Consider the following 71,335-nt stretch of genomic DNA (forward strand, 5'->3'; position numbering starts at 1 on the left):
TTCATATTCATTTTATGCCTTTTATTTACGCACCAGTTCTTTTGCAAGTAATTTTAATTCTCCCTTTTATGAGAGTGAGGCTGTGTCTGTGTACTTCTGTATAAAATAAAGGAAATGATTGTTTTTAATGCAGAATTGAAAGAAATATAATGGATTTCAGCTACAACAATTTCTCCCCATTTAGAGGAGATGAACACCTAGTTAGATGAAGAACGTCATTCCTAGTATAATTTGAATACATCCTGTTTCCATGACGACTTGTACTTACCAGCTTGCCTGGCAAAAGAAGTGTTTGGATCCTTTCTTTGATAAAAGCTTTGACCAAACACTGGAGTTCCTTTTTTTCTTAATTCCAATAATTTCATTCCAGTTTGGGGCTGTTTTTCTTTTGACCATGGGCTGCTTTTGAGTGAAAGAAACCTAAAAGGCATTTTGGAATAACATCACCTTCAAAATAAAAGGAGGGGATTCACAGGCCAAATGCTAATAAGCATTGGAAATGAAGATATTTTTGCAAATCATAATTATTTTCTCATCTTTCAGCTAAATTAAATCAACAGAGATGATGTAACAACTTATTAAGATGCTATTTGATTTGATAGAGAATGATTCAGTTATTCATTTCCATCTGGACATTATAATCATTAGGCTTGTTTCCTCACTGCTAATGTATGTCTTGCCTTTATGGGTGATTTGTGCCCTCTTACTACTAAATTTTGATTCTTGCAAGGAGTATGGTCTTATTAATGGTTTTCCTTCAGAAGAAAGATAGGAAATTATTTGCATCATTAACTCTGCTTTTGCAAAATATGAAAAAAATGCTACTGTATTTTGTTGACAAGATTATGTTTCATGCAGTATAAAAGATGACTCTTGGACATTTTAGGAATGATAGAGAATCAACTCAAAGTTAAAATAATCCAGAGTTTAGTTCTGAGGGTTCTGGAAGTTTTTGAAAGGAGAAACATTATTCTTAATTATCTCCAAGATCATTGTCAGTGGTGGTGAACATTTATGACACAAGACATACATGTAAGGTGATCTCTGGGGTACCATGTTGATTGTGACTCCATTAGGGACCAAATTTTGTAACAGACTTTGTGTAAATAATATGTGCATATCCTTCACTTCCCAGGAAAAGACACCATCTTATCATAAAAACTAAAGAAATTTTAAAGAAGTACCACAATATACAAATTAGTATTAGGTACATAATATGTACCAAATGAAAATCAATAAGAAAGAAGTAAAAAAAATTGACAATATATTTCTGTTTTGGGAGCGAGGAATTCCTGCTCATGGTAAGAGATTAAGTACCTGCAAGATGTCATTAGCCTAAAATATTGTTCAAAAGCATCTTCATGATTCCTAATGTAGCACTTTGCACAGTAGTTATTGTTCTAAAAAATTGATGCAGTTACACATTTTTTAAAGGAAAACAAATAATGTAATTTCATTTCAGAAATTGCTTTATTTTTCTTTTCTAATCACCTATTAGTTGATAATAGCTTTTCAAATTTTAGACTTCTCAGCTCTTAAGTAGTAAATTACATAAAATATTTCATGAAAGTTTTAATCATACAGGGATTCATCATCCCACTATTTATTAAGGACCTGCAACTTTAGCCACCTTTTGTGAAGACCACAGAGGTGGACTTTCCACCCTCAAGGAACTTAGGTTAATATAGAAAGTGAGGGTATCAGTGATCATTTGTGGGGGGAGGTTGTTGTTTTTAAATATATATATATTTATTTATTTTATGTATTTGGCTGCACTAGGTCTTAGTTGGGCCACACGGGATCTTTTTAGTCCCAGCATGCCAGATCTTTGGTTGTGGCCTGTGGGATCTACTTTCCTGACCAGGGCTTGAACCTGGGCCCCCTGCAATGAGAGTGTGGAGTCTTAGCCACTGGACTACCAAGGAAGTTACCAGGTGGTCATTTTATAACATGGCTCATCATCTTCTACTAGTTTGCTGAGGAAGTTGATGTTTTCTATATCAGAATTTCTTAAGCCATGAAACAATGCAGTTATTTAAGTTTAAACATAAAGCTTTGGAAAGCACCGTGCCCTTCCTCAGAATACTGGCTTGCAAAATGTTCCACTAGTGATACCTGAGCCATAACTGAAAGCTCAAAACCAAATCTTACCCATAAAGCAGTTAGCTTCTTAGCTGTGGAGAAGTGACCAGCAGTGAACTCCCAGTCTGCCCACAATTGTCAGCTGCCCACGGGGCGTGAAAGCCTCCACGACGGACGTGGAAAGCCATGTGCCACACTACGTGCTCCATGGACGTGCTCTTGGCACAGCCAGCCTCACAGATTTGCCCAGGACTGAGGAGGGCTTTCTCAGGACTTCCAGTGTTACAGTCCTGAGAGTCTCAGGCAGACCAGGACAGTCACTTGCCCTCTACACTCTTCTCTAAATCTCTGAAGTGCCAAGGAGAATACCCATGTTCACACAGCACAGAGGATGGGGGGCTGTCCCTGCCAGGAATAAGGAAATAGCAGCCAGCACTCATGGAGCATTTTATGGCTCATGCAGGGCCTCACCTCCAGACAGCACTGTGAAGCAGGTCCTGGCGGGGAGTCATTTTTTACATGAACAAAAAGAAGAAGCAAAGAGCTTGCTTTGACCCAAATCACACAGCAGTGAAGGGTGGGCTCAGACACACACTTCTGTATCTCCCTCAGCTCACATCGCCTCTCTACTGTTCACCTTTTCCTCTCCTTTAAAAACTTCCAAAAATCAGCAGAAGCCAGCTGTAAAGGAATTCTCCTCCAATTAAAAATCAATTAAAAATACTTTTCAAAGACCAAGTGGAGGCCTGCTGAACTTCCTCTTCAGGTCCAGTTTCTGATCTGAACCATCCTCACCTCTCTGGTTGATTGACTGGCCTGGCGGAGCATTAATAACTACTCTTTGATAAGGAGCCAGTGATTTACAGAGTATATTTATTGTAGGGAGGGGAGGGCGCATAAAGAAGACAAACCTTGGTTACAATTTAAATGCCCAACAGTAGGAGTTGCTTGTTTGAATCACGGTTCTTCCAATCAGTGAATTACTGTGGGGTCCCAACAAAAGTCCTTCAGTCTGAATTCTCAGAGTGGTCCCAGAACTGGTGTTTCTAAAGTGGGTGGGGCTTTCTTCCTAACCAAGGAAAAAAACATGGTTACTTCCCAGTTTCCCTGCTGTCAGGCCAAGAGGGTTCCTGAGGAAAGGATTGGGCACCTGCTCAAATGTGCCCCTGCAACTCTGGGTCTCCTGCCCCTCTCTGGAGTGTGTGTGGTGGCTGATCCCCTACAGTGAAACTTGCTCTGGCCCTTGAAAGAGGGTTAGACAGTTTGGAAGGACAGGGAAGAGGAAAGATCTCAGGCAAAGATGCCAGGATGTGAGTGTACACAGTGTGTTCACTGGGTGGGGAGTAGACAGATCACTGATGTAGCGGCTTGAATCTCCCACGTGCCGTACTACGAGGGGTCATAGGCCTGCCCACGGGAGCGCATGTCATGGCAGAAGGGAGAACACTCCAAGGGGAGGAGCGTGTGTCCAACTATGTATATTTCCAAACACTTCATATATATTCCTCTGTTTCCACATATATGTAAATATAGGCACATATACTACATAACCATATATATTTGGAAATATAGTTGCAGATGCATTTGGAAAGGTGGGTTGGGTAGAAAGGATTTCAAATGCTTCACTGGAGAGCTCTGACCTCAGCTTGTTAGAGACAGCCATTTAGCCATTTGCTCGGGCTTCTGAGGAAAGAAGTAAAAGGAAAAAGGTGCTATTTTGGAAGAATAACGTGCCATCCGCACAAAGGATGCACTGACGACAGAGAATGTCTAGAAACTGGGAGATGAATTCATCGACTGTTTTCTTCAGTCAGTAGCTGCTGTGTACCCAGTTCATGTACTTAACAGATGTTGATGACGTATTGTCCACATGGCCGACGCTGGGCTGGGCAGTAGGGCAGAGCAATGAAGACGAGGGGCCTGGCCATCTGGGACCGGATATTATGGTGTGGGAAGCAGTAGATCAGTGTGGCTGTGACACGTGCTGGCAGGAAGTGATCCGGGAGGAGGACTTGCTCTAGCGTGGGAGGCTGGGGAAGAGCTTTGTCCGGAGACCTGAGGGGCAGAGGGGCAGAGGGGCTGAAATGGAGGTGCAGGAGGGAAACCAGCAGGTGCCGATGCCTCCAGGCTGCAGAGAAGCTCTGGGGAGTGGGAGAGCACAAGCGTGGACAGGCAGGGAGGATCCTGAAGCTGCCGAGCCCTGGTGGCCACCAGACTCTGAGCTTTCCCTTGAGAGCCAGCAATGGAGCATTTAGGCATGGTCAGATGGATGTTTCAGGACAGTCGCTCAGGGTCTTCCCGCCGCGGGTTGGAGGACCCTGGAAGCAGGGAGGCTAGTGTGCTCGGCTTGCCCAGGGCAGGTGCTACCCCTGGGAATAAAGAGAGAAGACCAATGCAAGGGTGAGAAGAACAAAACAAGGACTCTGGGGCTGATGGGTGGATAGGGAGGTGGATGGTGAGACAAGCCAGCCTCAGTGCCACAATTCCCAGGCTTAGTGACTGGGAGGACCTCTGTCTCCTCACTGCAGAGGCTTTAATAAGTGCTCTTCCCCTTGGCCCTCTCTCTTCCACTTGCAACCCTGAACCAGACCTTCAGGCATCTTTTCAATTCTAGATGAGTAACAATGCTTTTTCCATGTGCAGCTTGCAAGGTGCCTTAGATGTGTTTTCTCATGTATGCCTCAAAGCAGCAACCAGAGGGATCTCTGTTGTTACCTCTTTCTGGAATGTGGAGCTCAGCAAGGTGAATAAAACCTCCCTGGGTCACACAGCTTCCAGAGGGCAGGATCCTGGTTAACACAGGATTCATTCTCATTAAAGCAGTCTCTCTTACACCACACGACAGCCTCCCCCAAGAACTCCAGTGTCGCACCCAGAGGCATTTCTGGTGTCTCCCACCCCTCCAGCCTTGCCCTGGGATGGACCGACTGCAGCCCTTGCCTTCACTGGAAGCATCCTTCAGGGTCTGAGCCTCTACAGGTCATTTATCTGCAGAGATTGAGGTCTGCCATCTAGTGGCCACTGCCCTCCTTTTTTTCCTCTGTGCTTCTTTAAGAAGGGAAGACGGGAGTTTCCACATATAAGACAGGCCTGCATATTTATAGCATCACACCCTGTAAACAGGAAACTTCTCAGTCTTAAGAGAAGGAGCTTAGTAACATAAACATAGCACATTGCCAATAAGTTTCTGCATCCATTCAGCAAACACTTAAATAGATACATGTGTATATATAGATATAATAATATATCCATTCCATTGGAAAGTGTGCTTCCTGAGACAGGGATTTCTTTTGTCTGTATTGCTCACTAACAAATCTCAACAGCCTAGAACAGTGGTGTTTGTATGGCAGACATGCAACAGATATTTACTGATTAAACTGGAATAAATGAATACTTAACATGTGCTGCATCTTTACTCAATACCGGGGACTTGACCTGCACATTTTCTCGTTTAATCCTAATGACAGCTCGAGAGGTAGGGACCATCAGTATGCCCACTCCTCAGATGTAGAGACCGAGGTGGCAAGGGATAAGAAGCTTTCCAGGTTTGAGGAAAGCTGGCATTTGATTCAGGTGTTCTTACTTTAGAAGCCCATGCAGAGTGCCCCTTGTGTGCCAGGCCTTGTGTGCAGCATTGCCACCATCCAGACACGTGGTAGAAGTACCACCCAGGGACCACTTGCTATCCCCCTGCCGTGTTTTGTCTTTATTGAGTGAAGCTCCGCTTTCCATGGTGCTGTGACAAGAATAAATGGCATTCAGGAAAGGCTGGCTGACCAACAGTGAGTCCCTGTCCCTACCTAGTTCGGTGGCTGAGTTATCTTGCCCCAAACCTCAGTTCTCATGTTGGTAAAAGGAGGAGACTGAGTTTGGAACCCTGCCTTCCCTTCTAGCTCCAACATTCTACTGTTCCTGTGACTCCCAGGGAGCTGGATTGAGTGCAAGAGAGAGGACCACTTGTTACTAGGCAACCAGTACCCACCTCACCCATGTTGCCATGGTGATGATGAAAGTTGGGCTGATGGGATTACCAGCTCTTGTTAATTGCATATGAGAGCTCAAGGTCTCTGTCTCTTTCCTGCTTGCTCTCTCCATCTTACTTTCTTATTCTTCTGGGAACTGTGGAGAGATCTCCTTTGCTTCATCTGCAGTGTCCCTGAGGCAGCCGTTGTGCAATGGAAAGCAACTGGAAATAGAGCCTGGCTGTGCCTCTGAGAAGCTGTGTGACCTTGGGCAGGTTCCTCAGCGTCTCTGGGCCGCCACTGCCCCATTTGGGAAATGAAGGTGTTGGAATAGTAGTCCCGGTCTAAGGCTTTTCCTGGCTCTCAAATCCTTTGAAGCCTAGGGAACATGTCAAGGGAGCAGACCACGCTGTTACTAGGCAACCAGCAGGCACCCTGCCCAAGTTGCCTTGGTGACTGGATGCTGGAAGGGAGGGGAATAGCTGCTGCAGCTAATTGCTTAATTATTTATGAGTGCCTCAAGTCTTTTTGTTGTTTTCGTTGCTAGGGGCTGTGGGGTCACCTTCTCTTCCTTCCTCCTGCCACCCCAAGCCATCTGAGTGGTGTGCTACGCAGTGGGAGAGCACGTTGGCCTGGACCTCAAGCTACCCACGTTCTAGTCCTGCCTCTCATTTCCTAGAGCTGTGGCCTCGGGTAAGTTCCCTCACCTCTCTGGGCCTCAGTTTCCTCATTTGTAAAGTGATGGGTGTACGTAGATAGTCTCCAAGTTCCCTTTCTACCCTGAAACTGGAATTCCTGTGGTCCAGTTGCAAAGTGGGAAGGATCAGGGGAATTTTCCTCACTATTATCTTCTGAGGATAATTCTGAAGAGAAATGGTTAAGAAATGGCTAGCCATTCTCTGAAGAGAAATGGTTAGCAGTGGTTAAGTATCTTACATGGTTCCAACAGGAAGGGAGTGAAAGCAATGCCCATTGTCCTGTCCTTGCTTCTCCCCTTGGTCACATCACCAGACTTCTTTAGTAATCTTAAGGTGACCTGGGTTCAATCCCTGGGTCAGGAAGATCCGCTGGAGAAGGAAATGGCAACCCACTCCAGTATTCTTGCCTGGAGAATCCCATGGACAGAGGAGCTTGGGGGGCTACAGTCCACGGGGTCGCAAAGAGTCAGACACGACTGAGCGACTTCACTTACACTTTCAAGGTGATTTAAATTGTATATTTTTTGTAGATCACCTACTTCCAAAATAGATTTGAGGGGTTCACAATATAAGATGCACATGTGCAACTGGGTCATTAAAAATAGGAATACATTAATATAAAAATAATGATGCTTTTTCATTGGTTACTATTGAAGTTTTGATTGAACATCAGATGTAATTTTGAGCATCCTGGAAGCCAAAGCAAAAAGAGGAAGGTGCCTAATTGATAATAAAGACAAATTGCCAGACTGTTCCTAGTTCTAAATTGTGAAAGTAATTTATCATGTGGTGTATATTCTCTTTTAGAAACTGCAGATGAAACTTTTAAAATTTCCCTTTCTTGCTGAGAGTATTGTTACAGGACAAAAGGAAGAACCTAAACTTGACAGTTTGACTAGTTCTAATCATCAGTAAGCAAAAACTCTCTTTCAACCAATACCTTAGAATTTTATATAAAATTTGAAGATGTCACTAAGGAAATACAAAAGTTTGGAATCTTCCAGTATTTACAAATCATTTATATATAAATGTATGTAACCATTTTGCACATTAATTTAGTAATGTTTATCAAAATTTTAGATGCGGGCAAAAATTCTTCTCCGAACTTATTCTGAAATAAACTGGTGGAGATAAGGAAAGACATTCAGTATAAAAATGCTTATGGTAGCATTATATATCAAAGAAAATGACTGCAAACCAAATAAATCTTGAGTGTTAGTGAATTATATTACTTCTTTAGAATGGATTATTTTGCAGGGCTTAAAATGAAGTAGATTTACATGTTTTGATATGAAAGTCTTCAAATATGTTAAGTAAGATCAGGAGATGCCACAGTGGTATAAAATACATCTATTTCTCTATAAAAGATGTAGGTAGGTGTACAATATATATATCTAGATATATGCTTTTGTGTGCATACTTGCATTTTTCCGGAAGGAAACGATAAACAGTGGCTTCCTCTGGGTAACAGTATTGATAGCCTTGGGAGGGAGGGAGGCTTACTATTCACTCTTATTTTTATTATATGGACCTGTTAGTTTTCTAGTTAGAGACGCAGTAGATACTGGCAGTCAGGAGCTAGATTCTGGAGTCGGAATACCTATGTTCAAATCCTGGCTCTCTCACTTTTTAGCTGGGTGACCTTGGGGTTAATTTAATTTCTCAATTTCTCATCTGTTGAATGTGCTAATAATAGTACCTTGCTCATTGGATTTTGTGAGGATTAAATGAGTTAGTAACTATAAAGTGCATAGAATAGCTTAAACAATCTCATATGTGCGTTTTCTTGAAAAAAATAAAAGAAGGTAACCAACAGCAACAAAAAAGTGCCTCTAACTTAAAAGGCCCTTGTATGTTAGAGTTGGAAGGACTTTTAAATATGTCGCTGCTTCTAGCATCATACTTTGTATAAAATTTGTGTTCAAAGTGAGGTTAGCAAAGCAACATTCTTTCATTGTTGTCATTTTACCTGAACTTAAATACCTTTTAGGAAAGGCACCTACCCTAGGTTTCATACCAGGTGTTTGCAATGTCTGTGAAGCCCCTGAACCCATCTGGTTTTGCAGCTCCTGTTCTGGTGCATCCAGAGACACTCAAACTAAGAGCAGGATGTAGGCTAGGCCAGGTAGAATATCTTTGAGGAGATGGAGCTGTACATCCACAGCTGGTCAAGGCCAGAGAGGGACTGTCCAGAAATTCAAACTCCAGGAGGGCGTCCATGGCCCTGCCAGTTAGGACGCGTGTTCACATGGCCGGGTGCCTTGCCTTTTCTTTTGAGAGAGACTGATAGACACCTGGTAAGGGGCTATGCGTGCAGGACCCCCTCTTTGGGTTCAGGAATCTTCTCTGTATTCAGCGGTGCAGAAAGCCGAGGGCTGTGTTCAAAACGGCCCGTTTCTTCCTCCATTTCTCGTGGGTGCTTTGGGGCAAGTGTGGAGAACCTGGACGGACTCTGGGCACCCTCGTTTACCGTTGGTCACACTTGGGCACACGGGTGCAGAAAGCCGAGGGCTGTGTTCAAAACGGCCCGTTTCTTCCTCCATTTCTCATGGGTGCTTTGGGGCAAGTGTGGAGAACCTGGACGGACTCTGGGCACCCTCGTTTACCGTTGGTCACACTTGGGCACACGGTGACCCCTTCAAATCCACTGAGTTAGGAAATGGGCGACACTGACCTGTGACCACTTTACAGCCGGATTAGTGGTCCAGGTTCTGACTGTCTTCCTTTCTCAGCTCCTGCGCACTCCAGCCTCTGTTCCTTCGGCCAGCGGTTCCCCAGGCATCTGTCTGTCACACCCAGCTGTGCCTCCATCTGCCCTTCCATCCCGTCACCCCTCCTCCAAGCATCTGCGAGCGTTCCCACCATCCTTCAGACTGCTGGTTTGCCTGCCCTCACCTACTCCCCTCTCGCCATATGGGTCTGACTCCGTCCACTGGACCACCCATCCATCCATTCCTTCATCTTTCTGTAGCCCACACATTCGTCTCGCCCGTCACCCGTCAGGCTGCAGAAGCCGCCGGCTGACCCGCTGTTCCCCCCCGCCCCGTAGCCTGGAATCGGGGCCCGCCGCCGCTCCCGCGCGCCCTCCGGCCCGCGCGTCCGTCGGTCCCCGCACGCGGAGTCGGCGCCTGCACGAATCCGCCTCCCCCTCGCGTGGGCCGTGCTTTTGTTCGGCGGCCCCGCGCGGTCCTGCGGTGCGGCTCCCGGGCCGGGCGGGCGAAGGGCCGGCCCGGGGCGGGGCGCGCGCGGGGCGGGGCGGAGCGGCCGCGGCGGGGCGGGCGGGGGCCGGGGTGACTCAGCCGCAGCTCGGCCCGCGGTCCGCGCGTCCGCCGGCCTCACAGGCGGGGCGGAGAAAATGGCGATGCCCCCGGCCGCCGCGCCCCCCGCCGGCGCCCGGGAGCCGCCGGGGCCCCGCGCCGCCGCCCCTGCCGCCGCGCCGCCGGTCGGCCTGCAGCAGCTGTCGGCGCTGCGGCCCGAGCCGGGCGGGGTCCCGCTGCACTCGCCCTGGACCTTCTGGCTCGACAGGTGAGGGGGCGCGGGGCCCGCCGCCGGCGCCGCCGCTTTGTCTCGGCGCTCGCCCGGGCCGGGTGCGCCGGGGCCGCCGACCCCGCGCCCTCCCCGGCGCCCGGCCCCCGGCCGCGCCGCGCGAGCTTGCTTAGACCCAGCTCTGAAGCCCAGGTTTGGGCCGGCGCGAGCGGCCGTCGGGCGTCCTAGGCCAGGAGAAAAAACACGCAGTCCCGAAAGTTTCGGTAGCACTTTGCCCCTTTATTTCCTTCCGAAGGAGCAGCGCCGGCGGGCGGGCATCCCAGCTGGGCGGTGGGAGATGCCGGGCCTGGCGGGGGTGGTCTGTAAAGTGGGGAGAGTGGTGCTCTCTTGGCTACGCCCACGGGGCTCTTGGGGAACTCCGGACAAGACTCTCACTGTGACAGCGCTCGGGAGCGTTGACCAGCCCCGTGGGAAGAGTGCGGCGGTGGTGTTACTATGGCACAGCGGGCGCCTGCACCCCTGCCTGCCGATGCTGCCTTGCACACTTCTTTGAATTCTTTCTCATTCTCTGGGCAGCTATTTCTTGAGCACTTACTGGGGACCGATCCACACACCTCCTAGGTGCTGGGGATTCAGTGCTGAGCCGTGCCTCACCTTGTTAGTAGAGTGCAGACGATTGCAGCTTCCTCAGGGCAACAGCTCAAGTATCTTCTCAGAAATGCCTACCTGACTGTCACATCGAAATTAACACTCCTCATTTCTATCACTCCTGCCCTCCCTGGTCTTCTTCGTAATGTTTATAACGCTACCGAGTTGTGTTGTGTAGGAGACTGTGTATTTTCAAACTGTCTCAACCTCTCAACACTTCCTCCTCTGTTCGGGGCCAGTGAGCAGGAACTCTGTACTTCGCACCTAGTAGGAGCACAAGAAATTTTTGACAAATGAATAAATGGAAGAATTGCAAAGACCCTTGTTAGTATCTGTCACGCATCCGGTGCCCAAGGCTGACACTTAAAGATTATCCCATGAGCTTACGGAAGTTTTGATGACACTGTGTCTACTCTGGTTAAGTATTAGGAAGGCCCGGATGTGACCGTTTTCCGTGCGAGTTACTCAGTAGACACAAATCTGGTTTTTAAAAGCCTTGTGTAAAATACGCGCAAGACTTTTTAAAAATGCTGCTCATTTTTCTTAGGAAGACAGGCTCATTCCTTTCTTCCTGTTGGAATTAGCACCCCCTCTGTAAGAGTTAACAGTTTGAAGTCATTGTCTCTTTCTGGAACACAAAAAAGTTAGGAGGTGGGGAAGATACAGTGAGTCTTGTCTTGTTTTGTTTTTTTAATGTTTTTACTTTCATTATGAGATGCTGAAAGAGCGTCTTACTGTCATAACAAGAATGGTTTTGGCAAACCGCAGCAGGATGAAATCATATGCGTCTTTGTTTCCAGAAGTGTGTTATGTTGCTGTACCTGGTATCTGTTTCCAAGGTGTTAAACCTGGATTCTGGTCTCCCATGGAGACTGTGGGCTGCTGGAAACAGTATCAAGAGAGTTTGTTTATAAACATGCACAACATTTTTAAGACCATTAATACTACATAGCAGCACAACTTTTAAAGAATATCTGTTACCCTTTTTTTTATGAAGTATAGTCAATGTACAATACTACTACAGTGTACAATATAGTGATCATAATTTTTAAAAGTTACACTCTATAGTTATTATAAGACTGGTTTTATAGCCTATGTTGTACAATATAGCTTTATAGCTTAATACAACTTTTAAAGAATATCTGGTATCTTTGAAGATGAGAATATGGTGATTTCTGTGAAGACAGACTATAGCTTTTCTGCTGTGTATTTGCACATTTTTGTTCTCTGAAAGCCAGTAATCAAGTGAAATATGTTGTTGCCCCCATATCCAAATCTGTAACGGAAGTGGCTGTATTCATCTAGACATTATATTTAGTCTATATATCCCATAGGTTTTATTGAACTTTCTCTAGTTCTGTGGAGAAGTAGAGTGCCTCTCTTCTCCTTGAGGTTGTGAACACATTATGTTCTAGAGGTTCCCATGAATCTTTTTCCCCCAGAGAGACAAGATTGTAGAGAGGGTGGTAAGGCTCTCCGGAGAGCCCTCCACTGTACCCTTGTCTCCAGATAGCTGGTGTATGCGCTGATGAGATCAGTCTGAAGCCACACCACCCAAAGGTCTCCTGCTACTTACCAGTCTACTTATTTGGCACCTACCTCCTGGCCTGGCCTGCCTTTCAGCCTGCTGTGTAATGATGAATGAATGACCTAGACTCCCTAGTGCCTCACCTGCATTGTTTGTGAAATGAGGATAAATAATCATAGGATACATTAGATAGGGCTGCTTGGTGGGTTACATGAGTGCTATGAGTGTAAAACACCAGCATTATTATCCAGTGCTCCCTAATAACCCCCATCAGTGATCCTCAGGGCAGCTTGTCTGATTTCAGGGTTAGAAAGCCAGCATCCTAATGTATTCCCCTCATGGATGGATTTGAGAGTTCCCCACTCCCACCCCTACGCCCATGGAGTTATTTGCAGTTCCAATAGTAAACTCCAGTAGGTTCTTATTTAATTAGACTGTATGGCTAAAGATTCAGACATGTGGGGGATAATTTTGGCTAGGGATGTAAGATGAAGAATTTTCCTCTCTTTTTCTGGGAATCTGAAACTCTGTCTTGTCTTGACTCTTAGTGGCCACTCCTGGTTGTGTGCCTCTGACTGCTTTGTGTTTGTCTCGTGTTGACCCCTCCCCCACCTCCTCTGAGTTGTATCTGCGGTACTCAGTGCTCAGGCGTCTTCTTGTTCCCGTGTACACCAGTGATCTCATCCAGTCACAAGGCTTTGGGCTCCATCTGGATCGCTGGTGATTCCCAATACCCTACAGTGATCCATTCAACTCCTCCTCTCCGTCCCCATGTGGACGCCTGATACACATCCCAGCTTGACACGTGCCAAACTGCTTCAGCTGCCCTCCCCATCTTGCCTCCTTCAACTGAGCCATCTCAAACCAGACCATTTAACAGCAACCCATCCTTCCAGTTGTTCACCCCCCCTTTACAATCTTAGAGTCACCCATGACTCTCTTTTCTCTTCTTCCTTATCTCCCCACTTTCTCTGGCCCCTTCCACATCCTCCTCCTTCCCACTGCAGCCGTTATCAACAAGCGCTATTGATTCTACCCTCAAAATAAATCCAGAATCCAGTGTATTCTCACCACCTGCCTCCCAGACCCTGCATCACACCACGTCTGTCTCTTGGATGAAGGAAAGAGGATCCTCACTGCTCTTCCTGCTTCTGCTCTTGCCCCACACAGTGTGTTCCCAGCTTAGCAGCCAAAGCAGTTCCTTTAAATACCATAGTGAAAGCCAGTCACCTCTCTGCTCCCCAGTTGTCTCAAGCAAAAGCCAGAGTGGTCATCACAGCCCTTGAGACTGCAGCATTTCCTGCCCCGCTTAGGGCACCTTTCTCCTGTCTCTCTCTCACTCTCTCCCTGCATGTGCCCTTCTAGTCCGCTGGCTCCCTGGCTCTTTCTCCATCATCGCAAGCCTGGGACTTTGCCACTGAGGGGCCTTCCTGATGGGCTGCTCTACCCTCAGTCACATCTGCTAGGTCTGCACTTTGCTTCCCTCTAGTCTCTGCTTCAGTGTCATCTCAGCAAGGCCTGCCTTGACCACTGATAGAAGCTGATGCACACCTCCTGACGCCCTCCCAGGCCCCTGCCTCCCTTTATAGTCTCTGTAGGGTTAGCATTGCTTGTCTCTCTTCTCTCACCAAGTGTATGCTTCCCAGGATTCCTCTCCCCACTGCTCTATCCTTGACTCCTAGTTCAGAGCCTAGGACAGCCTAGGTTAGCCCACACTAAACATTTAGGTGTGGCACTCAATATGCCTGCAAATTTGTAAAACTCAGCAGTGGCCATGGGACTGGAAAAGGTCAGTTTTCATTCCAATCCCAAAGAAAGGCAATGCCAAAGAATGTTCATACTACCACACAATTGCACTCATCTCGCACGCTAACAAAGTAATATTCAAAATTCTCCAAGCCAGGCTTCAACAGTATGTGAACCTTGAACTTCCAGATGTTCAAGCTGGGTTTAGAAAAGGCAGAGGAATCACAGATCAAATTGCCAGCATTCTTTGGAAAGAATGATGCTAAAGCTGAAACTCCAGTACTTTGGCCACCTCATGCGAAGAGTTGACTCATTGAAAAAGACTCTGATGCTGGGAGGGATTGGGGGCAGGAGGAGAAGGGGATGACAGAGGATGAGATGGCTGGATGGCATCACTGACTCGATGGACGTGAGTCTGAGTGAACTCCGGTGTTGGTGATGGACAGGGAGGCCTGGCTTGCTGTGATTCATGGGGTCACAAAGAGTCGGATACGACTGAGTGACTGAACTGAGCTGAACTGGATCATGGAAAAAGCAAGAGAATTCCAGAAAAACACCTGCTTCATTGACTATGCTAAAGCCTTTGACTGTGTGGATCAGAACAAACTGTGGAAAATTCTTCAAGAGATGAGAATACCAGACCACCTCATCTGCCTCCTTAGATAGCTGTATGCAGGTCAAGAACAACAGTTAGAACCAAACATGGGACAATGGACTGGTTCCAGATTGAGAAGGGAGTACGTCAGCGTTGTATATTGTCACCCTGCTTATTTAACTTATATGCAGAGTACATCATGAGAAATGCTGGACTGGATGAAGCACAAGAGGGAATCAGGATTGCCAGAAGAAATATTAACAACCTCAGATACGCAGATGACACCACTGTTATGGCAGAAAGCGAAGAGAAACTAAAGAACCTCTTGATGAAACTGAAAGAGGAGAGTGAAAAAGCTGGCTTAAAATTCACCATTCAGAAAACGAAGATCATGACATCTGGTCCCATCACTTCATGGCAAATAGATGGGGAAACAATAGAAACAGTGATAGACTTTCATTTTCTTGGGCTCCAAAATCACTGCAGATGGTGACTGCAGCCATGAAATTAAAAGATGCTTGCTCCTTGAAAGAAAAGCTATAACAAACCTAGACAGCGTATTAAAAAGTAGAGACATTACTTTGCCAAGAAAGGTCCATCTAGTCAAAGCTATGATTTTTCCAGAAGTCATGTGTGGATGTGAGAGTTGGACTATAAAGAAGGCTGAGTGCTGAAGAATTGATGCTTTTGAACTGTGGTGTTGGAGAAGACTCTTGAGAGTCCCTTGGACTGCAAGGAGATCCAACCAGTCCATCCTAAAAGAAATCAGTCCTGAATATTCATTGGAAGGACTGATGCTGAAGCTGAAGCTCTAATATTTTGGCCACGTGATGTGAAGAACTGACTCATTTGAAAAGACCCTGATTCTGGGAAAGATTGAAGGCAGGAGAAGAAGGGGATGACAGAGGATGAAATGGTTGGATGGCATCACCAACCAACTCTGTGGACATGAGTTTGAGCAAGCTCCAGGAGTTGGTGATAGACAGGGAACCCTGACGTGCTGCAATCCATGGGGTTGCAAAGAGCCGGGCATGACTGAGTGACTGAACTGAACTGGACTGAACTGAAACATTTAGGAGGCTATTGAAATCTACCCTCAGTGACTTTCCCTTCAGGAGAAGGGGATGATTTTACTCTAATTATCATTTGCAAATTTGCATCCTAACCCTGACCCCGCTCCTGAGTTCTTATACCCAGAACCAACCCTGTGATGGTCAGCACCACCACGTCCTACCTGGCGTCGCCTTCTTCCTCAGATGCCCTTCCCCCTCCAGTTCTTAGTTCAGATTGTCCATTTACTCTGGGAAGACTTGCTCCAAGCCTAAGCCGTCCCCTCCTCTCCACATTCCTCCCTCTGCACTCCGTGCTCCTCTCCAGCCTCAGTCACGCTGTAGCTTCTTGCTCCCAAGCCTGTCCTTTCTCCAGGCATCTCCCACACCTTCAGAGTTAGCCTTCTAAGGGACACCTGACCTCATCCTTTCTGCCCCTCTGTTCTGCCACAGTAGTCAGTTTTGACTCTGTCTCTCATCACCTAAGGGTGCCTCCGTCATGGAACTGTGTGCTCCAGACAGGTAGATGTGTGGATCTCCTCCCCTGCTTCTACCAGGGCAGGTCTGATTGGTTTTGGTGGTGGTGGGTTTTAGATGTGAGCCACATTCATTTGAAAAAAGCATTCCTCAGCTTTGAAAAAAATTAAAACCATAGGTTTGCAGATTATGGTACAAAGTTCTTTATGGTACAAACTTCATTTAATGTGAAACTCGCCTCATCACCTGTGTCTCCCCAATTCCATTATGTCACTCAGTCTGTCTGTTCTTTCTGGTAACAGCAGATGCCTGCCCCTTCTCCTGGATAAACCATGGACTTGCCAGCCTCTGAGATATATCTCATGATATTACTTCTGCTTGGGGTGCCCTTCTCCCCCTCTTCTACCGGAAAACCTGCCACGCCTGCTTTGAGGCCTTTCTGAGATGCCTGCTCTGTAATTGTCCTTAATTACACAACAGCCCTTGGCCCCGGCGGGGTTAAGTGCACCTCCTTTGTGTCCCTGCAGCATTTTTATAGCCTGTATTTGTGTTGAGGATTGTTGATGCCTCTTCTGTCCCTCCCTTCTGATCATGAGACACGTAACTGCCTCGTGTCTTGACTCCCAGAAGGAAGTGCACCTTACGGTGTGCATTGTAGGTACTTAGTGAGTATTTGTGTTCTTGTGTTTTTGACCACAATTGTGGGGCCTCTCTACGTCGCCCACTAGCTCCACCCTGTCAGTTGAAATACAGGCCCTCACCCTGCCCTAGACCTACTCCATCAGACCGCTGGCATGGCATGAGCATTTGGAACACATGGACCCTCATGTGCGTATGTAACGGATGCATTAGGTGCCTCACGTGACAGTTACTGTTGTACTTACTGATCAAATTACTTAAGCATATCAGTTGCCAGAGACTGTTGTAGCTGCTGAGAATGCAAAGATGACAGCATGGGCCTGGGCCTCCTAGGAGCTCCAGGGGGAACTCTGTCTGCCTCGGTAGCATCGATGAAGAGTTTGGTGAGGGACCCGCCTTCCAGGGTGAAATGTGTCCAAGGGCATTCTGGTGGTGGCTCCATAATAACGGGCATGATGGGGGCAGGGTGGGACCAGGCTTGACACAAGAGGACCCCCAGAATGTCCTTCCTCATCCCAGAGTGGCCTGCTGGGTCTAAGTGCGGGCAGGTGACGGGGAGAGAGGAACTGGCTTCTCAACTTCTCCTCTTCTTTTTCTCCATTCTTGCCTTTTTGAACCCACAAACTCTCTTACTTGCCAGGATTTTATTTTCTGTAAGAGGCAAGTGTTTCTGGGTACTTCAGGCAGGGAAAGGCCCAGACCTTGGGGGCTCACAGCCTGTCACCTGTGGGTCAGTAGTTGCTTCCTGCAAACAGGCCTGAGGACCTTAGACATCCTCACTAAAAAAACTTACCAGTCCTTACCTGGTATATGGTAGCTTCTTGAAAATATATTTTCCTGCTTTCAGAGTAACAGATGCCATTTCCTTATTTCCCAACCTAAGGCAGCTGTTGAGACCTCAGTGACCTGTCATGATGACAGTTCAGAGTCTGGCCTGTTCACTTCCGCTGTCAGCTCTAACACTGTTACAACTTCTTTTTCCCCCATCCTCTGTGGACTAAAGGATTCATCACATATCTAGATCCAAGAGGCATAGTTGTGACCATGAGTGAGCTCAAAGGCCAAGAGTGACAGTAGATAGAAGCAGGGAAAAATCAAACTCAAATAAACATGCAAAGATGAAACATTTAGATTATGTGGCTAGTTTCAGTAGGTGCACTCTTAAATCTTATTAATAGGCTCTTGCCCATTTTTGCAGGTGACTCTTTCTCAAACAGGAAGCTGATGTAGCCACAAGCCACAGATCTATCTAAAAGTGATTAAAATGCAGTCATCTCTAATGGGGTGAATGACAGGCAAGGGACATCCTTCCTTGTGTATCTGGGCTTGTGCAGGTTTTCTCTGTGACAGCCGAGCCTGACGTTAGTAAACTCAGCAAGAAGACTGGCTTTTAGGAGTCATACCCCTGGCTTTAAAATTTTCCCCATTTAAGTTATTTTCCTGGCTGAAATGAAATGATCGCTCGTAAAAATAAGGTGAAGTCATCATTCATCTTTGCACCAAATGTTTATTGTGTACATGTGTGCACTGTACATGTGTTTCCATAACTTGGCTGTCCTGTACCATATGTAAAGCTTTAAACACCTTGTTTTTCATTTTAACCAATGAATATTCACTGCTGTTTGTTCAGTGCAATGGGCAGATGACTGGAGCTATATGTGGTTATTCACGGAATCCTCACAATACTGGAGTGGGCCATATAGCAACATTTTGCATAGGAGATGCTTTAGGCCCAGAGAAGTAACTTACCTGAGGTCACAAAGCTAACGCAGAACAGAAACAGGATTTGGAGTAAGGACTGTGTGACCCCAAGCACCAGCATCCCTCACTGCACTGAACACTGCTTCCCTGTGACTACGATCAGTGAATGGCAAACAGTTCCCCCTTGGTCCATAGCTTTAGATATGGGAGCTGGGCTGGACTTCTCAAATAAGCAAACTGGGGGCCAGTGTTACAGGAAACACATAAGCCAAGGACTCCCTGTTTCAAAATCGGCAGAGAAAAAGAAGAGAGTCCCACCTAAAACTCATATTTAAGTGCTTTTATAGAATTGTCCTTTACATTTTAATGGTAAACATGTCTTAATCATCTCTTCGGATGATTGAAAAAATATCATTATTTTCATAGGTGCTTTTGTTTCCCAATGATTTTTTTTTTCATTTTTCTGATGAGGCTGTCTATAGCTGATTTAGTTTAAAAGAATTTTTTTGGATATAGTTGCTTTACAATGTTACTGTACAGCAAAGTGAATGAACCACGCATATACAGAGTTCATTAGATTTTATTTCCCATTTCTTGAAGTGATTTGCTTTAGGTGATGTAAGTCAGGAAACCTCAAACTTGAATGTACAGACAAATCCCCTGGGATTCAGTAGGTGTCAAGTGGGGCCTGGAGACTCTGAAGCTCTAACAAGCTCCTGGGTGATGCTGCTCGTTGAGAGACTACAGTTTAAGTAGCACGGATGTGGGCAGGGTTTGGGGAAACCTTTCTAGCTTCTTTCCTTTATTGGAAGCATCTCCAGGAATCCAGGTCCCTGGGAAGGGGTGCCTGTGCTCCACTGAGAGTTAGCTAGGCAATGGTTCACATCATTTCCTTAAGTACGAAGGGAGTAATTTCCTCTGTCTGCATGAGTTTTGTTTCTGAGCTGAGCCTGCAGCAGCCAGGTGGGGTTTAGGAGAAAGCACATTTGGATTGTTGGCAGGTTGGGGTGCAGGGTTGCAACATGCAGGAAAATTGAGAATGTATTTGGTCCGGAGTTGTGTTCACAGCACCAAGCAGAGTAGGGGTAGTGCCAGAAGTGATCACTTTAGGTTAGTGACGGAGAGCCAGATTGCCAGGGCCCCTAGGTTCTGGTATCAACTCTGCCACTAGTCAGCCATGAGTCTCTGGGCAAGTCACTGTTCTCAGATTTAGTTTGCTTATCTGCAAAGTGGGATTGTAACCATTATTTAATTAAGAATTTAATTAATTAATAATTAAATACTGCTTAATTAATGATGCATACACATGGCACGTGATGTGTGGTCTTTTTACCTACTGGGAGTGCAATAAGTATCTCTGGAATAAGAGAGGATAAAAATGCTTTGAAGTGTCTCAGACTTCAGTTGAGCTAAATGAGTTCTGTCTTGTGGAGATTCTCAGGGACCTGCTTCAATGAGTACATAAACATGACTTGTAAATAGCACATTACATTTTTGCATATAAATGATAGTTATGTGCCTGGAAACCACTTAAGTAGAATAGTTGGTCCAACCTACCAAACTTCCTTCCTTCTCCTAACTCCCCAAATGGGAACAGATTTTAACTGATTTCACATAGAGAAACTTAAGATGCATATGTTGTTATTCTGTCATTAAGTTGAAGAGACCCAGAAGTAATATAAAGCTGGATTTGGGCATTTTGTAAGTTTAAGGGTTCCCCTGACATCTTTTATTAATCATCTCTTTGGCAGACCTGGAAGCATTCTTTCCCACTTCTGCCTTGACCATCAGCTTCGGATTCACCAAGTCCAAGTGGAAGCAGCTCATGGAAGCTGTGGCCTTAAGCCCAGAGAGACTGGCCCCCTATGGGCTTTCTTTTCTAAGGATGAATCCAGGAGGTTCTAGGCTCTGTGTAACTCTCGCAGAGTTCTTGGGATTTTTGCTCTCTGTCCCACAGATGAGAAAATGCACTTGCTGTCTCTTAGCTCTGATTGCTTCCTCCTCTGTTCCTCTTCTGCTGCTGGTGGTGATGACAGCAACCATTGCTTCTTAGATACTAGGCGCTGTGGAACTACTTCATGTGCATTCACTCGTGTAGTCTAAGTAGAAAAGCAATGGGGGGTAGAGCCCATGTTCCTCAGAAAGGGGAAGCGAGGATCAGAAGAGTCAGGCTCGTCACACAGCTGGTGGGTGGCAGAGCTGGGAACTCAGATCTGTCGACTTCAAACCCCTCTGCTCTCCTGCCTTCCTGCTGCAGGCCAGTGTGACTCTTGTTTGGTAAATTATCTTAAAATTATGACCTGCAGATGTGTTCCTCCTGAATTAGGTTCCTTGTATCCCATTTGGGGACATCATTGTTGCCTGGTGACATCGATCCCTGTCATGTGTCTCTGATTCTTCCCCCTCCCAGTAGTGTGGCTTGATGGGTGGTGATGGAGGAGAGAATCATGGGCTATAGCAGTGGGTGGGCCCAAGGAGGGAGCAGGTCATCTAAGAAGGGCTGAGAGGGGATTGCCCTAAGATGTGTTATCTGTGACTACCAGTGTTGACAGTGACTGCTTGTTTTTTACTGAGAAGCAGACTCATCCAAGAGGAAGATTCTGGGCATCAGAGCCAGAGAGACCAGGAGAGGAACCCAGATCTTCTACTTAACAAAACATGTACAGAGTTCAAAACATGCTTAGTTTTGAACTCTGTACGTGGAGACAGTGGTACGAGTACGAGTACCCTGGCAGGATTGCTATAAGGAATAGAGATCTATATATGCAAAGCCCTGTCGTATAGTTCAGGCTCAATAATAGGAAGCCTTATTACATTACTGTCATTAAATCACAAGGGAAACTTCTGGTGAGACAGTTCAGACTCCTTGACCTGATCCATCCAGGAGACATTTATTGTTCCATTGCTGCATTCTCAGCTCTGTCTGTGTACTGTGGGGAGCAGATGTAGTGTTTAAAGAATGTGAAAATAGGTCCTGACTCCTTGGTTCTGTGATTTTCCACAGCTTTGGCTGTATGGCCTTCTAGACATGGACATAGTCAATGTGTATATTTCTTTCTCAACTTTTTATCCCACTTCTTGCTTCCCAGGCACCCCCCCACCAACCAAAAAAAGTATCTAAATGTTATTTCTTAGCCTTCAGATATTTGGGGAATTCAGAGGGGCAGGAGTGCCTAGTTCTAGAACACACACTCGGTGAGGACAAGGACTTTGTCTAGATTGATCACTGTTGTACCCCCGTCAGCTAAAAGAGGTGTGCAGTGAGTCTTAGTTGATTGAACAAATTATGTCTTCTCAGGCCTTCTTATATGTCTGCAGCTGGGTTTCTCAGCGTGGACTCTCAACAGTTTGGACCTGATCATGCTTCGTTGTGGGGGCGGTCCTGTCCACCATGGGAGGGTCCAGAGCACCCCTGTCTCTTACCCACTCAGTGCCAGTAGCACCCTCCCCATTGTAATAGCCAGAAATGTCTCTGGATGTTGCCAAAAAACCTTCTCTCCAGAGGCCACATCACCCTTAGATGGGCACCCTTGGTCTACAGAGAGGGGTTTGGGTTAGGGTTCTGTTGAGAGGTTTGGGTTTTTTCTAACATGAAGAAAGTAAAAAGATTTAAGATATGAGAATGTACTATATGGGTGATAGCAGTAAAAAAAAAAGAAAGAAAAAAAGTTTCATTGAAATCCACTACAAACACTTCCCTTCCAGTTGCTGCAACTGTCTGTCAGAGGAAGTGGAAAGAGAAGGTGCGGGCTGGGCTGAGGCTGTGCCAGGAACCGCCGGCAACTGCTGCTTAAAGAAACAGTAACTCTCGATGGTACAGCTTCCAGTTCAGTTTGGAATCAGCAAGTCCAGTACAGATTAACCTGTTTACAAGGCAGTTCACTTACACATCTTGGCCAGTTGGCCTTTTTAAGATCGATTCGGTGATATTTGGCCCAGTATTGCTTGTTAAAGATAGCTGAGGTTCAGGCATGAGGTGTAGGCTTTCTCGTGACTGTCCGAATCAAATTTGGCTTAAAGAAGAATGAGTTTTTTAATACTGGCTAAGCCAATTCACTACTATCAGAAGCATTGTTTTCTTACTTTGACACCTGGGTATTCATAAAACTGTCCAGCAGCTGGAAAGAACGTTGAAAATCAGAGAATCTGACCTCCTTCATTAAGAAGTTAGAAAACTCATCTTCCATAGAAGCTGACTCTTTTCCTTTCAAGCACCAATGCATCAAGAACTTGAGATACTAATCAGAATAGAGCTTTTGTTGTGCATGATCCTATTACTTTCAGCGAGGACCTTCTCTACCTTGCTCTATTGCAGAGACTATTCTAAGAAGGTAATATGGACACAGTCTTGTATTAAAAGTATAACATTCAGCAAAAACAGCCTTGATGGGAACACACCAAGAGTCATTTGTGAAACTCCATTAAAAATGTAAGTGTGTAGATGGTATAACTGGACAGTTTAGCAGTGAGGTTGTAAACAGCAGGAAATCTCAGGTTACCTGTATTCAGGTGAGGTTTCTGTGGCTTGGGGCACATTACCAAACCTCTGCAGGCACTGGGCAGCTCACCTGTAAGATGGTGACAAGTAAGAATGACATCTAAGTACGGTCACTGGTGGGAATTCGGCACTGTAGTGAAGGTGACTTGCTTATTAGCATATAAGCAGCAGTTCAGTCCACACACCCCAGCCCCTGACATCGTCGTCATGCCCTGAGAAGCGTTGCCTCATCGTCTTATGCTGTAGCCCTTCTCAGACTCTAGAAATCAGATTTCTTCGAAAAACTTGAGCAGTGGAACTTTGTGTAATTGTCTCTTGTACTGGAATGTGAGTAAAAGACCAGAACGTGGAGACAGAGACAGATAAAGCAAAGGCTTTATCAGTGATTTATTTCCTAAGTTAAATAGTGATATCCTCATGTTGTATTTGCTGAAATTGACATCATGCTGTATGAGGTGAACACTCAAATTATAACTTGTTCTAAACCATCATAAATTGAATGATAACTTTAGAAGTTAGCAAAAATTTAAAGTGCACAGTTTTAAAAATGAAGAAAAAGCTAGGTACATTTTCCCACCTTCGGACCTTCCCTTTTCCTCTATACCCCATTAAGGACAGAACCTGTACATGATTTGCTCTGTGCCTTGGGCAGTCAGGGATATATTTGCTGGGAATAGTTGGTGGAGACATCAGCTAAACTCTTCAAAGGAAGAAAAGTCTTTTTTAGAATAAATGCCAGTAAATTTTCCTATAAAAGCAGTAGATTGTTCGTGGGAAAATCTGTTCAAAAAAGGTTAAAGTTTGGGTTTTGTTTTTAAGTGTTTCACCCAGTTCCTTTGTAATTTAAGCCTCAAACAGCATGTGTGTGTGCTAAATCACTTCAGTGGTGTCTGACTTTTTATGACCCCATGGACTGTAACCCACCAGGCTCTTCTGTCCATGGGATTTTCCGAGCAAGAATACTGGAGTGGGTTGCCATTTCCTTCTCCAGGGGATTTTCCTGACACAGGAAATTGAACCTGCATCTCCTGCATTGCTAAGCACATTGAGGAAGCCTAAAACTTGTATTAAATAGCAATTCAGTGTTTATCTGAGTCAGTCCTTCAGTTCCTTGAGCAGCGCAGATACACAGAGGCACTGTGGGCCAGGGACCGTTGTTGCAGGTGCTCTTCGCTGCACTCTGTAGTAGCGTAGTGTAGTAACAACACGGTTATTTTAGGCTTCCAGTCTGGCAGCAAAATGCGAACATGGTGGTTATTGTAGCTTTGCTTTTGTCAAACACAGTGTCCAACGCACTCGTGATAACTAGAAAAGAGTCGCACACCTGGTGCTTTGGGGAAGATTTATTTAATGGGCTCTACCTGATCACCAGGGTCCCTGTTCACCCCCACACTAGTCCGTAACTGTACTTCCTTCTGACCTCCAGGCTAGGGAGCTGTGTTCAGAAGTGCGTTTTTTATATCAGGTTTGACACCCAGGTCCGTATGATTGGCCCATAGTTCTTGAACTGTCGTCTGCAGAGCTTGGCCCCCTGGTGCCTGATGCTCACCCCATAGCTGGGCGGGACCCTCTGCTCTGCCATCCCCTGCACCTCTGAACTGGGTCAGTTTGGGGCACATTTCTAGCTGGGAAGTTCAGCATCTTGAAGTTCCCTTTTGGAGGGTCAGCACTGGTAAAAAGCATTCTTTTTATAGGTTCCAGACTCTTATGGGTCGGCTGGGAACCAGTGTGTGCTCCTCACCACAAACCTTAGTTCTTACCAACAATCAGACATGGGGCTGTGGTGCATTACTTGAATTTTTAAATCTTAGGCATGATGTAGCTGGATCCGAACTTTGCTGAGCAAGACCTGCTAATTCAGTGTGGGGAGAAAGGAAAGATGGCCGGGTTGCAGAGGCTTCACTTCTGCAAATAGATGAGCACGTGTGCCATTACCCCTGACCCAGGACACAGTGTGGGTAAAATGGCAGTGGATGGCTCTTCTGGTGAGTAAGCCTGTAGTGTGTTGCCATCTAGTGGAACCTATGGCAAACTAAAGATTAATGTATTCTGACTGCAGAGTTCACCAGAGCTAATTACATCAGTCGGAGAAAATAACTGAAAAGTGTTTTGGAAACATGCAAATTCAGGTGAAACAAAAAAGTCGGAGTGACTTTTAGTAATCATGTTTTCTTAACGTTGGCAAAAGATCAGCCTGTTTCTCAAGAGTTCATGAATATTTACCACCAGGGACCTAACAAGTTTTTCAAACACACAACCAGATCAGGACCACGCACTGTCATTGTCGTCTATATAACAGGCCCAGTTTCCCATTCAAAGTCCTCGACAAACAAGGCTTGGTTACCACCCGGTTATTTTAGTATTTTTTAGACGGTGATTTTAAGGTTTCAAATACCTTTTTCGCTTACATTTCCACTTTTCCTATTAAATTTCTACAGGGTAAATATGTTTGTTTTTAGAAGAAGCAAGCACCTGACTTGACAAAGTAGGAGTTCCACACTTTAAATTCTAACTAGCATCCCAGACGTGTCTGCTTCTGCGGTTTCAGACCCGGTTGGTGTGCAGACCTGCAGACTTGACACCGTGGAATGTTTCATGAACACTGACTCCTTGTTCTCCTTGTTTCTTTGCTCTTTGGCTTCTGTTTGCCTAGATCCCTCCCTGGTGCCACAGCAGCTGAGTGCGCATCAAATCTGAAGAAAATCTACACAGTACAAACCGTACAGGTAAGACCAAGAAACCTGCTGTTTGGGGAAGCTTACCCGTCCAACCTGAGACCTGCCGCTGAGCTAGCAGCGCCCACCCCGACTCTGCCCTGGCCTCAGCCCTCGGGTTCATTCCGGCAGAGCTTCCCTCAGCCATGTCTGCCCCAGAGGCAGCTGATCACACTACGCTTCTCTTGGTGACCTATAGGATGTTATCTCGACTTCAGTGTTTCCCTGACCCTCACGAACAGCAGTCTGTGGCATTGCTTTGACGATATCAGGCTGTGTCCCATTCAAACACCAGCTCAGCCATTCCCTTCCTGGGCTCTGTTGGCCATCAGTGAGAGACCCTGGCACCCACTTGCAGGCTTATCATAAGAAGGGTCACGGGTCACGTTGGGAGGACAGGACAGTGTTGAGCAAGAAGGCGGAAAGTGTCAGACCTGTTTCCTACTTCCACATTCGAGTTCCATCGTCCTGAGTATCAGCCCTTTAATTGCTGTGAAACTGGAGTTGTGGTAGCACCTGCCTCCATAGGTGCTTGTGAGGACTGAGCAAGATGATGTCTTTACCAGGTTTCACGGGAAGCCTGGCGCACTGTGGGCTCTCAGCAAATGTGGGCTCTTAGACCTCTTAGTTCCTTCTCTATCCAACTCTTAGGATGAACATTAGAAAAAAAAACAAAACTGGTTTATTTAGTCGATCACATTACTGTTCTGTTCCAGGGAAAATTCTATCAAGTTTCTCTCCCTTTTCTCGTTTAATACATTGTTGAACACAAAATAAGGCTTTTAGGCCCGCTTCATACTTGCATTGACTATATGTCCTGAATTTTCTAGAAGGCCCAGTCTAAATCATTTGTGTGTTTGGCCCCTAAATCTTTTAATATCTTAGAAATTTCAATACATTGGTGTTTAGACTGTGTCTCTCTGGCAACCTCTCACAGTAGCACAGAGATCCAATATTCAGATGCTTCTCCGCCTGTCTGGTTCAGAAAATTTAGGGCTCAGGAATCTGATTGTAAGTGCCTCGCCAGCCACAGAAGACCCTAAGCGGGGTGTGAAAACACAGTCGCAACCATAGGCCGTTTCTGATCTGGTTGAGAAAATGACATAAGCATGTGGAAAGCAGAATAACAGAGCTGCTGTAAATAACCAGTGCCAAGTACAAGCAGTGTCACAAGGCAGCACACGGGCCACTGTCCAGAGGGACAGATGCTCTCAGAGTCTGGGAAAGGCTTCCCCTCCCTTCTCCCTGTGGTGACATTATGGGCCTTGTTACTTCTCCGCAGTGTAAACCTCCGAGCACTTGATTCTAAACCTGTCCTCATGTAGAAGTTCTTAGATCACGCTGGTTTTATCTATCTATTTTTTTTTTTTGAGGTCCTCTTTAGACTTTTTCCACACTATTATGACATTGGATCATCAGAACTCTGCCTGGGATTCCAGGAAGACATTGGTACAGTCACACTGAGGGATCAGTTTGTTTCCTTGACCCTGCGTGAAGACAACAGAGCGTTGGTTGAACCTTGGTATCTGGCAGCAAGTGACTTAGGACCTTCAGGGACCAATTTAAATTTCCCAGGCCAGCACATACTAGGAAATACTGTCAAATAAACTTTATTGGGATATAATTTAGCAGGTTTCTGAAGTGTATAGTTTGATAAATTTTGGCAAAGATGCACAAGCATGAACTATCACTAGGATCAAGATAAAAAATTTTCATCCTGCCTTAAAATTCCTTCATGCCCGTGCCTTCTGATCCTTCTTTTCCAGAAGCAATCACTACTCACATTTCTGTCACCATGCCTTGGTTTTGTCTTTTATTGAACCTCATATAAATGGAATCACACAGTATTGTGTGTTATGTCTGATTCCTTTCGCTTCATAAATACTGAAGGATCAAATGAGTGAATGAGGAATTAATAAATGAAGCACTTACGTGAGTTACAGCAGACTGCTCACATAAGGATCCATTAAGCTGTTTGTCACACATTCTCAATGAGGGCAAAAACTGATTCTTTGTAGGGAAAAATGACTGTACTGTTTTCATATATAAGCACAGATACACATACAGTACGTATACAGATACATAGTCTCTTGGTGGTATTAAAGTTTTGCAGTAAAGTGATTAGGAAAAGAGCTCCTTCAGCATCAGTTCAGTTCAGTTCACTTCAGTCGCTCAGTTGTGTCCGACTCTTTGTGACCCCATGAATCGCAGCATGCCAGGCCTCCCTGTCCGTCACCAACTCCCGGAGTTCACTCAGACTCACGTCCATCGAGTCCGTGATGCCATCCAGCCATCTCATCCTCTTTCGTCCCCTTCTCCTCCTGCCCCTAATCCCACCCAGCATCAGAGTCTTTTCCAAAGAGTCCACTCTTTGCATGAGATGGCCAAAGTACTGGAGTTTCAGCTTTAGCATCATTCCTTCCAAAGAAATCCCAGGGCTGATCTCCTTCAGAATGGACGGGTTGGATCTCCTTGCAGTCCAAGGGACTCTCAAGAGTCTTTTCCAACACCACAGTTCAAAAGCATCAATTCTTCGGCGCTCAGCCTTCTTCACAGTCCAACTCTCACATCCATACACGACCACAGGAAAAACCATAGCCTTGACTAGATGGACCTTAGTTGACAAAGTAATGTCTCTGCTTTTGAATATGCTGTCTAGGTTGGTCATAACTTTCCTTCCAAGGAGTAAGCGTCTTTTAATTTCATGGCTGCAATCACCACCTGCAGTGATTTTGGAGCCCAAAAAAACAAAGTCTGACAGTTTCCACTGTTTCCCCATCTATTTCCCATGAAGTGATGGGACCGGATGCCATGATCTTCGTTTTCTGAATGTTGAGCTTTAAGCCAACTTTTTCACTCTCCACTTTCACTTTCATCAAGAGGCTTTTTAGTTCCTCTTCACTTTCTGCCATAAGGGTGGTGTCATCTGCATATCTGAGGTTATTGATATTTTTTCCAGCAATCTTGATTCCAGCTTGTGTTTCTTCCAGTCCAGCATTTCTCATGATGTACTCTGCATGTAAGTTAAATAAGCAGGGTGACAATATACAGCCTTGATGTACTCCTTTTCCTATTTGGAACCAGTCTGTTGTTCCATGTCCATGCTGCTGCTGCTGCTAAGTTCCTTCAGTCGTGTCTGACTCTGTGCGACCCCATAGACGGCAGCCCACCAGGCTCCGCCGTCCCTGGGATTCTCCAGGCAAGAACACGAGTGGGTTGCCATTTCCTTCTCCAACGCATGAAAGTGAAAAGTGAAAGTGAAGTTGCTCAGTCGTGTTTGCATCTTCAGGATCCCATGGACTGCAGCCCACCAGGCTCCTCCGTCCATGGGATTTTCCAGGCAAGAGTACTGGAGTGAGGTGCCATTGCCTTCTCTGTCCATGTCCATAGTGGGGTGATAATGAAACACTGCCCTAAGGGGTCAGGAAATTCTGTCCTATGCCTGATGTGTCTGTCCCCCTCCATTTCCTCATCTGTAAAACTGACATAGATAATAGCAGTTCTGCTCCCTGAGGTAGAATAAGGGATTAAGTGAGATTGCATAGCTCTTAGTAGTGCTTGGCACTTCATAAGCCCTCACCTGTCAACAGCTTTTACAAAAGCCAACACTTTTGTAATGAAAGTAGACCCTGACAGTTCTACCCTTTAACTTCATCAGCTAACCAGGGAGGATGTGGGCTGGGGTGTAGTAGGGTGGTCACATTGCCTGGGTTAGTGTCTCACATCTTCCACTTAGTAGCTGGGGCAAGTTGTTTTGCTTCTCTGTATCTGTTTACTTAGCTCTAAGATGGGAATAATCTGATACAAGTTGTATCATGAGTTTGTGAGAATAAAATGGCATAGGACTTAAAAACACATAGTAAGTGCGTGATAATAATAATAAATTCGTCTGCCATTATTTCTCAACTTCTCTTGGAACATCTTCTTGTACTTCCCACAATCATTTTTTTTAACTGTATTGCTGTATAGTTGCTTTACAATGTTGTGTTGGTTTCTGCTGTACAGCACAGTGAATGAGCTATATGTATACATATATCCTCTTTTGGGGGTTTCCTTCCCATTTAGGTCACCACAGAGCGTTGAGTAGAGTTCCCCTGTGCTGTACAGTACGTTATCATTAGTTATCCATTTTATGCATAGTAGTGTATAGGTGTCAGTCCCAGCCTCCCAGTTCATCCCACCCTGCCCCTTTCCCCACTTGGTGTCCATACATTTGTTCTTTACATCTGTGTCTCTATTTCTGCTTTGCAGATAGATTCATCTGTATCATTTTTTTCTAGATTCCACCTAAATACGTTAATATACAACATTTGTTCTCTTTCTGACTTACTTCACTCTCTGACAGTCCAATTCATGTCTCTGCAGATGGCACAATCTTATTTTTTTCTTTCGATTTTTTATGGCTGAGTAATATTCCATGGTATATGTGTACAGCATCTCCGTCGTCCATTCCGCCATCGATGGACATTTAGCTTGTTTCCATGTCCTGGCTATGGTGCATATAGTGCCACAGTGAACATTGGGGTGCCTGTGTCTTTCTGACTCTCAGTCATGTTTTAAATTCTGTGCACCACGGCTTCTAGATGATTTCAGGCTATTATTCCCCAGATTATACCACTGCGAATACCTCTACTTAATGAAGACATGTTAACTTATCCACAGGTTTGGGGATTTCAGCCTGTATCCTTAATATCGGTGAATAGTTTTTAGTGTTTGAGAACTAGCCTGGGTGCTGATTTTAAAATCATTTGAGAATATGCTTTTTCTCTACTCTCTTTTTGTTCTGTGATGGTAGGTTTATTCTTTTTTTTTTTTTTTTTTTTGAAAGGTAGTACCAGTACCATTTTATTTAGTGTTGTAGGAAGTTTTTAGGTTACTTCTCAAAAACAAAAGCAAAGAAATTCAAAATTCCCAAAGTAACAAGGCAGGAAATAAGAATTCTATAATCCAGAAATGCTGGGTGAGCTTTCAATCAGAGGGAGGAAGAGGTCACGTCAGTAGCTCACACGATAAATACTGAGAAAACCACAGGTTTGAGATTGCTGTAGAAACTGGAGGGGTAAGCGCTCCGCCCCGCTGAGGGCAACAGATCCTTCAGCCTTGAGGGACCATTCATCGGTGAATGGGTCTAAAAGAGAAGGGGCATGGGGAGTGAAGATCGCGCCTAATTTTACAACAAGTTGCCTCTGGCCTTCAGTCTGGCAGGTGGCTAAGGGTCGTGGACTCTCCCCACTCTGTGCCCTTCTGAGCCCCCGCTGTCAGCAGAGCTGGAAACCACACACGTGTGCCACTCACTGCCCACACACCCTCCACTCAGGGTCAATGGCTGTTCATGTGGCGAAGGGCAGACTTTCTTGCTCTTCCATCCCACTACCTGGGAAGGCTAACCCACAGGAAATAAAAGGGGTGGGCAGGACATCTGTCAAAGTCCAGCGACAGAGATGATATGAAACAACTGGGCAAAGGATTGACTTTTTTTTCTAGATGCTGACCTCCAGTGGAAGTTCATCACAAGGTGTTTGGTATTTCACTGGATGCTTCCCTGAAGTACTGACTGGTCTTCTGGGGGTGGGAGGTGGGCAGCCAAGCAGGGCCTCCCAGGACTCATCAGTTCAGTGAGCATGAACTCAGCGGCCAGAGGCTAAACCAGACTCTCCTGGTGCAGACACGTGGGTGTAAGCCCTCAGACCCACACTGGCTGCAGCAGCTCCAGCCCTCCAGTCCACCTGCCCCTGTGAACAGCTCAGAGCTTTTGCTCCAGCTTTCCTAACCGAGTTCTCCCTCACAGCAGAGTCCTCAAGGACAGGTGTTAACCGGCATCCTTGAGAGGTGCAGGAATGCTACCTGTGGAATTTTTTTCCAGCAGTTGGTAGAAACCAGGCACTCTTGAAGTTGATTGTCCTTCATTCTCCAGAGTTCTCGAGTGGCATCTCAGAGCGGAGGAATTTGCTCTTAAACACGGACCGGGTCCCATCCCTGAGGTCCTAGCAGCAGATCTCCCACAACAAAAAGCTTTCGGGAAGAACTCGGGTCTCCATGTGAGCTCTTCCTGGGAGAAACCACTCAGGGCCCCTGCCACCCAGTGCACAAGGGTTATCACAGTCCAAGTACACTGACATCAAGTACAAAACACTGCATAACAAATATATACACGTATATCTCCAGAGTTCAAGCAAACATCCAGTTCTCTTTATAGGGATGTAAATAAATCTCGTAGCGCTACAAAAATACAAGTCATCTGAGAGGTTTACAGTGGTCCCCAGTATGTAGGAAGGTATTAAATGAAACAGCTATCGATAATTAAAAGTGAATTAATTCAATCAAGTTACAGTATCATCCTTCAGATTAAAGTGCTGATATTAACTAATGTGGCAGCAGATGTGATCCTGAGAAGGAATCCCACTGCCAATCATCTTGCCTCTTAACTTCAATACAAGAATGAACACAGAGAGAGTTCTGTTTAATAACTGCTCTCTCCTCAAGCCCTACCCACGCCCTTGGCCTATGACATTCTCTCCTGAGGAGAGATGTCAGGATTTGATGAGATTCTGTCTCAACTGGAACAACAACAAAAAATGAGTAATATAGAACACATTCTAATATCGGGTTACTAACAATGAAATTACCTGAAGAGTCTCCAGGGGATCTTCCCAACCCAGGGATAGAACCCCCATGTCCTGCATTGGCAGGAGGATTCTCTACCGCTGAATCACCAGGGAAGCCCTGAAGAATCTGAACTGGTGCTATTAGTTAAGGGGTCCTAGTTTAAAAAAAAAAAAAAAGTGTGTCAATCTAGTTTTAAAAACACAGCCATCTAAAAATAGATATCATCTTGCTCTTCACAATGTTATACTAAGGAGGGAAGATGCCACGAAGAGCTGCCAAGGAAACCAGGGAGCCAAGCTAAGACATGGGGGTAGAGGGCCAACGGACCCCCTGCCATCGCTCCACACCTGGTAGAACCATTTTAGCAAGCGCCTGGGGCACTCGATGGCTAATCAAGGCACTGCCTCGGCCACCCCCGTCACAGGGGCTCTGTGATCACCAGAGGAGGGGTTTTGACCAATTCCCTTGAGTGCAAAGTGACTCTAAGTCCCCTGGTCTGCTTCCCTCCATAGACAGCCCCTCTCCATTGATAAAGAGCAAATTTTAAAGGCTACTGTGGTGTAGAGGCTGATGTCTGGAAAAAGCAGCTTGTTATAAATCTCAAAGGCACACTCTGCACTCCTCTGCTCCAGTCAAAACAAAAGACCAAGTCCGAGGAGTCAAGTAGGTTTACACGGTATCAAAAATTTAGCATCTGCAGCCAAAATGCCATGCCTGAGCTACTCAAATGCCAAGAAGGTATGTGCAACACAGCCCCAGTCGCCTGGTCCTTGTCATCTCACCTGAAGCTTTAAAGACTGGGGGGAGATGTACTTTAAAAATCTCAAATTCAAAGAAAGAAAATCCCAATGTTTAAAATACATTAATTAATACCCCCCAGCGCCATCTGAACCTCTGGGCCAGGATCAGATCTTATGACCATGTCTCCGGTCTGACCATAAAATATTTACAACGTGGTTAAAGGCACAGTGGCATTTAAAAATGAAACCCTGGGAATGGACAGTGAAAAGATCCGTTGTAGTCATTGACCTGGCTTCCGTGGGTGGGAGGGACTCCTGCCAGATAACCTAGGAGGAAGATGGCAATCTGTGCCCGGCTGTCGGGCACAGCGAGTCCTCAGCCTCGGGAGCTGGTGGAGACAGACTCACGGCAGAGTCTCAATGCTGGAGGCCGGCGGATCACATCTTTCCTGCTTTTTTGCCGACCTGAGAGGGAACCCGGAGGATGTTCGGGGTCTCCTCCATGACCCTGACCAGCAGGTTGTCGATGTAGTCTTCCAGTTGGCGCACCTGACATTCCTTCTTGCTGATCGTTTCCTTCTGTTTGAGGACCAGCTGAATGAGCTCGTCGTGGGTCAGCTGCACGTAGGCAAATGCGGGGTCCGAGGGCTTGTATTTCTTCATCCCGGCTTCGTTGATCAAGTTCTCACTCACGATCGCGGCAGTTCCCAAGGTGGAGTTAGAGACCCTGGGGGCTGTGGTGTTCATTGGCTTCACGGGATGAAGTCGGGGTTTCACAGCTCTGGTCTGGGGAGCCCTGGGTGAGAAAACAGGTGGGACAGGCGCAGCCTTGGGCTCTGGGTCGGCTTCTGGTTCTGGGAGCTGCTTGTCTTCAAAGGGGTTTGGCGCTTGGCCTAGTCCGGAGGCAACAGGCGCAGCCTCTTTGTCCGATCTCTTCACAAGGTCATCGGCAGGCCCCGGCTGGTGCTCCCCGGCCCTGAGCGCAGCGGGCACTCCCTCCCTCTCCTTCCCAGAGGCGGCAGTAGGAGGGCTTTCGCCCTCGCTACCCTTGGCCATGTCCTTCCTTCCCGGCACCAGGAAGAGCAGAGCCGGCTTCTTGTTCTCCTGTTTCTTGCTCTCTTTGGTTTCCTTTGCAGCCTCCAAGGTTGCTGGGGCTGCATTCTCCCCAAGGTCCCTGCTGACCTGTGGCTGGTAGGACGGCAGGGACATAGACTTGAGGGTGTCCTTTGTGGAAGACTCGGAAGGCACCGCGCCTACTTCCCCAGGCTCCCTCCAAGGCCGAGAGGCCAGGTTTTCCGTAGATGAGAACCACCGCTTCTTCCTGAGGTCTTGGGGGGATGGGGAGGGGGACGGGGAGCTGTCCTTGGTCTCGGTCTTGGCCTCGGGCGGCTCCACGTAGACGAGGTTCCCATTGATACAGACGTTCGAGCGGGAGAGGACATCATTCTTAGACCGGAGGCCACCCAGGAAGGAGAGGCCTTCCTTCTTGGGGAGACTGAAGCTGACCTGGTTCAGCTGCTTAGGATCCACGCTTGCTGTCCTCTTGTGAGACAAGACATCCGAGGCAGAGGAGGACTTGTCCTCGTCATCGTCCTCCCACCGGGACTCGAAGTCTCCAGGACGAAGCATTACTTTGTCTGACTTTGAGGTCGGCAGGACGGACATGGACTGGGAAAGCGGCGTTCTCTGCAGGTTGGACTTGGAAAACAAGGTCTTGATCTTTGACTTCTTCTTTTTGTCTTTGGAAGGAGACTCGTCATCACTGTCAGCCGAGGGCGTCACGTGGGGGACGATGGCTGACACCGTATCAGACGCGCTCTCCTTATTCTTGCCCTTGATCTTGTCCTTCAGTTTCCCAAACGGGTTCCGAGACTTGTCTTTCATGGAAAGGTCAAACATGCTCGCAGTCATGTTGTTTCTCATAAACTGGATGTCAACCTCAATTTCTCCTCGCTCTTTATCCTTCTTTCCCGGTTTGGATTTCAAGGTGTACCACTGGGTCCTCCGGCGGCCCTGGTCCTGGTGCAGCCCCCGCAGGTCCACCTCGGCGCGGCCCAGGAACTTGTCGAGGCCGAGCAGCGCGCGGTGCAGCACGGTGAGCTGCAGGGTGGCGGCGGCGGCGGGCGCGGCCTCAGCCGACAGCAGCGGCGGCAGCTCGAAGGTGGCCTCTTCGCGCCACACGGGCGCGCCCAGGCTGCGCTCCGACACCGAGGTGGCGTACTTCTCCTTGCCCACCTGGATCACCGCGTACGCGTCGCTCGTGCCCCCGGCACCCTTGGCCCTCAACCCCCGCGCCTGCAGTACCGTCACCTGCACGTGCGTCGGGGACCACACGGCCCCGGGGCCCCGGCCCGCCGAGGCTGCCAGGGACATGGTGACGGTTCTGCGACCCAACCGAAAAGTAAGGAGGTGATCGCCGCGACTGGCGGCCTCTACCCGGTAGGTTTATTCTTGACTGTTCACTCTGCCGGTACTAAAAGATTTACATCCCCTAATTATGTCTCTTTTTCCTTCATGCATGTTTAGATGCAGTGTAAGGATCATGTGTTATTATTGATTGCTTTCTGTAAGGACGTAGCATGTCTTGTACTTTGAGGCCCTCAGCAAATCAAGGATGCAGATGGAGGTAGAAGAGGAATTATTGTCCCTATTGATCAGCTGGAGGGACTGAGTCTGGGAGGTTAGTCGCCCAAAACATGTGGTGGAAACAGCCCGTCACGCTGTGTCTCTGGGACCGGAAGTCCCTCCTCCTCTAGGTCCATCCTTTTGCTTTTGCTTCTCCCTGACCGAGGAGTAGATGGATGAGGCCTGGGCCTCCAGCCGGCCCGGTGACCCTTGCTAAGGACACACTCATCAGTGATAATGCCCTCTACTTAGAGTTACATTTATTTCCTACTTTATGGCCTTTCTTGGAAAATTCCGTGTTTCATCTCGATGTGTTTTCCAGACAGCCTATTGATTCCTTTTACTCTTGTGTAAACATTTCCAAATTTTCCACATTTCTCCTGTGTTTTTATGTCCTGAACGGATGCAGCACAGAATAGAAGACAGCTTCTGAACAAGCTTGATGGGAGAGAGCCACCAGCCAGAAGCAGTTTGCAGGGGAGGGCTCTGTTGCTACCAAAATTTCCGCCCTGAAAACTCATTCCTGTACAGCATTCTAACCCACTTTGTTGCTGTTAGCTGCTCAGTCATGTCTGACTCTTTACAACCCCATGGACTGCAGCATGCCAGGCTTCCTTGTCCTTCCCCATCTCCCAGAGTTTGCTTAAATTCATGTCCAGTGAGCCAGTGATGCTACCTAACCATCTGATCCTCTGCTGCCCCCTTCTCCTTTTGTCTTCAGTCTTTCCCAGCATCAGGGTCTTTTCCAGCGAGTCAGCTCTTTGCATCAGGTGGCCAAAGTGTTGGGACTTCAGCGTCAGCATCAGTCCTTCCAATGAATATTCATGATTGGTTTTCTTTAGGATTGACTGGTTTGATCCCCTTGCAGTCCAAGGGTGTGGCAACACCTTAAAGGTGATACCTGAGGTGTCTCATTGTTCGATGTCCTACCCAGTGGTCCTGTAAATTAATGGACATTTTGCTTAAATTTAAAGAAAAGAGAAACTTCACATTTCTTCTGTAAATGAATGTCCAACACTGTTTGTTGTAAACTGAAGGTCTTCATAAGAATACATGTGCGTGCTAAGTCGCTTCAGTCATGTCTGACTTAGCTCGACTTTTCTCTGTTTCTCTCAATGTGTGAACCTCATTAGCTGCCTCATTCAGACGTTGTTTTTCATTCACTGGCTTCCTGCATGGTGGGAAATTGCCCTGATCCTAGCCTTCATCTTCCTTACTCCCCAACAGTCCTCCAAACTTTGGTTCTTACTTTAAGTCAAGCCCTTTGGAATTCAAAGCAAAACCCATTTCTCTCTCAAGTACCTAGCTTTCCCAAGTCAGAAGCACTTTGCTTTCAGCCTGTTGTGTCCGCTATGATTGAAAAACATCCATTAAGCTCTCTGTAGTTGCCTTCTTTCTTCTGGGCTCTGTCTGCCCTTTCCATAAACACCATTGATTCAGTTGGTGGGATGCAAGCCCCAGCCAATTAGAATTACCTAAGGAATGAAAATGTTTGTTTAAAGATACTTTCAAAGATTTATATGCTGTGACCCTCAGAAGAAATTGTGGATTTCGATTTCTTTTTTCCTTTGGAGGTGTATTTGCTCGATTTTAATTTTTTTTTTTTTTTTTGGTATACTACGTTGTCTGCCTCCATGTGGCGTTTTTTCATCTCATGTATTTTCAAATTTATTCTCTCTCTTTTTTTTTTTTCTTCAGAACATTCAGTAAAAAACTGAGGAGGAAATTTGCCAATTTTCCTGGCAATGATTAATGATCTATTTGGCAAAAAACTGTCGGGAGGAGCATAATTGCTTCATCAGAACTAGTAGGTTGGGGATTTATCAAGTGGACACCATTGTCTAGTGACTGTAACTACTCCTGAGACTCATCACAGCACCCTGCCCCTCACTGAGGTCCACACATGTTGACTGAATAAATGATGTTGGACTTTTCCCTACCTCTCCTCCAGTTATCATTAAGTCTTTTGAAAAGAAAAACACTTCATCATTTTAAATAAATATTGTGCTTAGTTCTATTGTAATGTACTGTTTGCAGGCCAGTTAGAATTAATTCTAAGTTTACAGGCTTTTGAAATCTATTTGCAAGGTTCTATCAATGATAAAACATAGATGTTTCAACAAAAATAAAAGTGTGTTATGGAGAGCATGACCAGGAATTCTCCAGCTTCCAGGGAAACGGCGCTTTTACTTGCGCAGGAAAGGAGGCGGCACAAGGGACTGTGTGATGCTGGCTTCCTCCCTCCAGCTCTTTCTCCATCCCACGTGCCTGACGAGTAGGCTACACACTGGGTGAGGTTTGCAGTAAGGAAACAGACTGACTTTGTGCTGTGGAGTTTAATGGGGCTGTTTTTAATGAAGTTACCACACATTTCACTCTCATGTTCTGTTCCTGCACAAGCATGCAAATATGGGCTTGAATAAGTACATTAGGTCAGAGTAAAGTCTTTTACTGTATCTTCTTGGACTGTAATCTCCTCCTCTCAGATTTGCCAAGACTAACAAAATCAGTTGTCCATTTGTGTTTTCAAGGAAACTTCTAAAGGCACACACCGTAGCACAATCCTTAGTGTGTTCTTAAGTTTGGAATGGGAGAAGTGTTTTGTTGTGTTTTCCATGGTGCCTCAAACACTGGGTGAAAAGTTAAGATTTGAGAACTTTGGCAGGTGTTCTAGCCTGGGATCCCTTTTAGGAAACTTGAAGTTTCCCAGATCTGAAGTCGTCTTGGTGAAAGCAGGCATTTATATTCTAGCATAAATGTGTTCATAAATTCTGCACAGGTCCTTGCCATATCATTGTGGAAGTCCCAGGCTAGAGCTGAGGCAGCAACATAGCCAGTAATTAAGGGAACCTGCTGGTGGGAAATGGTCTTCAATGGTGCCCCTCACTCTGTGACCTCATGACCTGTTCCATGGCTTCTAGGATTGGAGAAAGATGTGCCTAAAATGGGTCGTAGTGTCTGCAGAGGAGGAAATTGCTGAGTGGTTAAGATCACAGGTTTTAGAGTCCATGTGCCTGGCCTCAAATTCCAGCTCTGCCTATTCACACCCATACCACAGACCAGAAATGAAATATTGGAATAATCTTACTATTTGCACCGATTGCAACCATTTATATGGTAGGTGTTTCCACAAAGATAGACATCTGTTTGATGACTTACAGAATTATTTTCAGCTACTCCCTACTTTAGCACCGTTTAGTATAAGGAACACTGATGCTGCTGCTGCTGCTGCTAAGTTGCGTCAGTCGTGTCCGACTCTGCAACCCCATAGACGGCAGCCCACCAGGCTCCCCCGTCCCTGGGATTCTCCAGGCAACAACACTGGAGTGGGTTGCCATTTCCTTCTCCAATGCATGAAAGTGAAAAGTGAAAGTGAAGTCGCTCAGTCGTGTCCGACCCTCAGTGACCTCATGGACTGCAGCCCACCAGGCTCCTCCATCCATGGGATTTTCCAGGCAAGAGTACTGGAGTGGGGTGCCATTGCCTTCTCCGAAGGAACACTAGGTATTCTTATTAAATCTGTTGTCAAGTAGGGTGTGTTTCTTTTGCCTTCACTTTTATTTTACCATTCATTATAGCTGGCCTTGCAATGAATCCAGCTTTAATTTTCACACAACATGGGCTGAAACAACCTGATAAGATTGTTTTATCTGTGTTCGATGAGAGGATTATCGTTCAGCATAGATAAAATGTCATTCCACCTATGCTACCCTTGGATTCATTTTTCTAATTGTTCTCTTGCTTGTTCTGTTCTCCTCAGATCCACTAGGAGTCCCAGTTTTCCTTGACTTAACCTCAGCACACAGAATATTGTTTCTCATTTGTATAGTGATTCTGTGCATAAATATGTTCATAGTGCAGTGATTCTCAGGCCTGTTCTGAACAAACTGGGACAAGTTCTCTCCTGTGTATACCTAGTCTTTGTCCTAAGCCTGGCAATCATTCCAAACAGTCATGCTGGGGGATTAGTCTGTGTGCCTCAGTTTCTTTATCCACAGAACAAGGCTAATAATTACATCTTCTATTGAGATTTTCATTAGGATAAATTTCATAAACATGTAGACGTTCAGAGACCAAATTCTGGCCCTGTTAATGTTCCTGCTATTATTCTCATTGTTACTATTACTCTGCTATTTTTACGTACCCTGTTTCTGACTACCAGCTACCATGTGTATTAGTGCCAGCTGCTCTAACAGAATGCTGTTCAGTTCAGTTCAGTTCATTTCAGTCACTCGGTTGTGTCTGACTCTTTGCGACCCCATGAATCGCAGCACGCCAGGCCTCCTTGTCCATCACCAACTCTCGGAGTTCACTCAGACTCACGTCCATCGAGTCCGTGACACCATCCAGCTATCTCATCCTCTGTCGTCCCCTTCTCCTCCTGCCCCCAATCCCTCCCAGCATCAGAGTCTTTTCCAATGAGTCAACTCTTTGCATTGTCTGTGCGTGGTAGAGAACTCTCTTCCTTTCCTTATCAGGACACCAATAACATCATGGTGCATGGGGTGTTCCATCCTTATGGCCTGATTTTGTCCCAAAGACCCCACCTCCTAATACCATCCCAGTGGGGTCTTGGGTTTCACTCTGTGAATTTGGGGAGCACACAGACATGGAATTCATAACACCTTGTATCTTGGGGAACTTGTTGCTTTGGCAGCTGAGCTGTTCGTTTTTTCCTGCTGGGAGAGGAAAGGAAGTGGGGAGTTTCCTGTTTGCCTCCTGTATACCCCCTCCCCCAATCCAAAGTGTAACAGACTCTTTCTAGGCTTAGAAGACAGAGTCTGTGTTACAAGGAAATACGGTTCAGTACATATATTCAGCACTACTGACTTTTTTATATGCCATCTACGTGTCAGAAAAATCATTAGCAAGATCCTTACCCAGTTTTATGTGGAGACACATTGCATAAGAATGGTTGCTTAATAACCATAGTTTCCTGAAGCATACAACTTGGCCCGACTTCAGAAAAGAACATTCTTTAATGTTATGTTACATTTCCTAGCAGAAAATTATAAAGAATACTGAGAAAAATCTAGTTTGAATGGACAGGACTTAATGAGAACCTGATTTTTTTTTCTTTAATACATTAGTTTTACAATCTAGCAGTATAGTAAGTCAGTACTGGCTATATTAAACAAAGTGTTTTTCTTTTAAAGATATTCTGGAGTGTGTACAATAATATTCCTCCTGTGACTAGCCTGCCCTTGAGATGCAGTTATCATTTAATGAGAGGAGAGAGGCGACCACTCTGGTAAGTGTCTTCTGTATAATTCACAGTTATGGTGGGCGGGAAATGATTGTAAACTTAATAAAATGTTTAAGTTCATGCCAATTTGGAATGCCACAGTAATTTTCTCCTAGTGATGCTGCCATGATTTAATTTTGAAATAGGCCCTGTCCGCCATCCCTTTCTCCTTGTGCCCCAGGATGGTGAGTAGGTATCTCAGCATCTGCCCATGGCGGACCCTGCCGCGGCCTCTCCATAAGTAGGTCCTTAGTAGCTCACTGAAGGGCCCATGCAGGTCTTTGTTTCGGGGTGCAGCATCATTTGGGTTTCTTGTTCAGCAATGACCCGGACAGTGCAATGAGAAAGCTTATAGGCTTAGGGAAGGTGAGGGAACAGATGTGGTGCCCAGGAACCGTGCATGAACAAAGATCACATCCCCTCAGACATACCTCACATGGACCACCTAGAAAGTGTATGATACTGATCACGGCCCACAGTCAAGGGGAAGCTGTCTTTCTTCTTTAATGGCTGGGGTGGTGCTGAGGGTAGGGAAGAGTAAGCCACTTTGCCTCAGCTGGAATCCCAGTTAATAGTGAATCTTTGTATCATGTTCCTTGAGTCTTCCAAGTCATTTACTCATTAATAGAAGGGAAATGTACCTTAACTTTTTGAGAGTAACTGACAGAAACCTAAACTGAGCCCAAAATGGAATCTTTGGGCCTCTGTAGCTAGATAGTCTTCTGATGGGGCTAATTTCAGGCAGATCTGGGTGCTTGGTTGTTACTGGGACTCTGACCCTCGGTGGCAGATTCACCTTGCTTTCCTCTGCCTTGGTTTCATTTTCAGGCAGGTTCTCCCATTTAGGTGACAAAATGGCTTTCCTAGGCTCATCTTTCACCCTGCAAGTTCGTCAGCGTCAGCATTCACCAGCCCCAACAAAATGCCAGGGCAGGCTCTCTCTGGCCCCATGTGGGTCATCTTTCCATCCCTGGCCAACCCCAAAGACTAGGAGGAGACAACATTCTCACGGGCAGACCTGGGTCATGAGCCTATCTTTAAAGCTAGGGTGTGAAATCAGCCATATCAGAAAGTGTCTGACATAAGAGTAGAGGACAGGAAGCTATTTAAAGGGAGATTGGGGTGCTCTTGCCAGAAGGGGGAGCAGCAGATACCTTATACAGGAGTTGAGCCTCCCATTAGACTTGTGACACAGGGCTGAAAGGCCAGTCAGAGGAGGCGATGTCAAGAACGTGACGTGGAGACGTAAAAGCCCCCACCCCTGTTAGGCTCTTGCAGTCCCTCCCAGATACTCTGGGGAGCCTCTCTGCACCCTTCCTTGAGGATGATCATCTCCCCTGCCCTTCTGGCCACTGAATCCCACTCCCCTCTCCATCTCCATTGCCTTCCTTTTTCTTTCATCCGCTTCTGTTTCCAGTACAACAGACAGGGATGGGGAAGTTCATTGCAGGATGCTGCCTTGTCTTTTGTTTTTAATGTCATGCGTTGTTAAACTAGATGTGTGCAGGACCACGTCATCCAGGAGTATAACTTTGAACATTGGTTTTTGATCCAGGGAAGAGGAGAGTAATGCTAAGGGTGGCGTGTGGAAGATGAAAGTCCCCAAGGACAGCACGGTAGGTTTGTTCTGATCCTTTTCCATGAGCTGAAGTTGCTGATTGCATGTGATGAACCTATTGTGTGTTTTAGACAGTCCACCTAGTAGACTCAGAACAGGACTGGGAGTGAGAAATTCAATTCTGAACTTGGTGGTTTTCTTTTTTTTTTTTTTTAGACTTTATTTTCCACTGGGGTATAGCTGATTAACAGGCTTCCCAGGGGTGCTAAATGATAAAGAACCCGCCTGCCAGTGCAGGAGACATAAGAGACTCGGGTTCGATCCCTGGGTCAGGAAGATCCCCTGGAGGAGGGCATGGCAACCCACTCCAGTACTCTTGCCTGGAGGATGCCATGGACAGAGGAGCCTGGCAGGCTACAGTCCACAGGGTTGCAAAGAGTCAGGCATGACTTGAAGTGGTTTAGCAGCAGCAGCAGCATAGCTGATTAACAATGTGTGATAGTTTCAGGTGAACAGTGAAGGGACTCAGCCATATGTATACACGTATCCATTCTTCCCCAGACTCCCCTCCCTTCCACACTGCCTTGTAACATTGAGCAGAGTTCCACAGTAGGTCCTTGTTGGTTATCCATGAAATATAGCAGTGTGTACATGTCCATCCCAAACTCCAGTCTTGGTGGTTTTCTATCTTAGACACTGTCACCTTGAAAATACACTGTGAGTCTCTGTAGAAATGGAGTAATAGTATGACTGTATCATAGAGTCTGAACAACGCCATACCTGTAAACTTTACCAAAAAGCTAATTATGGTTGTGTTGTCCTCCCCAGCCATAGCCAACATGTGGAAGTAGGTTTACATAGTGAAAAGCATGACCCTTCCCAGCAAAGGCCCATCCCTTCCCCACTGTAACGACCAACACTCCTGAGAGTGATCCCGGCTTGGAGGGTCTGGACGCATGGGAGGGGTTGCATCTCAGTGTACTTTGGGGTTTGAAGCAGGGCTGTGCTGAGTCTCTTTCTGGGGCTGATGCAAACCTGGGTGGTGGCATGTCCTGCTGGGGCACTGATCGGCGGTGGTCATGCCTCAGAAGCCTGGGAAACCAGAAGTTTCTTTGAAAATGGATGTGAGGACTGACAGTCTCACCTTTTCATGGTTTCTTTCGTATGGATAAGTGCAAAGAATTGAAACATCTCTTAGGGACCTATAGGCTTGACCAGGCATTGCTGAGGCTGAAACTTCAGTACTTTGGCCACCGGATGGGAAGAACTGACTCATTGGAAAAGACCCTGATGCTGGGAAAGATTGAAGGCGGGAGGACTGAAGGGGACTACAGAGGATGAGATGGTTGGACGGCATCACCGACTGAGTTTGAGCCAGCTCCAGGAGTTGGTGATGGACAGGGAACCCTGGCGTGCTGCAGTCCACCCCTCTTTGTGGGGTCACAAAGAGTGGGACACAACTAAGTGACTGAACTGATCGGAAAGATATGACCCAGTTTGTTTCTTAAAAATGCAAACTATCATTAAGGTGCCTAGCTACAAGATTTGCCTATCATTTGATATATAGGATTTAAAAAATGTCAGGGGAGGGACTTCCCTGGTGGTCCAGTGGCTAAGACTCTTTGCTCCCAATGCAGGGGGGCTTGGGTTCGATTCTCGATCAGGGAACTAAATCCTGCATGCTGTCAGTTTGGATTTCCGTGAAAACAGGTTTCCCTTGTCACGTTCGTTTTTTACTCACGGTAGATGTTGAACTCCAGTGGAAACGATCATGATGGGTGAAAAGCAGCTGAAAGATGTTTGCCCTCCCTCCTGGTCAGCTCACTCGAGCGCATTCAGTCAGAAATAATAACGCCTTCACGACTGTAGAAGTGTCCTCACCCCAAGCCATTCAGCCCTCTCTTCTTTGCTGACCAGCGGGAGGCTGGTGGGCTGGCCTTGTCTGCAGTCACTGTGGGACAGGGAACGTTTCCTTCCCATAACTTCCTCTCGACACACTCACGTTCGCCCCTGATAGCGTAAGAGACTGCAGACGGGACAGAGAGGAAACGGAAAGGGAGGGCTTCTGGGTGGGTGGGAGGTAGACCAGGGTCTAGGAAAGAGACAAGAAAACCCTCTTTGAGAGGAAAAAGTCATTACTGTTCACTGCTGTGGTCCTGGTTAAAAATTCAGCGAGGCTGCTTTCAGCTCATTAGAACATGATGATAACACACACTTATTATAGTTAATCTATACTGGGCAGCTGGTCCAGAGCGCACGCGCAGCTATTTATGGAACAGATCTTAAATCTCCAGCCCTGTTGTTGCAGTCACAGTACTGAGCCCGTCAAATGCATATGTTGACTAATTTCATGGTCACAGCAACCCTGGGAGGTCGGTCCTTTTATTACTCCCTGTTCACCAAAGGGAAACTGATGCTCAGAGAGGCTGATAGCCGGCCTGGGGCATAGGTACTCAGCCGGCTGTCATGTTTCAAACCCAGTTCTGACAGGGTTCAGAGCACATGCACCATGACAAGGAAGAGATCCGGGATGAAGAGCTTTTCGAGGAGAAACCAGAAGAACTTGGAGGCCTCCAGTTACCTGTGTGTAGACACCGGCTGTTGATGGATGGTGTTAGTAGGAGTAGGAGAGGCTCAGGTTTTCTCATTGGGAAGGAGTGGACCAGAAAGTGAAACTGAAAAGTGAAAGTGTTAGTTGCTCAGTTGTGTCCGACTCTTTGCAGCCCCGCAGACTGTAGCCCGTCAAGGCTCCTCTCTCTATCCATGAAATTCTCCAGGCAAGAATACTAGAGTGAGTTGCCATTCCCTTCTCCAGGGGATCTTCCTGGCCCAGAAATCAAACCTGGGTCTTCCACATTGCAGGCAGACTCTTTACCACCTGCACTGATTCTTTGAGGGGAATGCACGTCTGCACACACACACACACACACAATACACACAGTTAAGTTATTTAGCAGAAACAGAATGCCTTCAAGTGAACAGAAATCTCCCAAGTCTCCAGCCCTCAATAAACCAGAAATTTCCTCAAGTGTTCTTCACTTGTGTAACCTTGGAAATGCCTTATAAACTTCAAGAAAAACAGCAAAGGGTTTTTGAGGAGGATTTTACTAATAGCATTCACTTACAACCAGCTGATACATTTTGAATCAGAGAGAAAGAGATTAGAAAATCCTAGGTCATTTGAATGCATTTTTCCCACATTCTTCTCAAATTCATCCCAGGTGGCACTCAAGATTAGCTTTGCCACGTTAAACATACAGTTTCGTGGACACAGAGTTGTGACTTGGGATCCCTTGTATCTTTCTGTGCAAAGTGATGTGTAAAACAGTATGATCTGTGCCACCACGTGAGTGTTCACACCCATGGTTCAGCCACATCTGTGGGCCTGTAGTACAGGTGTGGATAGGGCGTGAGAGCTGAAAGAAAAAGTGACCTGTGTAGCTCCTGAAGATAATTGTTTAAAAACGTGTATGTGTTTCTCTTCTTCGGTTTTGGCGTGTTTTTTATTCTCTTCCCACACAAGTCCACAGTTTGGAAAGAGTTGCTGTTAGCGACTATCGGGGAACAGTTCACAGACTGTGCCGCCGCAGGTAACGATGCTCTCAGCTCTGGTCATCCCCACTTGCGTGCGCTTGGCTTGTGCTTTCCCCCTGCTGACGTTTGTTTCCATATGTTTGGCTTTTGCATATCTCAGGGTCGTTTATTTTGTCACTGTGACGTTTACTTAGCTTTTTTCCACGTGATCATGGCGTTTCAATGTTATATGTGTAGGTACATATGTATATTTACATATTTGTATATTATGTGCATATACGTATGTGTGTCTGTTTATATATGTATGTATTTTTTGCACATATAGCTCGTCTTCATAGTATCCATGACCATCTGTCTAAGATAAATAGGTAGGAAAAAAGGAAAAAAAATTATTTCTTAAGTTGAAGTATAATTGGCATACAGCACTGTATTTGTCCCAGGAGAAAATGAAATTTGACATTGATTCCTAACACAGTTGGTGGTAGGTTTCCTTTGTCCATTCCAACCCTTCCAGAAGAGGCAGGTATGTTTGTTGTCTGCTGAAGTTTGTAGTTAAGTTGGCACGATCCTTTCTGTCTCTCTCAGTCCCTCGCCCTTGCTGTCTGTCTTTCTCTTCATCCCTCTACTCAGAACGAGCCACAAAGGGGAGGTGGGGCTGAATCACCATTAGTGCCTATGATCCCACAGCTAAGGCTAAAATGTAAAGACTTCAGGACTTTACAGACCATTTTCAAATACTGAATGAGCTCTGAGAGCCCTGTGAATACATTTCTATTTTGCATTTTTCAATCGAAGTATAGTTGATGTACAAAATGTGTAAGTTAACATGTGCCCAACCTAGTCATAGTCACAGTTTCCCAAGGTCATATACTCCCTCTGTAGTCGTTACAAAATACTGACTCTCTTCCTCAAGCTGCACAACAGCCCTGCAGCCTATTTTTTTTACCTAATAGTTTGTACCTCTCAAGTCCTTTCCCCGTTTTTATTTTGCTTTGTTTTTTTGTCATGAAACCACTCAAAGAGGAAAATTGAATTGCTAGTTTACAAATTTGTTTTCTTCTTGGGTAGTTCTTTTTGAATGCTTCTGAGAGGTAACATTTAGAATAACATTTTACCTGTTCAGCTTTCAGTTACAATTTCTTTTTAAGCTAATTGATATTGATTGATTTGCCCTCAGACTTCTTAAATGGTGCTGCCTTTGGGAACCCTCCTAGGCTTAGCCAGTTCCACTCAGGTTCCAGGTTTACCTCACTGACTGTTTCTTCATTTTACTTTCGTTGTCCTTAATTGTTATACTTCTTTTTATTCACTGAAGACAGAACCTCGGTTAAGAGGAAACTGTCTTAAAAGTACAGGTCCCTTCTGTTTTAATAGGGGGTGGTTGGCAACTTTACAATATGTAGCCAAAAAACTGTGTCTTCATTGTTATTATAAACACATACATCCCTGGGAGTTTTCTGTATGAATTATTCCCATTTCTAGAACCAGGGAAAATAGTCTAAGTAATAATAAATAGCAGGATTGAGCAAAGGAGGTGTATTGTTCTGTGGTTGACATCGGAATGAGCACTGTTAGCTATTAACCGCTGGCTCCTCATTAACCCAACTTCACCACTGCAGCAGGGCAGCTCGTGTCTCTGGGCCTCACTTCCCTCATCTGCATACAGTGACTCCTCCTAGCTCTGATGTCTTGTGCTGCCAGTATCCTAGAATCGTCAGGGCCTTGCTGCTTGATGCTACATGTGAATATTCCATACTGGCCGATGGATCTTCTTTTGCATACAGGCTGCAGCCTTCTTGTCATGCCCTTCTGAAAGTGCTGTGCCAGGAGGCTACACCAAGGTACCAAAAACCAGGCCACACTGAAACACTGACGGTTCAGCCTTTCCAGCACCGATCCATTCCAGCACCCTTTGGTGCACCAATGGTGTAGAAATGGGTGAAATCAAAAGACAAGAAAATGCTAATCTTCTCCTGGCTGAGCTTCATGACGATTCTTGACAGTGATCAGTATGGAAGCTTTCCTCTTTGCTTACTGATTTTAAGTTCACATAAAATTTAACATTGAGCGCTAGCAAATATACTTTGAAGATAAAAGGAAAAATAAGAAACCTGTACATAAGACACATTTCTTGATGGGCTAATAAGTTTCCATGAATGGCCACGATCAGGTACTGTTTACTTTGGGGGGGGGAATTTTTGTTGAATTGTGACATGTATACAGAGACGGACACAGACTATACTGTGTGTAGTTTGATAAACATTCCCAAAGTAAACAAATTCCCATAACTGGCATCCACGTCAAGGAACAGAACATCCATGGCCCTTCAGAATCTCCCCACACCCTGCCTCCCCGAAAGGTGGCCACCAGCCTGACTTCTGACACCTCCCACTGATTTTGCCTGCTTTCACACATTTCTATACAGGGAATTATTTAGTATCACATCACACATATTTAGCCCAGAGTGAAATTTATTTTAAAAGGAAAGGGAAAGAGGGAATGAAGGCAAGAAGTGAAGGACGAAGAAAAGAAAGTAATCATTTTGCTGAAAATGAACCCCTCTAGTAATTGGACAGGCCCTCATTTGCAGTGTATCTAAGTGCTGAAACCTTTTAATCCTCAGAAGACACACAGAAAAACTGACAATGTAAATATTGAGATGTACAGATTTACCATAAAGACAATTAGGCAAAACGTATTAACTGCAGCACAGTTTCCTAACTTTGATAATGCTCATCATTCACATCTAACTCGTTGATGCTGAGTGTGCAGGGTCAAAGGGTGACCCTATTTCAGTAATGTGCAGCCAGCACGTAAATCTGGAGTCAACAGGCTTTACTCCTGTCATTTTGCTGCTAATTACTATATAGAGAGTGCCTCCTTAGGACAGTACATAACCATACTTTTCCAGCCACCAATTCTCAAATACCTACAAAACAGCCCCAAATCTGGAATTCAGTCTTAAAAAAAAAAAGACCTACATTAATCAAAGTAGAGAAATACTTTCCTGCCCATTCACTGAAGTGCTGTAATAACGGAGCCACACTTAGGCGATATTTGCTCTTACTTTATACACAGTGCTAACAGATGGTCATTGATTCTCTAGCCCACAGTTAAAATGCCCAGACCAGAAGGGGTATGGCTAGGGAGAAGCAGGAGAGAGCTAGGAGGATTAACAGGACAGGAGCAGACAAGCAAACCACAGAAAGCAGAGTGAGCAACTCAGAACACGCAGTCTGGGTCCAGTTAGTGTTGGGGCCCAGAGTGCTAGCCACCCCAAGATCTCTGAATGGTTGGCAGGAAGTCAGGAGAAATACTTGCTGTTCTTAACAACGACAGCCAAGCATCGAGGAACAGTTCATGTGAGTTCACTTGGCTTTCAGAGAGCCGAACATTATGCAACTTGTTTTAGAAAAAGTCTCATCAAAACAGAGTTCCACATAGTCCAAGGCTTCGGTAACATGTTAAAAAGGGCACATTACTTATCTGGAAAATTTGTTTGGCTGGGACACTCTGTTTATCTAAGTCCCTGGATGAATGTGATGGGACCGCTACAGCTTTAGCTCACTAACTTGCTTTTGTCCAGTGATTTTCCCTTAGTATTTATCACGAGTCCTCTCATGCCACTTTCTTTTGATCATCTTCATAACCTACCAATAAAATGATAAGGGTTAAAAAGCCAACTCTGGAAGACTTGAAATGATCACTCATTTCTGTTTTTCCCCTGCCTTCCCTTCAGATGATGAAGTAATAGGAGTTAGTGTCAGCGTCCGGGACCGAGAAGATGTCGTCCAAGTCTGGAATGTAAATGCCGCGTTAGTCGGTGAAGCCACCGTTTTAGAAAAGATCTATGAACTCCTGCCCCACATATCTTTTAAAGCAGTATTTTATAAACGTAAGTGCTTCATTTCCAGTTACTACTTTCTAGCTTATTCTTTCATACTTTTAAGGACAGAAACTGTGTTGCCGAAGAGGTGCACGGAGAGTCACTTGAAATTCTATGATCCACTAAATAATTCAATAAAATACATTTATGGGTCTAAAAAAGCAGTTTAGCTTTAGAAATTAAAATGAGATTTTGTCATCTAAACACATGTATCATAAAAAAAGAGATACATTATTGTTTTTGTTATTTCAAAAATTTAAACCTAATCTCAGACTTGTCATTCTTAGAAGAAATTGCCTTCTATTTGAAGCAACAATAACAAAAAAGTTATTATATGAGCTGGCAGGTAGATTTTCAATCATCCCTTCATAAACAGGGATTTATAATGTGTAACATCTGTATTTGTGGAGGAACTCATTCTGAGCACAGGCATGATTGAACGTTCTACTGAAATGCTAATACGTCCTCATTACAGATGACTGTGACCCAGGAGAGAATGCACGCACAGTGGTGAAATGTTAACAGTATGAATAGGTGTGTGGACCCATTGTTTCCATCATGATTCATGTTCATTGCTTTTGTGTGCTCTTTTGAAAAAGTCATCTTTTTCATAATGAAAACAGCTTAGTGCTATTAAACCAATGTTTAGTAGATCAAACTGCAGGTTACAGTTTTAACAGTGAGTTAGAGGAAAGGATTGACAGCCCTGCACACATAAGATGAATTTCCTGTTTTCCCAAACTATTTCAAGAGTCAGTAACCCAATTTTTTTCAACCATGGTGTTTCATTGAATCTAAGATGCCTTTGATGATAAGTACTCTTTCAGTATGATTAAGAAAGAAAAATAAAAGTCTCCTGATTTAACTGTGACATGGTCTTAATTCCAGGGGTCTTCAAATGTGCAATGGGGAGGTGGGGGGGAAGTGCATCTTAGAATGAATGAAATACACTCCATGGCCGTTTTACTTTTCCCAACCCCTTATCAAAAAGAAGAAGAAAAAAATCAGACTTTGTTTTGTCAGTGTCTTACTATGGGGATGAATCTAAGGCCTCTCTCTTAGAAATCATATAATGGCAAGCCCAGTGATTTAGGTTGTAAGCTATGGGACAGATCTGCTGCTGCAGATATCCAGAAGGTGTTTAGCTTCTGAGTTTTAAATGGAAGTTTATATGGAAGAGATAGAAGATGGCACTACACAAGTCGCTTAACTGATTGTGCAGCATGGAAATCACATGTTTGTAGATGCAATTTGGATTTCTTCAGTTCAGTTTAGTCGCTCAGTCATGTCTGACTCTTTGTGACCCCATGGTCTACAGCACACCAGGATTCCTTGGGGGATGTTGGATTCCTCAGGGGACATTGATTGTATTTTCAACCCAGACATTAATTGAAAGGTCACCAAGGGTCTTTTTTTTTTTTCTCTATTCCCTGAGACTAACTCCAGCAGAAACTCTCCAAAAGGAAGTGTTTCACTGCCGTTTATGAATGGAGCAAATGCGAGCCTTAGACCCAGCTCCCCTTATCCCTTCAAAGAGGAGGAAAGTGATTTGGAATTGTGAAGTCAGGCACTCTGGATTTTCATCCCATTTCAACACCGTGACCTCAAGCAAGTCACATTCTCTCATCCTTTCACTTTCCCTTCTTAATATTGAGGAGGTTGGTCTTAAATGATCTCCAAGGTCCCTTCTGCTTCAAAATTCTATGATTAAATTTCTAGCTAACCTGCTGTCAGGTAGCAGCAGACTCAATGTGATAGAAGTGTTTAGGCCACAGAGGTAATTAGGCCATCAGTGGTTAGGCAAGTTATTAGGGCAGTGGCAATAGCCAGGTAAGACAGTGCCAGGGTAGTCATCGCTTCGATGTTGCAATGACTGGGGAGCAGGGGGAGAAAAAGGCTAAACAGAGAGGGGAACATGCAGCTCCCCGAACTGACTCTCTAAGTGTAGGCACCATTGTGAAAATTGCGACTTAGGCTGTGGGTCCTAGTAGAAATGCATATTTTGATAGTATAAATTATCATTCAAAAATTCAAAAATTATTCAAATTGGGATTGGAAAAAACAAGCAGTTCTCTATTTATATGAAGCAGGCAGTCCTTTACTCAGTAGAGTTATACACCATCCACTGCAGAATTGATTTGGAAAAAGGAAGTTTGGGCAGAAACGTTCTTCATAGCTGGGTGAAGAACAATGATCCGGTGAGCCAGATTACAAACAGCCAACTCCATGCCTTTCCTCTGTCTTGTTAAAGTAGGATCCTGGTGTTAGTATTCAGGAGCCACTTGAAGTGTAGATTTTCTATGAACAAAGAAACCTAATGAATTTGGGCCAGGCCTCCAGCCGGGTGGCTGAGAGTCAGGCTGTTGATAAAAGTTCTCTGTGCATTTGGCTACAGATCGGTCATTTGACCAAGAAACTGAAATGAAGAGAGACCTCCTCCCCCGCCACCCCCCAAATTCTGTTACGTTCTTCAGAGCAGCTGAATGACAAATGTCTTCTGATGTGAGAATTGTTCAGAGCCAAGGTTGGCAAACTGCACTGTCAAACCAAATCTGCCACCTTCCCACCTGTTTTTGTATGGGCTGCAGCTGAGAATGGCTTTCACATTTTTCACTGGTTGGAAAAAAAAATCAAAAGAAGAACTACATTTTGTAACATATGAACGTTCTATGAAATCCACATTTCATATACATATGTATATATAAAGCGTATTGGCGCCTAGCAATGCCCATTTGCGTACATATCATCTGCGGCTGTTTTCATGTTACAAGGGCAGAGTTAATAGTTGAGACAGAGACCCTGAGACCCACAGAGCCTAAGATGTGTATTCTCTGCCCTCTTCCAGAAGGAAGTTTGCTGATTCCTGGCTTTGAGCTTTTCTATATTCCCTTTCAGCCAGAGCTCACCTAAAGCCTGCAGAATTTTCTGTTTCTCAGAATGGCCCCCCCACCCGATTCTGAATGTTCTGTTCTGTCTCCATAACCCATCGGAATTGAACTGTCTCAACGGTGACTGCCCCAAGCTGTCCCTCACCCTTAGGAGTAATAAAAATCTGCAGACAGTCCCTTTCTCCTGACTGAGTCATTTGGTGCCCAGTGTCAAGAGACCTGTGGCTTCCCACCTTGATCCAGCAATAACGATATATTTTATTGCAGAGCAGGCCATGTTTTCTTTAATGTCTATCCTTAAAGTCTTTCTTTAAAAGAATTTAAAAAAAAACATAAAAATTGAAATATTTCTAAATTTCTGCATAAGAGAAATGTTCAGTTACATCGGTTTAGATTCCTGGATGCTCATAGGAATTGGGCCGACCTGAGGTAGCCCTCAGAGCTATAAAGGGTGCCTCTCCCAGTGTTTCATCCAAGTGAAGACCAGGTTTAAGTGAACAACCAGGATAATCCTGAAGGGAAAATGATCCTATTCCCTGCCAAACCCTGACCCCACACTAGTCTGAAGAATCTAGTTTATCTGAAAAATACAGACTTCGGAGACGTAAAATGGGCCAGCCCATGTCTGCCTTCCCAGGACTCCCTTCCTAGCAGGGAAGAGTTGGGGGGGCAAAGCATGGGGAATCCTGAGTGGCCCTTGGCTGTGTTCGACCTGTCACAGTAACTTTTCCTCTTGAGAGAAGAGGATCCACCCTCGCTTCGTGATAATGGTTGAACCAGGTCTGGAAAATAGAATTTCAAACTTGGCCTTTTGCCTTGGAGGACATATTCTATATTTCATAGGCCGCCTAGTTCCCACTTCCAGTTTATAAAAATGTAAGTCTTTGCAAAATATTTTTGGTCACATCATTTTTTATTCTAGAGTTCCTATTTGTAATTAGTCATTTTGCAAGCCAGACCCGTAGGGCTGGAAAAAAAAAAAAAAAGGAAAAAACCAAAAAACAAAAACCATGACTGGGAAAAATAAAAGACCCATCCGTTTAATCAAACTTCATTCCCCCACAGAGAGTGTTTAGAGGTAGGGGAGGACCTACAAGAATTGCTACCCCCTTGTGTTGTTCTCTGTTTTGTTTTACTTTTCGTTTGGTTTGGTTTTTCAAGATAGGTTTGTGAATGGCCCTGTCTGGGTTCTGTGAGGCAGCCCACACCCCCAGCCCAGCATCCTGCGGGGGCCCCGTTTTCCCCGCAGCATTTGCTCACAGCCCGGCATATCCTCCTCATCAGCTTGTCAGGATTACTCATCCTCCCCAGCCCAGCAAGAAGAAACAGGCAGCATGCCCATTGCTTGTTTATTCCCTGTTTTAATTCTCATTATTACGTTTCTCAGGAAATGCACGCCTTAGCTAACAGTTACTGGCACACAAAGGTGTTTGAGTTCTTGCCAACATTTGGGGAAACTGAATGAGATGCCTTAGAGGAGGGTTGCCCCATCCTTTGCTTAAAGTTTTCTTTCCTTTTTTTCTTTTTTGTTTTTTTTCTGTCCTTTAGCCCATGAAGAGCATCATGCTTTTGAAGGTGGACGTGGAAAACACTAATTGCACTCTGTAAAGAATTCTTTGTCCTTTGCTGATTGGTTTTGGAAACGGTCTTAACAGGAGGGAGAGTGAAGAGGAGACCTGCCGGAGCCCGATGCTGGTTCATTTAGAGTGGGTTTCTGCCCCTGCAGATTGAGCAATTAGGACTCAAAGTGGCAGGTGGGGAGGGGGGGGAGATTGTGTGGGTTTTTACTGTCACATTACTTGCTTTTCTTTCTTTTTATTTTTGGCTTTATGAATTCTCTGTTCTTTTCTCTCCAGTTTTTTTTTTTTTCTCTCTTTTAAATTCCTCATTCAGTCTAATTATTGTTTTCTATACTCCCCTTTCATTGAGGTACAAGAAATCGGTTTCCCTTTAAGTAGTTGTGCTGTACCTAGTTAATGAGAATATGCATAATCGTGACAATACTGCTTTTGAAAACCACACTGTCCTCCGAGGAACACTAGCTTGGTGAAACCTGTCTTTTGATTATTTGTTGTGACACATTCCGACATACTCTGCACTGGGCATTGTTTTTTTTTTTCTATCCCAGGGAAAAGAAAAACCTTACTTAATCTGATTTTGCACTGACAGCACCCACATCTTTTATTTTTCCTTTTTAATAATTTTTTTGTTAGAAATGAAAGGAAAATAATAGTTGGGTTGCCAAACATGAAAACTATAATCACAGTTGAGTATCAGGATATATATCAAACTGTAAATCTTTGGACCTTCTGTGGAAGTATTTTCCAACCAGAATTTCAATTTGGCCTTTTCAAAAGGAGGCCTAGAGTGGTAGCAAAGGATTCATCTCAGTAGGAAACCTTGTAATTTCTGATTTAAAGAGAAGGTGATATTTTAATTGTTTGAACTAACCTTCTGAATTTTGGGTGTGTGTACCCATTTAGGGCTCTCCAAATCAATTCAGACACATTTTGTTAAATGATCCCATTTCCCTGTTCATGTTGTGTGTCGTTTCCAATAATCAATCATCCTCTAGCCTGGGCAACTTTCCCCTGCCTTTTTCATTTAGGAGCAGAAGTTAAATCTCATTTCCAAGATGAATGTGAACATTCACAAAGTTGAACTCTGAATGCATTTTGTTCACATTAATTTTTGGAATTGTTGAGATACATCGTATTATGTTACCAAATAAATACATTTTAATAGAAGGAAATGACCACCCTCTGGAACACTCAGAATGTTCCCATTTCCCTCCCTGCACTCTGCCAGGCCTCCTACTACATCTACCTGAAAAAGGCAGGGCCATTTAGAAAGGCTGCCTCCTGCCAGCTTTTTTTCTGGAGTCACGGGAGCTAGGGCATGCTTATACATCTCACAGAAGGGCAGTGAACTCCAGATTTCCTTTCACCCAGGATTTTTAATTCCTCTTGCATTATTGACCAGCAGAGAGAGGCGGGGCTTCTTCCAACCCCCAACCTGAGTTTGTAAATAAAATTCTCCATTTAAACACTTTAAAGGACTTCAAACAACATCTCTTTACAATCACTGTACCCTTCACTTGCATTACTAACCACATCAACCATAATAAAAAAAATGATCATGGCTTTTTTTTAATGCTTTGTTTCTAAACTTGAGTTTCTCCAGTGATTTCAAAATGAGGTATAAGGATATCAGACCCATTTTCAAAAGCCTGGAACTTGTTCTTTTTAAACATTGTACCAACATCCAACTTGTTTTTAAATTATTGATCAAGAATTGAAAAAAATTTTCTGGGCATGAGTTTAAATTCTCTTTTATACTATAAGTATTTTTTCTGATAGATTAGAAGAAAGGATATAATTGACTTATCTTCTTTATAATTGTCACATATATTTCCTTAAGTAAATGGATGATGAAGTATTTTTATTTTTGAACTTTATTTAAGGCATTGTGATGACATGTTCAAGTTTTGCATGTATGTAGCTTTTGAAGAAAAAAAAATAAAAGGAACAGGAATGTTAGGCTCCCATTAATGTTTTCTAGTTTCTATTGTTTATGATCGCGGAACATGGCTTAACACACAAAGTAGATTTTTCTGTCCCAGAGAACTTGTGCAACTCTTTCTGACTCTGGGAAATACCAACCGTGAGAAGGATTTAATTTGCCTAAGTTAAGAACCTATCATCTAAATTACTCTGAGAGAGGATTTTGTCAGATTTTGCTTTGGAAATTGTTTTAATTGAATATTTAGTTCATAAGGGACAGTGTATGAACTAAGCTGATTTAATCAGTTTAAAAACCTCTCATTACCTTTTTGGATTAAAGAAGCTAATACTCTTTTGAGGGACAAGGGACTGTCTTGTGGGGCATGTGACTTTTGTGTTAGGGTAGTGTCCCCTCCTTGGCCACGGCCAGGGAAAATGGGCAGTCCCAGCAGAAGCCTGGTGTCTTTCCGCCAAGTCTTTGCAGGTGTAGCCTGGACTCTGTGTAGAGTCATCTGCAGTCCCTCCTGTTCAACTGGGGATGGATCATACCTGTTGAAAGTAACTTGTCTGTATTTTGGTTTTCTTTTTTAAGTGCTTTCTGAATGCTGACTTACTCCATTTTGATATTTCCTCCTCTCTCCTCCACCTTTTCCGCATTTCTAAAGTGAGGGTATAGTCTACAGAGAACATGTCCATTTAATATCGTGTACCTATTAAATTCAGGATATAGTTGATGGAGAAAAATATGGAAAGGAAAACACAGTTCCGGTAAACTTTGAGTTTGACTTGACTCTGATCTTCTCCACTCTCTTGAATTTAGCTGATATCCACATCCTACATACGGTCACAAGACTTCATAGTTGAAAGAAACTTTTGAGTATTGTTGGGTCCACTTGACATAATGTATAATCTACCAACAGAGATTGCCTTTTATGAAAGGACAGGGGACTAGCCAGTGTGATGCAGCTGAGCACTGAAGTCTGAGGGCTAAATCCCAGTCCAAGTTTCCTTAAACAGGGAACACCCTCTAACCCCAAAGCAAGTCGCCCCAATCGTGCACTAAATATCTGATCCAGTCTGGCCATTGATAGACACGTAGATAATCAGATGCCCTGAAGCAGTGTCATGGTGTGGCGTTCTAAAATAACTTTATTATTCCAGGAGGTGGGGCTTTGCTATAAGATGCCCGACTCCAAGAGGATCCCAACTTTTGTACTTACATGAAACTGACAACGTTTAGATCGATCACACGGTGGCGCTGCCTTCCAGCCGACGGTCCTGGCTCAGCAGCATAATGTATCCAGCTCTGCTTGTGTGATTACATTAAGATTCTACTGCGTGTTGCTCTTGTGGTTTTATAAAACTTGGATGAGATGCTACCAGTAGAGGTTTAGTTCCCCTCCACCTAATAAAACTCTATCAACGATAGGACACTCCGGATGTGGTTTAAAAAATCTCAAATTTTAGGCTCTTATTGAGCCTTTGAGCAGTTAGGAAGAGAAGGAATGAAATAAACCAACATATAAGAAATGCCAGAAATATTTCATCATAGTAGACAAATATTGTGTCCAAGGGGAGAAGTGAAATTAGAGTTGGATTCTTTTGTTTGTGTTCGCTTTCTAAATTTGCACCTCCCCTTTAAAAGCGTAAGTCTGGTGTTCACCTTTCCTGTGTTGACGTTTCTATCACATTCCACTCACTACAAATGAAAGTAGAGGACTGCCTGTAGATGGTTTATTTCCTAACGGAGGATATTCAGACCGATCACAAGAGAGTTCGGTGACTCAGGATTGTAAATGCCTGGAGAACTGCCTCAACCTCAGAGAGGAGTCTGAAGGTGAGGAGGAAAAGGTTAGGTATGGGAGTGCAGTGAAAAACCCCTTGGAACTCATCTCCTGTGTAGCAGTTAGGGTGGGCCATCCCTCTGCATTTCCCATGAGGAGAAAAGCCCAAATCGATGACACACATTTCACACGTCTGATGATGGTCTTTTTGTTTTCTGCTTTTACGTATGCATCAAAATCTAACAGTACTTCTTGTTTAGGTTAGCCCTTTGAGGCTCAAAGTCACTGTCTTGTAGATCTTGCTGATGCAACTTGACTCTTCAAAGAAAACTCGCAGACTCTTAGAATTTTAGGGTGGAAGGGACCTTTGAGATCACCTACCAGGGCGTCTTGTCCCTTTGCTTGTAGAAGAATTACTGGGGTGCTTCCTTTCTTGACCCCAAGCCTAAGAGTTTCTGATTCAGATACCTGCCTTTTTAGCAAGCGCCCCAGTAGTTCTAGTATGGGTCGTCCTTAGACCCCCAGTTCGTGCATCCCTGATTATATCCAATCCCTAGATATGACAAACGAAGAGAGCATCCCACCCCTACCCCCCCAAGCTCTCTCAGGTGACCTGATTCAATTGTATAATACCAACAACTTTCTGAAGCCTGGAGAAAGCCATTATTACTTAGACTTGAAAAGATGATGCTCGTAAATAAGAACTTTATGGCTAGCACCACAAGTAGTAATAAGTAGCCCATCTCCGGAAGTCCATAATATAAAACCTTTAGTACAGAGTGGCAGGCTTTTCTCTTTTCTAAATACCATTTCAGCCTGTTAAGAGAAAAGAAATTAATGTTCAGAAAAAGTAGTTACCCCATATGTGCAGTAACTACTTTTCTATAATGTCTTATGGCATCTGGGGTTCAGCATCATTGAACAAGATTAAATGAACGTTATAGAGCTATAAAATTGCATGTAAAATAACGCAAAACTGTTCGAATGACTATCAAAGAAGCCCGTGAATGAATCTCCACTGAAATTAATTGTCATTCCTAGACATGGCTTAGCAAAGCTGTTACTAAACTGGAAGGATTCTTAGATACATAAGAGTATCAAATAAAAAATCAAGTAAGTGTTCCTTAAACCATGTTAATGATAAGTGAAAGTCATCAAGAAGTCAGTATTATTTGTTCATCATTGCTACTACAGTTGAGAGTCCCATTGTATATGTGTGTGTGTTTTGAATGTGCCTTACTAGAATATCCAATAAAATAGCCTTTTGGATATTCTATGGTGTCCTTCAGAAATCATGAGGTTGAAGAAATCTGTCTTACATGTTTTTGTTTTGGTTGGTTCCTGAAAAAGGTGATTGACTCATTTAACAAACTGCATGATTTCTTCATGACAGTTTCAACTTCTCATGTTGAAGTCAGAGAATTTTTCTGAAACTTTTATTTTGGAAGTGTTTGAGATTTACTAACCTGGAAACTTTACATGAGAGAAACAAGAATGAGGTAAATATGATCATTTCTGAGTGTTGTGTAGAGCTTTTTTTTTACATACAAAAAATTGACTTTAGCAGGTGAAAATTTTATTTTGAGCAATTTATATTAGTGAAAAGTGGGGAATATTAAAGGACATTGAGCATTTTAATTAAGTTATAGGTTTTTTAAAAATTTTCAAGTAAAGCTATAGTAGTTTTGGTGCATATACATTAAAATTCCCCCCCACCCCTGAATTTCTTAGCACTTAGTCAGATAATATGGCAGGCAGCCATTGTATGGTTTTACCAAAAGATTTTAACTGTCTTCTCAGTAATTAGTTATTAACACATCACCGTTCCTTTGCATGTCTTCCTCATTTGAGATTTCAGCTTCATTGAAATTGTTACATAAAAGGACTTCAGAGCTTAGACTTGGGCACACTTTAGCTTGGGACCTCCAGCACCATTTGTCCCAAATCTAAAATCTTATCAGTCTGCATTCAAAATTATTCATTCTTTTTGAACTGTGTTACCTGTATAAGTTGAACCAGGTTTATTTGCTTGATTTCTTGGATCTGCTTGTGCCCCCTCCTCCCCATGGTATACCATCTGTGCCCTGTGCTTTTGGGGCCCCTTCACATATGGCTACAAGCTGGTGTAATGCCCTTCCTTTTGATCTGGCTTCATCTAGTGATTTGCTCAGTATTTTTAAGGTCAGACTGAAGAGTTTTCTGTTCTAGTTATGTTTGATTTCATATTGTGTGTTGTGTTTGATGTTTTGGATACATGTGAAAGTTGCATCTCTAAGTCAGTAATTTTTATTCCAGCCTTTGGCAGCCATCAGGTAAGACTAGACTGTAACTTTCTTATTTGAAAACATGTAGTGATTTATGTGTTTAGTGCACATGTGTGGCCTTTTCATGAGAAAGTTCTTACTGTTTTCTAATTTGGGACTATACTGCTGCGAATTAGCACTCCTGTCTTTTAGGTTAGAACTTCATGAGGTTTGTTTACGTGTCCGTTAATTTGTAGAACTTCACGTTGAGATTTTTGTTAATCTGTTGCTGTGAATTCGTATGCCGTAATTGGGTTCTGTAGTATAGAAATGTAGTCCCTCGGGTTTAGAATTTCATGCGGTGTTATTTAACCACATTGCTTCATCTTAAGAAGGTCCCAGGTATTTATGTGTTGACTGTCAAACCCTGTTTATTCCAGCACCTACTGCAGCTTTCTGTCCACCTGTTTGAATGCGTGTGAGCATGGTATCTGACCCTAGTGCGTTGCCGTGCTCCTCTGACAGGAGGCAGTATCTCTGTTTCTTCTACTCCCTTCTTAAATATATTTGGTGGTAGGGCTTATCTTGGTGTTTTAGAAAACACATTTCATTTATTTGCATTCTTTTTTTTTTTTCTTAACCCTCTGCCAAGAATGGTTTCATTTTAGAATAAGCCAATCATGCTTGTTTCTTTTTTGTCCCCTAATTTGCCCATAAGATTCAGCTGTTCCTTATTTAGGCAAGTAGATTTACTCCTGCTTTAGAGCTACCCTGTCCCTTTATAAACAAACAGAAGAAAGCAGCAAACTCTTTCTTTTTAACTTTTTATTTCATGTTGGCGTTCAGTTGGTTAACAATGTCGTGTTAGTTTTGGGTATGCAACAAAGTAATATACATGTATCTATTCTTTTTCATATTCCTTTCTCAGTTAGGCTGTTAGAGAATATGGAGGAGTCAGGATTATGTATATGATGCCCAGTTGATTTTAACCCAGTGAATTTCATGCAAGTTTTGAGGGGCAGGGCACAACACTCTGAAGGCTTTGAGATTTCCTAATATCTCCTCTTCCATTTGAGTCTGAAAGCTGCAGTCATGTATTCAGTGTGCATTTTATCACCTAGCAGTTATCGATGCACTTGTGGAATGTGTTCTTGGTAGTTTTATAAGCACAGGCTCTGCCTTCCCACCTAAAATACAGTGTTTTTAAGACCAACACCAGTAGACTCTTTTAGTGTAGTAACTGCTATTAAGGAATTTTTAACTGCTTTCACTAATGAATGTAGTTTTTAAAAATCTCTGGAATCCTACAGGAAGGTAGGTCTTCTGTTATGAAAAGAAAACAGTAGCATGTACAAGGCTCAGCAAGTTAAAATGTGTATCATTGAAATATGTATCTATTTCCCATCATCTGGCTTGGTGGTGGTGCTGACTAGCATATTTCTTGCCAGAGAAAATAAGTTTAAATCATAAGCATATTTAACTAGCAAGCATAAATCATAAACCCTTCCAGTCGTGAGCATACTGAACTCTGGTACCATTTGTACAGATGGTATGGTGAAATGTGTGTGCTCCTCCCAGCCTCAAAGATGTGGACAAGCTTTTACTCCCCGATTCCTCTCATTCAGGAAACTTAAATCATTTTTTTTTTTTTTTGCACACATAGAATTCTAAAAAACACAGACCTAGAGAAAGGTTTCAGGCCCTAGAAAAGTTTGGTGTTTTGTGACTTACTGGAGAATAATGGAAGTGAAGGTTCAGCCCTAAAGCAGTGTGCCCCCTTTTAAGGCAAACATGGTTGGTGTTTTGTGAAGATAGTCAAGCTCTGAAGGACAAGACTTTGATTTTCAGAGTGTATCTTTAAAAAAAAATCACAGAGCCATAAATAAAATTTTAACAGAAGTCCCTTCTCTTTCAAAGAATGTTCCCCAGGTGGCTGGTCCTACAGAAATACTTTTAGATACTGCAAACAAAGCTCCTATTGTAAAATTTATTTTTAAAAGTCTAGTAAAACAATAACACATCCCTACTGACGTGCATTGTGTGGCAAAACCTGAACATTTTGGAAACCAGTAAGCGTATTTATGTACTCACTGATTGTGTTTTATGAAACATCACTTTAAAGACCTTTTTATTGCAAAGTAAAACAAGACTATAGAAAACCACCCAACACAAATGTATAGCTTAGTGAATTGTTACCAAGGGAATATCCTTCTAACAGCACCCATCTTGAGGGATAGAACTGGGCCGACTACCTCAGGAGCCCCAGTGACGAGTCTCCTCCTGGTGACCTTCTTGAAAATAACCATTACCCCGACTTACAGTAACACTTCCTTTGTTTTCTTTCTGGTTTTATCACCCAAGTGATAAACCTTACTTTATATTTTTGTATACAGAAGCTCCGTTATATTTGCGAAAATTGAGTTCAGAAAAATTATTTATAAGCCCTTTAAAAGGTAAGTGTAGAGTGACTGTAAACAGTTGCTACCTACAAGTCAGCCATTGGGCAGAGTTTGTCAGGCTTCTGTCAGGTATGCTGCTCTGGTCATAGCTCTAATATCACTGAAAATAATAGCTAATGTGTATGGAGTTCCGTGCCCTCTAATCACATGGGTTAATGAATGTCCTTCACTCTGAAACTCTAGGAGGTAAATCTTCTCATTGTTGTCGCAACTTTCTGTATGTGGAAACTGAGGTTCAGAGAGGCGAGATAATGTGCCTGATGTCTGAGATTCTGTATGAGTTTGTCTCTAAAGGAAAGGCTCTACAGCCTTAAGAAAAAGATGGAAAAGTCACTGGCCTTATTAGTTCACTGTTTTCCTGACCCAGAGAGTATAAAGAATTTGCGTAAGGTCACAGAAACAGTCGGTGGCAAAGTTGCAGGCAGATCCCTACATCTTGTGGCTGTTAAAATCAATGCTCTTTCCTTCATTCCCTACCTTCTGTGGGAAAAAGGACATGTTTTCTAATCTGCTTCTCTTCGTCATTTCCGCATGAGCAGATTTGACTTGCAACCAGTTTATAACTAGGATGCACCACCCACTTGCTTATTTTCTCAAGATTTTAACTGGGAATTTAAAAAGTTTATATTTGAGGCTTGCTTTCCTGCCTCACTTGAGTGCCCAATCTGTGGATGCACATGCCTCACACTCTTCTCCAAAGAATGTACAAGAATAACACATTTGACTGGTGTGGATGGCAGGTGAAAAAGAATTACTGGTGTAGTGTAGGCCCTTCCACATATTCATGGCCAATTCTGGATTATCCCAGCACAGATGGATCATGCAGAATCCCTCTTCTGCTTCTGACGTGACCTTTAACTATTTGTGTTTGCAAATGCTTCTACCAGAGACTGCAAAGAAGAGCAGAGACGATGGAACTTGATTCCTAGACCAGAAGGCTAAGCGTCCTGGTAAAAAGGTTTGGTGGTTTTGCTGGGAGACTCTAGGATTCTCTCTGGGTTGAACCCCTCTGGGATGCCTGACGCAGGCTTGGGTGTGAGCCTCTAGAAGGGAAGCAGACTGGGCAGCAAGCACGGAGCTTCGTTTGGAACTTGTTATTGGATTGAGATCCCGTGAACGTGAGTCTTGAGCAAGTCACTTGTCTTCTGTAAGCCCCAGGTTCCTCATCTCTAGGAGGGAAGAAGGTGGAGCTTCTTCAAAGCAAACAGCATAGTTAGGCACCCAGCTCAGTACTTTGCTCTGCAAAGCAGTAGTAAATACTTCCTTTGGTTGGCTGTGTCCATGAAGTTCCTCCAGTAAAGAGAATGGAGCTGATCCGGTGAAACTTTCACAGTTTCCTCTTGAGGGATTGGCCCAGCTTCAGCTGTTTGAGGTCCTGCAAATTGTTGATGGCAACACTGGCCAAACTCACAAGTCTCCCAACTGCTTGTTTACTGATCGTTCCACCTCATGACACTCTACTGGGAAAAGCAGATCTACCTTCTTCACTTGAACTCTGTGTGCCTGGCTTCTAAGTCCATTTGCCATGAACCCATTTAAAACCTGAATGAACCTTCCAATTCATGATTTTCTAAAGATGTGATTGTCTTCCTTCCTCAGGAATATAAAAAGGAAGTTTGGTTGATTAAAATGTTTCCAGGCTGAGGAAACTTGGGTTGAAGCTGAGGAAGATTGTGTTGTGTTAGTCTGGTGTTGTCCAGTGTGGATTGCAGGCCTGTAGACATGACATGGGATGAAGCCTGTAGCAGGCTCCCAAAAAGTCCCTAAATAACAAGTATATTCTTTTAATCCTGGATACCTTAAAGACACATTGATAGGCATTAATATAGCTGAGATAAGGATTATATGGGATATTGACTCATTCATTCAGCTAGTATGTATTGAACAACTAAGATATGCCAAGCACTAGGGATAAGAAAACAAACAAGACATCATCCATTCTTTGTGGAGCTTACAGTTCAGGGGATGGGTAAATATCATTGAAACTTCTGAACACTAGATGGTAAGAAAGACGGGAAATGGTTCTTAAATATCTTTGACTTCCAAATGGCTACACATACTGCAAACTCGATGCATGTTTGAATGAAGGAATGTTTGAATGTTACCCTAAGCAGAGGTTTGGTTTTGTTTTTTTTTTAATTAAAATATCCGTAGATTTCTAAAGCTGAGTGTTTTCTCTAATCTCAGCATTGTTTTAAAATTCTCTAATAATAGTTTTGACAATGAATTCAGTAACCACAGAGGCTGTTTATAATTTGTTGTTGCTTTTCAAACATCTTTCAAAGCCAAACGAGCCCTCGACTTCTGCTCAGTAATTCACTGTGTCTTTATGTCTCTACCTGAGGGGTAACCGTCATAAAACGGCCTGTGTACCAACATGTTAAATATGGGGATTCTTACACTGTGGAATGTCTAAAGATTGCTTACTCTGTCATTTTTAAAAGCCTGTAATTCCTTATAAAGCATATATAGCATCTGAACAAGAAATATGACACTAAGTCTCGGATTAAATAATATCTCGGGGCCGCTACCTTATGCATTTTCAGCAGTTTGGGAACTCCACTAAGTGCAGGTTAACAAGACCAGAGCATCATAAATGAGCATCTGTCCCATGACCCAGCTGGAGACCCCTCCGATTATTCATTCCAGAAGCACGTGCTGACACCGAGTTCAGCCCTGCGGCTCTCCCACTCTCCGTGGTCTTTTAAGATTGGCAGGAGGTCAAATCCTTCCACCCCTGTGCTTTGTGGCACGGCTCAGTGGTCTCCGGGTCTTGCTTTGTAGCCCTGATAACTCTATTTTCAAAATTAAAGTAAACAAAAGGAGACCCTGGCCAGGGAGCAATCCACCCCTGAATGTTTATGTGAAAAAGGGTTTGTGTTTTGTTTTAAGTGTTTTAAGTGAGAACAGGCAGCTCTGAGAAGAACTTGTTCGATTCGGCACCACTGCTGTTTTGCCCGCTGACCCGGACTTTTGCAAGCCCAAGTTCATCCTTCCTCTTCAAAGGCCTGGCTCTGAGCTGATCACACATTTTCCTTGATGACAAATTAATCAAACTTGATTTCTTGGATGAGATGGATACAAAAGAACTACAACTCCCCAAGGCCTGAAAGTCAATACAGCCCTTCTGGCTCTGATTAGAGTAACAAAAGGATATCTGAGAGGCATCTTCCTCCCGCTTGCGGCTGTGGGACGAGCTGAAAGCCAGCCGAGCTTGTAAAGGAGAAAGGCCTTATTAAAACACATTTCAGCTGCGACCCAGTGAACGGCGACCCCCCCTGACAGAGAAAATGACTTCTTAGTAGATGCTCACCTTTACTCAAGAGCAAAGTTTCTGCTTAAAAAGACCGAGAGGAAGTAGTATATTATGAATCTGAAATGTTTATAGATCTCCCCTTTTATGTTTCTGCTGTGAAGATGAGGTTAAAAAAGAAAGAAAGAAATCCGTCTGTGATATCTGGCAAATGTTAGATATAGCCCTGAGTTTGGATAAGGAAATTGACTTCTACCTGATTAGAAAGGAAATTCCCCAAGTCCGGGGGATTTATGTACCTGTGAAGGCAGGCCTAAGGCAAGGTGAAGGAATGGGCTTCAAAATGCAATTGCTGTGGGTCTGCTCTGACAACCCACTCAAGGGAGAGAGCGAGAGAAGCATTCTGCTAAATCGGGGAGCGCAGGATTTCAACGCAAACCCCTCTTAGCAGCTTTGTCATCCGCCTGTTCTGTGGGGCATCCAAGGACACTGCTCGCATCCTTCTTGTGATTGCTCTGCCTTCTAAATTTAGAAGAATTGCTGTTGCACAAAATATGGTCCCCTGATTGTCCTGGGCCAGCTTTACGCTTTCCCCCAAATGCCTTCACAAAATAAAGGGTGCATACCTTGAGGTCACAATTTTGAAAAGAGGTCTGGGAAGGTTTTTCCCCTCCCCCCTGTAGTAATGGAGGCAAAACCCACACATCTACACATTATTGGTTCCCCTTCTATAAGTTTGTAGGGTCTGCCGGCCCACAGCCCCAGCGTCGACTGATGGCTGATACATGTGGGCAGAGGAAAGTGGGGTCACGTGGGACCATCTCTCATTTATGACACTGGGTTTGAAGATCCCCCCTCCAAGTATCTTTCTGATCCTGACAGGTCGTTTTCAAAATGTCTGTAGCATTCCAGGACCCTTAATCACTCAAAGCTGTCGTTTAGATTCCAGCAATGAGCAAACTGTACAGAGGTTCTGCCTGCCCCTGTGAGGCAGCTCCAGCGCCACCCTCAACTCTGCCCTCTGACATGTGGGCTCCCAGCTGCAGCAGCCAAACCCTCGTGTCTCTAGCCCTGCACCCCAATCACACCGTGCTCACCTCTTCCTGGTGCTCGGAGTGGGAGCCCAGGTCCCCTTGCCCGTCAAGCCTGTTCCGATCCCTCCAGCTTGAGTGGAGCCCTCCTCTACAAATCTGGGGGGGGGAGGGATGTGTGTGTGTGTGTGTGTGTGTATGTGTGTGTGTGTGTGTGTGTGTGTCACTTGCCAGGCTGGCACTAACGAGTGTCTCTAGGCATTTTCACATCGCACCTCACCCCCAGTCCTTTTAAACACTGAGGCTCTGCTCTTGGTTGAATGGAGGAGCCACTTTGTCAAAAGCCCATCAGACATCCCATCTTGAGAAACCCATGCACCATTCTTAGGGGATAGCTTTTGTGGCTGGAGAGAGCACCATGTTTGGAATGAGACCATTTCGCACCTCCCTACACCCCAGCCTGCCGGTTTTGTGACTCCGAATGAGCTGCCTGACTTCTGAGCCTCTGTTTGCTCATCTGGGTAACAGGAAAGATGAACGCCCCCATCACTGGGGGGAAGAGTCAATGAAAAAATTATGCATGAGGGCTCCTGACAGACTGTTAAGCGCTCTTATGTAGGTTTTGACGTTAATGTCTCCTGATATTTGCAGCGTTTTGGTCAAGTTAGTCTGGGTTTTTATGTTTGGGTTTGGTGTTTTTGTTTTTTTAAGTTATTTGGCCAGTTTTTTTTTTTTTTTTTAATCACACTCTGAAGTAGAGTCCAGAAACCTGTTATTTTTTATGAAAATTCTTTTTTTTTCCCCTTTAGGATAAAGCTAATGCATGCTCATTTTTAACAAATGTGAACAATAATAATGGTAGCTGGCCGCATCCCCTGTCACCTTTTTTTATTCCTAAATGATTAGAAGGAAATAACAGTGTTTATGAATATCTGAAGATATGCAAGAAAATTGGGCCGAAGTTGGGGCGAGGGGAGAAGGCACAGAGCTGTACAGGAAGTAAGGGACACTGTACTGGAGAAAGGCACCCAAGCAACGCGATTAGCCTGGCGGAGCGGCACCGCCTGCCCACAGGCGGTACCAGTGACGAGTGATTACTGAGTAGCACGTGTCTGGTCCGCGTGTTTGACTACGTGGACCCTTACGCTCCGTCAGCGTGGTTCTGCTCGGGAGGCGGGGGTTTGAATGTGGAGAGAACCCGGGGGGTGAGTCCCCTTGGACTTTCAAGAGTTTGGAACGCTTCCCCCTCCCCCACCCCCCAATAAGAAACTAACTCGTCCCTCACCCGAGTCGACAAATTTGCATCGTCTTCCCACCAAGAGGCAGAAATGGTTGCCCCCGAGGAAACTTCAGCGGAGGTTCCTGGTTTTACGTCTCATTCTTTAGCTCGCTGTGTGTCGTCTTCCCGAACGGCTTATGCCTCTTGGGTTCCTGTCGCTGAATTCTAGTCCGGGCCAGCGTTGTTGCTGTTCACAGATTCTGCTGGACGGTGGGCTGGAGCTGGAGAATGTGCCGGCCTCTGAGAGTGGGAAAATGGGAGTGACTGCGGTCTTCTCGGGATTTGGGTTTCCTCAGTGGCTGTTGCTTGCCCACGTGGAGCCCTTAGACAGGGCAGCCCTAGAATGTCTTTTAGATGAGTCCATCAAAGGGAAAGTGGTGTGAGGGCTTTGCGGGGACCTCGGGGCCCAGGGAGCGGAAGAGGCACTCTCTGCTCGAGGAAGGGCATCCTTGACGCCTAGTTCTAACATGGGCTAAGTTGCCTCAGTCAAGTCTGACTCTGCAACTCTATGGACCGTAACCCACCAGGCTCCTCTGTCCATGAGATTCTCCAGGCATGAGTACTGGGGTGGGGTGCCATGCCCTCCTCCAGGGACAGTTATAACATATGCTTGTTCTAATGAAGCTCCGTTGCCATTTCTCGTGTCCATTTCGTGCATTTCAGGTTTTACGAAATTTTAAATCTCATGTTGCAGACGAAATATAACTAATGAGTTCCTAGATTGAGCTGTTGGGGGACAGAATGTATTCACCTGGGACCAAACGCAGGTTTTAAAAGCAATTCGCAGGAGCTTCTCTGGCAGTCCAGTGGTTAAAACTCCGCATTTCTAATGCAGGGGATGCTGGGTTCGATCCCTGGTCAGGGAAGGAAGATCCCATATGTGGCAAGGTGTGACTGGAAAAAAAAACAACCCAGCTTGTGTTCAAAGTCTATTACAGTGATGACTTCTTATCTCCAGTTCTTAGAGATACTTTCTTCATTGCATGGAGTTGAAAAGTATCTGTTTTTTAAAGCTGTAGCAATTCTGAGATTAATTTGTAGCAGAATAGGCAAATAAAGCGCTCAGCTCATCAGATTATTTCCAAGTCACTACCTATGTGTAGCCGGTCAGCTCAACCCTGATGAAATAACCAGTGTGGTTTTCCTGAGATCCTTGCCGGCCTCCTCCCAGTTAACTAGATGGAGGCCTCAAGAAACGATTAAGACCAGCTGTGCTTTGGGGACTCTAGTAAGGGTTTGATGTAGACAGAGTCCACGGTGGTGGATAGTGAGCCCAGAGAAGAGTCCTCTTTCTCAGTCGGCCAGGTGGTGACGTATGGTTTCCTGAGCGCAGTAGGACTCAAATGAGTCTGGAGACCCTCTCCAAGGGCTGCCATTAGAGATTTCCAAGATCTGGTACAAGTTAGGTCCTCTAGAGGCTGGCAGTTACATAATCCCACCTCTGTGGGCGCAAGTGCAATGTCACTTTTTTTTTTGAAACTTTTTCAGCTGTGTGCCAGATACAATAGGTAGGGACTTGCTTGGAAGATACATTTCCATTTACTTTTGTAGATGAATGGGCTTTCTAAATGTGTGCTGGTCAACCTATGATGATTCAAGAGCAGCCTGTGAAACAGTCACTGACCTGAATCAGGGTCCTATCTAGTGACACTTATTTCATAGCTGGGGTCCTGAAGCTTAGAGGGAAGGGTCCCCTGCACAGGGTCACAGAGCTGCTGAGCCTCAGGGCAGGATCTACACCTGACTCCCCATATTCCATATCCAGTTTCCTTTTCCCTAGGCAATTTTAATTTTGCAGTTAAGTAACACATTCCTCTTCTCGACTCTGCCTTTATTTTCTGAATTCTGTTTATTCCAAGTCTGAAATTTTCACTGAGAAAAAGCTTCACGAATTAAGCAAAACGCCAAATTAACTTCAGTGGCTTAAAATATTAGGAGTACAAAAAAAAAATTAGGAGTGCAAGGCAAGAGGACCACCATAAGCCCCACTGCATGAGGACTCCTTCATTTCACATGACAGGAAGATGAGCTCAGACTGTCTTTAAAAAAATATGAATAATGTAACTGGAAAATTGTGGAGAAATGGCTTCAGGCAGAGTTTGATCCAGAAGACCTATCATCTTCGTTCTTAAGTTTCTTTTGTCTTCGTTCTTCAGGATTAAACCTGCATCCTCCAGTTTTAAGTCCAGAAATACAGACTTTTTCCTTACTTTCTCTCCCTGGCATCCCACTAAGTCCAAAGGTTGTGTACAATTGACTCTAACTGGTTCTCATTCTTATTCCTGAGTCAGTTATTGTGGACAGCAACAGGCTTAAGTAACACACCCATCCCTCATGCAGGAGTGAAGTCACGGTGGTGGCTCCCCAGACAAGTGGGTATTGATACTGGGTAACAAATATCCACCGCAGCCTCAGGTCCCAGTAGCTGGATGACAGAAGGCAAGTTACCTAAATGCAAAGCCTTCCTTTTTTTCAGCTGCAGAGTGAAGATGATAAGGGCATTGCTCTGATTTTGTGAAGTGTTCTTGACTGTATCAGGCTGAGTAAATTTTACCAATTAGCATAAGCCTAGAAGCCAAGGGGCTGGAACTGATCCCAGTTGCAATAAGAATAAAGTCTTGACTCCTTGATTAACCCACAGGGAGCGAAGTCTCCAGCTCTTTGTGGATACCCTCCTGTTTCCTTTCCCCATTCCCATTGCCCCTCCCTGGAGATGAGTGACCACCCAGGGGCCCTGGCAGCACTCTCCTCCTGTCTCTCCCCCTGTTTTCTCTTTAGAGCCACACACCTTTCCCCATAGAGCCCACAGCTAGTCTGTGGAGATTGCCTGCTTGTCTGTCCCGCCCATTAGACTTGGTAAGGAAGAGACTCTGATTGT

At 44.6% G+C, this 71,335-nt stretch overlaps 2 protein-coding genes across 5 annotated transcripts; one reads left to right on the forward strand and one right to left on the reverse strand.

Moving 5' to 3' along the window:
* Positions 1-6,688: 6,688 nt before the first annotated feature.
* EIF4E3 (eukaryotic translation initiation factor 4E family member 3) lies at positions 6,689-57,645 on the forward strand. Of its 4 annotated transcripts, none has more exons than XR_011145474.1 (8): positions 10,098-10,267; positions 25,763-25,835; positions 40,951-41,045; positions 42,595-42,655; positions 46,121-46,187; positions 49,871-50,026; positions 54,454-54,611; positions 57,570-57,645. XR_011145474.1 is itself a non-coding variant. In XM_068982107.1 (8 exons), exons 1-8 carry the CDS (start codon positions 10,098-10,100, stop codon positions 54,498-54,500), a joined length of 627 nt encoding a protein of 208 aa, XP_068838208.1. In that variant the 3' UTR covers positions 54,501-56,429. The 4 variants fall into 4 exon arrangements, 3 of the variants coding, with proteins under 3 accessions (XP_068838209.1, XP_068838208.1, XP_068838207.1); XM_068982107.1 differs by lacking the exon at positions 57,570-57,645 and having other exon boundaries at positions 10,098-10,157; positions 10,200-10,267; positions 54,454-56,429; XM_068982108.1 differs by lacking the exons at positions 10,098-10,267; positions 57,570-57,645 and adding an exon at positions 6,689-6,737 and having other exon boundaries at positions 54,454-56,429.
* LOC138087723 (rab11 family-interacting protein 1-like) lies at positions 33,608-35,542 on the reverse strand. Its single transcript, XM_068983062.1, has one exon. The coding sequence runs from the start codon at positions 35,540-35,542 to the stop codon at positions 33,608-33,610; it is 1,935 nt and encodes a 644-aa protein (XP_068839163.1).
* Positions 57,646-71,335: the final 13,690 nt, after the last annotated feature.

The sequence above is a fragment of the Capricornis sumatraensis genome, chromosome 10 (assembly GCF_032405125.1).
Source record: "Capricornis sumatraensis isolate serow.1 chromosome 10, serow.2, whole genome shotgun sequence".
NCBI lineage: Eukaryota > Metazoa > Chordata > Mammalia > Artiodactyla > Bovidae > Capricornis > Capricornis sumatraensis.

Coding starts and splice junctions, on each gene's coding strand:
- EIF4E3 (XM_068982106.1), top strand. CDS start 10,098: ATGGCGATGCCCCCGGCCGCCGCGCCCCCCGCCGGCGCCCGGGAGCCG. Junction 25,836..40,950: donor ACACAGTACAAACCGTACAG/GTAAGACCAAGA, acceptor TTTCTTTTAAAG/ATATTCTGGAGTGTGTACAA. Junction 50,027..54,453: donor TAAAGCAGTATTTTATAAAC/GTAAGTGCTTCA, acceptor TCTGTCCTTTAG/CCCATGAAGAGCATCATGCT.
- LOC138087723 (XM_068983062.1), bottom strand. CDS start 35,542: ATGTCCCTGGCAGCCTCGGCGGGCCGGGGCCCCGGGGCCGTGTGGTCC.